Raw genomic sequence first — 72,089 nt, forward strand, 5'->3', positions numbered from 1 at the left:
TATGGTACGTTTTCTGTCTTTGCTTCACGTGGTATGTTGAAGTAATGAAGTTGCGATTATATCTTTAAATTTTCATGATGCTGCAATCAAGCCCTTACGGCCGAGTGGTCTAAGGTGCTGGTGTTATGTCAATACTGTATAGTACTGCTCAGTGCAGCGTGGGCTCGAACCCCGCCGCACAGTGGGCCAGAATCGCCTCAAAGTGTGCCAAAATTATAAACGGACAATCAAACGCATACAAACACGGTAAAATGACTATAATAGGGGTTTTCGAGACTGCAGAATTCAATGGAAGCATTTTTAGAAATGTATGACGTCATCAAAATGCTGAACGGTGATTGGTCGATTATTTTTACAACAGTATTTCAAATGATACATGTTAAAATTTTAATTGAAAAAGCAAAATAGGGGTTCCAAGGGGTGCGAAATTCAATGATGACATTTTGGAAAGCGTATGACGTCATTAACATGCTGATATATGATTGGTCAATTATTCCTCCCGCAGTTATTCAAATGCCTGTGTAAGAATTATTATAAAAACTTTCAAATCGGGGGTTTGGGGGGTTTTAAGGTCTGCTGAATCCAATAGAGTCATTTTCCAAGGCATATGACGTCATTAAAATAACGAGCCGTGATTGGTTAATTACTCTTACAACAGTGATTCAAATGTCCGATTGGAAAAGTATTATCAAATAGCATATTCAAGGTTATACGGATTGCAAAAATCACTGACGGCATTTTCTAATACGTATGACATCAATAAAATGCAGACATTGTAATTGTTTAATATTAGCAAACAAACAACCAGCCAGACTAAATGTTGGGGATGGGGCCGGGGGTGGGGGCAAAATTTGTAGGTGATTCTTCCTGCCGGACTCCAAAACATTGCCTTAAACGTAATTTTGGCCCTAATTTGCAACCCATCAATATACCAATTTCCTTTAAAAAGCAACCAATTTTGCTCAAATTGGGTGCTTTTACCAATATGTTTATCAAAATACACAATAATACTGGGCGTTTTCGTCTATGGTGAAAATTAACCCACCCATCGCTTTACCAAAAAAAAAAAAAAGCACCCCAAAAGGCAAGCACATATTAATACGTATATCATGTCAATGGAAGATCCCCACCCCGGATGTTATAACTTCAACGTTATCACAAACGACACTTAATAATTTGATTCAAATTGCAATTCTCCATTACAGACACGTGATTTGATCGTTCGCTATATAGGCGAATGTGAATTGGATCTTTTTGAAGTAGGCCTAGACGTAGGCCTAATACCAAATTGGCAGACCATGGGGTTCTTGTGTCTTGAGTTTCTTTCATAAATTCTATAATTTATATGGATGTTCAAAGCAGGATAGAATGTGCATTTATAGCATATGCCTTATGATGCTGCGTATAACAGTTACTCAGCTCGGGCTCTTTTTCTTCTAAAAGATCATGTGCTTTCCTTTTCTTTGAACGATCGACAGTGCCTCCCATTTTTTATGGACGTCTCGGCCCTCCAAGGAGGGCCGAGACGTCCATCTCGGCTGGTGCTGGTGCTGATGAAGTTCCTTCAGAATGAGAAGTGCTACGAACCTCTGCAGCTAGAAGTTCAGCTGCTGTATTGGAGTTCTTCATTAAATGTCAGTTTCCGGTTAAGCCAATCTTTATTTTGAGTGTGAAATGATCCACATAGTGTCTACAGTTATTCAATCGTTCACGTAAACGATAAAGAATGCTTTTTACTGTCTTTTAATACATTTCAAAATGTTAAGTTATGTTATCTGGAAGTTCAATTCTATGATGAATGTGCAAAGCATCCATACAAACATGGTATGATAAATTTATATCTGAAAGTGAGCCTACTGAGCAGCATAAAAAAGTTTTTGACAATGATTCCATGATTTTGCTTTATCTCGATTAATGATGTTTTAAAATATTAAGACCTTATATGCAATTTCTTACGGCAGAGTTGTAGTGAAAACCGCAAATCCCCGGGGTATTTAAGCAATATGAGGGCGCTATGCACATGACATGATAAACCCGTACGCCGTACTGATCCATCAAAATCAGCTGAAATGTGAGCAAATAGGGTACATTATATGGACCCTGGAATGCAGGCTGGCAAATATTTGCAAAAACAATTGCCATCAACATAGTTCTAAGACTTGTCTACAAATGATAACATTAATTTTTGTACAGGAATCGACAGGAATCCAAACTAAATTTCTATTTTTTCCCAAAAATGCATATTTTTACCGTATTTCACCAAATTAGCCCCTCATTACTCCTGATTAATACAATTATTTATATTTTGGCTTTAATGATCTGGTTTGACTACTATTAGGTATGACATATACACAATGGTAAGACAACAGTTTCTCATTTACTAATGTTAGATTAGTTGTTTTCAAAATTCACACTTTTACCATTTTAAGAGAAAATATGACACTTTTGGGTCAAATTTATGACTAAACGATACTTATGAAATCCATCGAAACATAAATTATGGGCCAAATAATATACTTCAGAATGTTTTCTTTCTAAAACAACTGAAAAAGTTTGGAAATTCCACATTCACCAAATTTGAATTTTGGCACACTTTGATTCCGCCCTGGCCCACTGTGGCAAAATAAATGTCATTTTTAATTCTTTTTCATATTATGTTAGAGAAATGTGGTTGGGAGAATGTATGTATGGCGAAGAGTGGTGTGCTCTCCCCCCAAGTTGTTAAAAACTTCTCTCTCCCACGGAACCACGCGCTGTGTCTAAAGTCGGCTTGCTCTGAATGAGTTGCCAGGCCGAGGTCCGTCCCTAAACATTATTTTCTTCATTTACGAAAACCGCCATACCAGATTTTAAACTTCTCTTTGCCGGGAACCGCTGTGTCTAAAGTTGGCATGCTCTGAATGAGTTGCCAGGATGAGGATGTTTTAAATAGATACTACTCACCGACAAAAAAAAATTATATACCCCTACCCGAAAACCGCCCACCCCCAGATTTTAATATTCTCTTAAATTAAAAGGCATTCACAATTTGAGCATCATCGATTATTAAATAATGTGGAAGAGTAAATGAGGATTTATTGCCTCGTTCTTACTACACCCACGAACACCGCCCCTAAACATTTTTTTTTCTGAAAACCGCCCACCCCAGCTTATAAACTTCTATGTAATTAAAAAGCATTCACAATTTACGAGCCCCGTACATAAACATTACTTTCTTTATTTCCGAAAACCGCCCATCATAGCCTCGTTCTTACTACTTCCACGAACACCGCCCCCAAACATTTTTTTCTTCATTCTGAATACCATGAATACCACATATTTAAACCATTTGCCATTATGAGGATGTTTAGATATGAAGTACTGACCGACAATATACTGTACCCCTAACTGAATACCGCCCCATCCCATATTTTGATAATTTAATAACATGGAACAGTAAATGAGGGTTTATTGCCTCGTATTACCACGAACACCGCCCTTAAACATGAAGTTCGGCTGAATGAGTTTCGTTAAATTTATCATAATTGATCATAATACAAATTAGGCCAACAACATTCTTCAGTCCCAAGTTATTTCATTTAGATCATGTATTTTCTCACGGAAATAGATATTTGCAACTCCGTCAGCTGACTCCGTACCCTTGTTCTAGAAACGCCTAACATTAACAATAGGTAATAAAGGCTATTATTATTGTAACCCGATTTGGTATAATTCAAACAGATAAGCTATGTCTAACAGTGCACTGTGTGATTACGGATTATGATTATGGCTAATTCAATTTAATAATATAATCTAGAACTGGAAGTAAAATTAGGAATCGATCTATTCAGGGGATTTATGATAAGGATAATGAACTGAGTGCAATGCATTCGTCAAGATAATCGCACGCGCCGTGGAGTTATTGCATTTAGCTCGAGAGCCGATAGGCTCAAGAGCTAAATGCAATAACTCCATGGCAAGTGCAATTATCTTGACGAATGCATTTGCACGAGTACATTATCCGTCATACACTTTGAGTGTAGGCCTATTAAAACAATAGGCAATATTAATTGCTGCATTCATTATATTAGTTTTAATATTAGGAAAATATCTTACATTTTAAAAACACCGTCAGGACATTGACCAGCTACGTAGCATTTAACTGGTAAAGAAAATCAATCCCTGTATAAGTATGGTATCGATGGTATCGATTGCGCCATACGTCATACTTTAGTAACTTATTCACGCATGGTTTGTAACCAATTGACTTTATGTTGTGATCATTTAATATCGTGGTTTCGAACACAGAGAGCACTGAACCAGTTCACCTGGAAACGATCGATTTAGATGTCCGACTAGTACTACGGTGAATATCAACTGGACTTTATAGCTCTATAATTTGAACTTTAAAATCTACTTATATTAAAACACACGACATCGGGATTTAACAATTTGTTCAGTATTATCAGGGATATGATAGGCCTTCAAACACATGTGTTTGAAGGCCTATGGTATTATAAAGCATGATCATGATATTATGCGCTAGTGTGTGTTTCCCGGGCCCGGCTATGTTATTTTAGATATAGGCCTACATGTATTTCATTTGTAAAATGCTGAATATTTTGCAATGGTGTCATCTTGTATAATTATGATCCACCTGTTTTTGGCCCTTTTAATTAATAGAAGCTCGATTATTCTCATTTGATGTTTGATTTATTTGAGGTCATTAATCATAATTTATGACAATGATATTTGCACGAGCGATTGCCGAATAGGGTGCAACTCTACTAGTCTTATTATAAGACTGCCCTACCCCAACCCTAAACCCTAACCCTAAACTCCGTAAACGAGGACTGGACTCAAGTCTAGCGAATTGCACCCTATTCGGTAATTGTACCCTATTATAGAACACTGTTTGTAACTATACCATTTTAACACCACAGAATGTATATTCGTACTTTTTTGATGGTATATATATCGAACAGACAATTATATAGTTATGTGACCTCTGTGTCGAAAGCGTCACCTAACTCTACTATATGGTTATGTGAAAGTAGTATTTCTAGTATTTGAGCGTGCACGTATTATCTAGAATCTATTGTTTAGCGTGCAGGTTTTAGATAATGCATTGTTTAGCGTGCAGGTTTATATAATTTGGGCTGTGAAGGGTAGTTCGCGAAAATAATGCACGGGAGAAGAATACATAACGATGAATAGAAACGGGCACTAGAAGTGTATACATGTATAACTTGACGTGCTGGAGTTTCCTCTAGGGTAAAGCCATGATTTTTCCGTGTTACAAAATTTAAATTCCGTGTTACAAATTGGACGATTCCGTGATTTTCCGTGTTACATTATAAAGCACTAAAAGTGAATACAAGCATGTTTTAAAAGTGTATTTGTCTTATATAATTAATTATATTATAAGAGCTGTATCGGCCAGAATCTTGCATCATGGGCCTAGAATTAATGCTAGAATGGATTGTTTAATGGCTAAATTATCACTTTTCTTTGTTTTCTTTTGCAAATCAACACAAAAGTTAGACATTTTACACAGTTTTTCACTATTTTGTGGCATTTCAAATTTCCGTGAGCAAACCCCGAATTCCGTGAATATTTCCATTTTTCCGTATCACGGAGAATTCATGGCTTTACTCTAGAGTCCGAAGTCACGGAATCGGAGGTACAACACGTAAAAATGATACTTTTGTATGATGTGACAAAAATTGTTAAAAGATAAGAGAAATAAATGTTAAAAACAATCATGAGTTGTGTGTGTAAATTTTTATGATAAAAATACTGTTCAATAATACCAAAATAAAGGTATATGTGACCGTACACCACGAATGAGCCGTAAATGTCCTCAATTGTATTCTGAGTTACAGTGTAAAATGGGCATGAAGGTCATATTCATAGGTACCTCAATTTGGTGCTACGTGTACCTCATTTAATGAGATACACGTAGCACCAAATTGAAATACCTATGAATATGACCTTCATGCCCATTTTACACTGTAACTCAGAATACAATTGAGGACATTTACGGCTCATTCGTGGTGTACGGTCACATATTACCAAGGCATGAACCCCTATATCCTCCAAACATCGTAATAGTCGGGCTATTACCGTGAGAATATTCCAATCAGAGCATATTGATCGCGATTGAACAACTCATTGTGACATTAATATCATTATTTATATATTTTAAGCTTTATTCATGAAACACGGATTTACAAATTTTACAACACGGATTACAACACGGAAAATGGATTTTAGAAAACGGTAAACTTCGGACTCTACTCTAGGGTCTATAAAGATGGCCTACCCAGTTTAGTCGTCTTCTTTTGATGGTCTTGCTCCATGGTTCAGTATTATTTTGTGTTTGTATATAGATCAGCATTTGTCATTTTGTCCCGGCATTTTGTCTAATTTTGTGATGGATATTGTTCTTTGAAAAATATCTATTTTGTGTTCTAATTTTTTTTTTGTCAGTGTCCATTGTATAGAAAAATGGACCCTACATAAGCATTAAAATTCTCACTTTTGTTGTAATGTTTGCTCTTTTGCTTTGTAGAAATATTGTTTGAGTTGATTATATGATGCTATTGCTAGACATTTTCTCCTTTTTATTATCTTCGTTAGTATCTAGTAACATTCCTATGTATTTACATTTTTCCAGTCTGATGTTAATACTTATTGCCTCTTGCCGTAGCGTCAAGCGGCATGGAAGTATGACGGAGGGCATTCACTGTGTGCGATCATGCGTGAGAGGCAATTCCCGATTTATGCTAAGTTCCCTGGCCAGAGTCTCTCGACAGGGCTACGACACTGAATAATTTGCATGGCAAAATTACCCGTCTCCTCCGCAGCCAATTTGGTTTCGCTCCATCGAAATCAAGCTGGTCACGGAGGAGACTACCTTCCTTTGTGTTTGTTCATTTGTGTATGGAGAGCCATTCTTGGAGTCTATAATGACTTAGGCTAGTCCGACACTGCATTGTACTAGAAATACCTTGTCTGTGAAATCGCTATAGAGCCAACCGAGAACACGTATTCGTTTTGAAAATATAGCATTAAAATTAGTATCACCCTTGTGGCCCCCGTGCAGTGGAAAACCTTATTTCTTTCATTAAAAAGAAATGAAAATTAAAATAAACACGGATCTACCTGTGCACCTTAAAATGGGCACAGCAATTTGTCTCAAATATGAATGAATTTTAAGAAACATACCGGATATGATGAACATTGACCTGACGCCATGATAGTACATGTAGGATCTATTAGTCGTTTTATATACAATGTATATACCGTAATGTCATAATACCAATATTTGTCATAATATATAATGAGTAATATTTAGCAACGTAAATGTGCACTTCATATGCACAAACGAATACTGATCTTTCTGATATTCAGGTTTTGTACATCACATATAACATGTCACATAGGAGGTCATACGTGTTGACCTTCATCTATTGTATTTGTTCAACTGTGTATGGAGAGGAGAAATGCCATTAAAACTCCATCAGTATTAGGGCGTAGTTCAGTGAACTCACCGGATTGCTATTTCAAGTAGGCCTACTTTGAGAATGGGTCGAGGCGATTGCATTGTAAAACCTAATAAATTATTCATAACAGTTACGTAATCAATCGATAGTGCGGACACTTTTCATTTGCAAACCACCAAAATTCGTGATCTTTTAGCGTTGGAAAAGAAACCACGTGAATAGAGTGCCCTCTCAAGAATAGGTTCTCTGTGCTCTCGAGCTAGTCTAAGCCCACTGTACAGACGTTCCAGACAAGATCACAACGGAAGATCGCCGTGTCGCGTGTGAATTATTCCGGTGAATTATTTTTTGTACGGACCATGGTCTCAAGAACCATACTTGTACTTTTTGCGGTGAACCTCTTCACCAACGCGTACTGCGGCAATATTCTTTTTGTGCCTCTCGCAGGACACGGTAGTCATTACCATGTAATGCTCAATACTGCCGAGGAATTATTACATCGTGGACATAACATTACAATGCTGGTAGCAGATCGTCATGAGAATCAAATCGTGTCATCTAAAAACCCAACAGAGGCAGCTATTCATTTCATCTATTTCCCATCTTTGTTCACGATGGACGAATATATTGGACTTATGACAAACTTGACCACAGCAGGATTACGAGGCAGGTATGTTGACTTAATGAAGGAGATATTTACCTATATAGAAAAGCACAATGAAGAGTGTAGCAAATCAGTTATATCCAATCCGGAGATTATATCAACATTACGCGATTCTAACTTTGATCTATCAATATCGGATCTGACGGGGTGTATAATATATCAATATCTCCATAAGAATATGGGCATTCCTTACGTCACTTTGTCTGCTGTTTTAACAGTACCTCACTTAACCCTATTTAAGAATCGCATGCCCATAAATCCGGCATTTATGCCAGAAGCATCTTCCGGTTTAGATCACGTGATGTCTTTTCCAGAACGAGTGAAAAACGTTGCAATGTCGTTACTTATCCTAGTTGTATTTAACGTACGGCCTCATCCATATGAGGAAGTGAGTCAGCTTGGACTTAAGATATTTTTTCAGGACGCAGAACTTGTTTTGATCAATACTAATTTTGTTCTGGATTTCCCAAGACCAGTTTTGCCCAACACTAAAGCAGTAGGAGGATTGACAGCGGGACCAGGACGCTCTCTGGCTGTGGTGAGTTGGAAACAAATCAGACATAGACCGTATGGTACTAATTTCGAGGAGAATAACAAACACCAATTTGACATGCATGCATTCTTTTGTCGAGAGTGGACATGGTCTTTCAATTTGTGGCGAGTGTCCTTGGCAGACTTGACTATGCTTCAGTGGTCATGAAAGGATTCAATAGATAACCTCTTCCCCACTAATCCCCAGCTATTGTCTGAAATTGCTCCTCGGAAAATATATAATAACAACTCAGTCCTCAAATGATAGTCATATAACGACCAAAAGATAAATGACTGACTATCATTGATGACTGAGTTCCGCAGTCTAGAAACAAATAGGGTTTTAATGACCTTAAAAAACGCCCTTTAACCCTAACACTCATTACACAAAATCCACGATGAAAACCACTGCGCATGCATGAAGGGGTCAAAGGTTCGAATCACTGGGATGCCAAGTGACTTCTTCGTTCATCTTCTCTCCTTTTTCGTATCTTCTTTAACTTCCGATATCAAAAAGCAGGGTTTGGTGTTAGGGTTAACATGCGCTTCACCCGGAATAATTATGTTCTTCACAGTGAGCAGCAGCTTAAGTGGCGTAGCTAGGAATTAAAAGACCGTTAATAAATACTTTGGTGGGGGTGGGGGGGGGGGTGGGGGGTGGGGTGGGGGGTGGTGGTTGGATTGTCATCAAATTTGTTGGATATGAGCGCCATTCCTGTAGGCCTACATGTTAAATGTCCTCAGCTTTGTCCCTCTCCTCCCCGTCAGCCCCAAAACAATGACATATTATGAGGCAAGGAGGTACTATTCTGTTACAAAAGTAGTAGGTGTAGCATGAGTAGCACATACTAGCACGTCAGTTGCAGTATTATGCTACCTGAAATAAATTTGCATTATAGCGCATTGCACACGAAGCAGTTATTCTGTGATATATATCTATACTACTAGATATTAAAATTATTATATAGTAAAAATAGTTGCATGAAAAATGCAGTAAAAAATGATACACTACTTAATGGACATTGGTGTGCATAAATGCCCTGGGAAAGACTAAGCCTGAAGTGTTTTAATTGCAGTAAAAAGTAACATTTATAATAAAACCAGGTATCCCCGGTTTTATTCTGAGCTCACCGATCGAGTGCTGAATAAATACGTCCGGCCTGCGTATGTATATTGAATCATTGAATAAGTGACGTACCGTATAAACTGTATGCATATCGCTGTTCGTCTTACGTCTTGTTCGCACATCACATGAGTAGACTATGCCATAGTCGAATTTTGATAAAAACATATTATCACTATTATTTAATCATAATGAATGCATTCCGTTGAACTCAAAATTATATTGAACAATGTTTATTAAACATTTTAAAATTAAAGTGTTTAATCTATCAATTGCACACAAATTAATACAAATCAGCGTTTTATACTTAAATGTTTTATATAGTAAGAGTATGCAAAATGGGCAAGTGGGCTACGGCCAGAAGTCTAATCACATGAGCTGCGTGTAGCGCTGCCAATAATCATGATAAATAATACGATTGGCGAGATTATGTTGTAGGCGCTGTACGTCGACTTGACGCATAAACTGTGCGTACATCGCTATTCGTCTTATACGTCTTGCGTATAAGTGAAGCTCCCGATAGGCCCTATAATCATGATAATTATAATCGGCGAGCTAAATACACGCATTTTAGGCGATGGAATGAAATGTCAATTTTCTTCGTTTGCCTCATTTCTTTGGCTCGAAATTAAAAGGGGACAATGCGATCAGTAGTTATCAGTGAAAATTAACATTTAAATATGAATGGCTACGAATCCAGACCATTAAGGTTTGCAAATTGGGATCCTAAATTTGCATGTAGTCCGATCGTGAGGGGGTTTTGACTTTGCTAAAATGCTCCCGTCTACACAATTATCAATAATTCTCTCAAATCCTCTTTATGGAATTGTATTTATATACAGAACTCTTTCATCGAAGTAATCATACAAAACATTATCTGATTATGTTGAATCAAAATAAATTATGCCAATTTTATTAAGGATACATCAACACGCAACTAAATTATTATCTTATATTAATAAACTAGTTGCAACACATAAAATAACTAGAATCAGTTAAATTGTTTAAATTAAGGGTGTACGAGGTATTGTTGGTGGAAGCAGCCAAAAACCGATTTTCATTATCTGAATCAATATATTATTGCAAAATAACACTTTGGTGTTCTGCAAAAGTCCATTCTACAAATCATATACTTTGAAAACTTGCTTAATTTATTGTTAACGAGTTCTGTACGTTTTACAACAATGTTGTTGTTTCACCCCTCTTTTCAACATAACTCAAGAATTACAGGACCTACAAAAGTAATCTGTGCTATATGAATTCTTCTACACTCTCGCTATGAATTGAGCATTGCAATTGTTGCTAAAGCTCACTACCATTCGCAAGATGCTGTGAACTACATATTTTTTGCTGCTTCGACCAATGATACACGATATACCCGGTATTTTTGCATGATAGTGTTATTTCCCAGGTATTTCCTTCTAATATTAAGTGCCTCATAATGTTCTAGTAAGATTATACATGGAACGACAAAATCCTTCTTTATATTTGTTTTGTCTATTCAGATGACCTGGTCAGTGTTTGATAAAGTTCTAAAGATTACCTAACCCCATTATCACATATCAATAGTACTTTCTGAAAGGAGCTTAAGTACACACAAATAATGCTGGATGTATACTGTAAGGAGAAGGTCATTGATTTTAGTCCAAATTACAGAAAAAACTGGTTGTCATAATGCTTGGGTGCTATACAATGGCAAATCTGGCAACACACTGTTCTTTATATTGCATAATGTTGAGCATTTGTGCATATAGGCCTAAACTATTTTTGTCACTTCATTATATTTTCACTTATTCCTCCAATCCCCGCTAATACTCTTTAAATTACACTACAAAACCATGCAAGCTGTTAATGTTATACAGAAAATACCCCAAATGTATTTGAGACTTACACATGATCATGTAAAAACGAGGTCTAAGTATTAACGAGGTCTAAGAATTACTGGTACTCAATTTCCATTGAACTATTAACTTGTGACAAGGCACTGAACATAATGCTTGTTCACTTTCATTAGGAGCAGGCCATACAAACACTGTTCGAGAATTAATCATGGAGCTGCTCTCACTCAATGTATCAATGTCAAAGGTTAACCAGGTTATTAGATCTACACTGAAGAAGATGGCCAATATTGAGGTGGGGCACCTTCCTGCAATGGGAACAACCTCGAAACTGATTACGGAGGCAAGAGTGCTTGCTGATATCGAAGTAGGCCTTGCAATGAAAAATGCCACTCCAGAATCTGCACTAGGTAATGTGATACATGGTGATGGCACCACTAAATATCACAAAAAATATCAAAACTTTCAAATAACAATGTCAGACAGTACTAGTAGGTCTACTGGACTGATGAAAATGGGTCATGGGGACACGGCAGCAGTGGTGGCTTCCTTTGAGTCCAGAATGATGGAGATTGCCGGGGCGTTGGAGACAATCGGCAAGACAAGAGAAGACAAGGAGCAAATTTATAATGAGCTTATTGCATCGGTTTCAGCCACCATGACAGACCAAGGGCCTACAATGCCCCAGTTTAGTGAGGAAATTGCATCAATTAGGGAGAAATTACTCCCTGCAGTAGTAGAAAACTGGGAGGATATGCCACCAAATGTCAGAGATACCATGACAGAGTTCGGGCAGTTTTACTGCAAAATGCATCCCATAATCAATTTCGCTGAAGAGGTCAACAAGACACTGAAGTCATATGAGGACATTGCAACCAGTGGGAAAAACGCACACACGATAATAACACATGAAGCCGACGTAACAAGGCTTGTACGCACAGCCAGCAAAGCATTTCACCATCGCGGTTCTGACAAATCGGGGGTCGAAGATGAGTTCACCGAGTTTGTTGAAAGGGAGTATGGTGTCACCAACGGTCTAGTACATTACGTTGGAAATAGGGCCAACATTCTTTTTGAAGGAGCTGCCTCAGCATTATTTCATCACAAGCACATCACCACCTTCGTAAATAGTATACCGACCCCAAATTGCCTTCTAACATGTCTAAAGGCTGTTTGTGAAGATGCAGAAGAAAAAGTTAATCATGCCTAGCTTAAGGCTCTTGGCATTACCCACTTCATCATTACCAAGCCCCTCTGGGATGCTATCAAGTCGGAAAATGTACTGTCACTGAATGCCACCCTCCACACTGTCCAACAGAAGCTGGAGATTTGGAAGGACAATCCACAAGGGCTGTTGGATGGTGATGATATAGCGCTACCTGATATACGCATCGATAGAGATGAAGTATTTGATTGTGTCATGGCACCACTAGAGGATGCAGAAGTCTATGGCATGTGCCTGCAAGCTCTCCAGCTCATCTGCTGTGCACTCCTCTTGATTTTGGAGAGACAGTGCCAAGACAATCTCCCAGGTGGGAAATATTGGGACCCATCAGAGGCGATGCAGGAGAGATTTGCTAATGTACCCACAACAAATGTTATTGGGGAACGGGATTTTGCTCTCCTGGACATGATGGTCCGTCAACGTCCTAATGCCCGGACCATCACTCTTGAAGCTCTCATCATGTGGATGAATAATGGGACGGTCCAATGGTTGGATGGTTTGGATGAGAAAACTAAAGATGATTACATGGATGCAGCAAGAAGGCATGCTGATACGGCCATCAAGCACTACCAGGAGCGTATAAAGCAAATTAAGAAAGAGAGATGGGAAAAACTTAAACAAAAGCAGCAGAACAGAGAAGAGAAAGAAAAGAAACCGGTACAGGACAGGTTAACTCTAACCCAGGAAATTGTAAAGCAAGGTGGAGTTTGGGGAGCAGAAGACATAGAGGAGAAATTCCAGAGACTGACATTACAACCCTCAAATGAGCCAGTAAGACGGGAGCTGCACAAACAATTAAGCTTTCACCAAAAGATCTTGAAGTCGAAAGCACCACAGAAAGATCACTTTCAGCTGACAGCCACCGTTAATGGAAAGCAAAGGAAATTTACAAAAGAAGAAATGAGAGACCATTTGATGACCATTGTGGAACTCAACAACTTACAAAGCACATGTGCCGATCCTAATCAGATAGTACCAGTTGCAGAGGCAGAACCATCTGTCAATTACACGGATGAAGAGGAACTTGCCGATAGGTTTGAAATGAAGAAGATAGCAATTTGGAAGAAATTGGAAGATGACAAAAAGAAACGAGCAGTGAAGAGCTCCAAAGAGCAGTTGACAACCCTAATAGCAACCCCTCACAAGCTGGTTGGTGCAGAAGTTCAACATAAGTGTTTCAACCCTGCAGGCATTCCCCAGTGGTACAACGGGACAGTTACTGATATAGATGAGTCAACTGTTGATGGTTTGGAAACAGAGTTCACCATCCATTATGATGAGGCAGCATTAGAAAAAGATGAACCTGTAACAGAGAGTTTTCAACTCCTGAAAGATTTAAGAGGTAACGATCTCATCATAGTAAAGATATAGACCAGCGTGATCCATCTCGCAACTGGTGTGCTGACTGTCAGAGTTAAAGAATGAGTTTGTACTGGAAAGTGCTTTGTAGATATCAAGAAGGAAGTTCCTTGGTAAAAAGTTATATTATTGTGAATTAAAGGTGAATGGAGAAAGCATTACAACACTGAAAAGTTCACATTTTTGGAAACATTTTTTTTCTCATCATAATTAGGTGAAAAATAAGTGTTTAAATTGACCATTTTGACATTTTCATATTAAACAGCCGTTTTCTTATTAAGATTAGTAATTAACATGCAGAATTTTGGTAATAAGTTGAAACTTAAAACAAATTTAAAATTGATGTTTTCTAACAATGCATATGTGCCAATTATTACACATAATGTATGTTTCGATTTTAGGTCAATTGGCCATAATTCATTAAGGGGGTACTACACCCATGTGGTAAATGTATGACTATTTTTGCATTTTTCTCACAAAATAATTACACACTGGTAACAAAAGTTGTGTATATTATTGGGGCAAGGAATCCAATTACTACACTGAAATTTCAGTGACTCAAGACAAGCGGTTCAGTTTATATGATAGAAAACGAGGTACATCCTAGCGGTACCTTATTTCTGATCATAAATAACAAATCTCTTGTCTTGGGTCACTGAAATTCCAGTGTAGTAATTGGATTCCTTGCCCCTATAATATACATAACTTTTGTTACCACTGTGTTATTAGTTTTTGAGAAAAATGCAAAATTAGACACAAATTTATCGAGGGGTGTAGTACCGCCTTAAGGTTCGATGTGCAACATTTGAAAACGGTTGTTTTCTGGTTAAAGTTGTTAATTGATATATGCTAATTAAGTGAAAATAAGATTGTATATTGTTTTAATTTAATGTTTTGTCTAACAACTTATGTGCTAATATTATGTGTTAAATTTTATGTCGATTGGACAAAGCATTCAGGTTCTGGGACATCCAAAGTTTGAAAATGACCATTTTCTCGTTAAAATTAGTAATTAATATGCTAATTAGATGAAAAAATTAAGATTGCATGGTTTTTTGATTTCATGTTTTCTAAAGGCTTCAGTACCAATTATTATATGTCAACTTTTGGGTCAATCGAACAAAGCATTTAAAGGTTCTGGGACATTCAAAGTTTGAAACGGTCATTTTCTCGTTAAAATTTTTAATTAATATGCTAATTAGGTATAAATTAAACGTCAAAGAATTTTCAATTTCATGTTTTCCAAAACCTTATGTACCAGTTATTATAGGTGTCAAATTTTAAGTCAATCGGAAAAAAACCATTAAGGTTCTGGGACGTTTGAAGTTTGAAAATGGCCGTTTTCTCGTTAAAATTCTTAATTAATATGCTAATTAGGTGAAAATTACAGATTGCAGGGTTTTTAATTTGATATTTTCTGTAAGCTTTAGTACCAAATATTATATGTGTTAACTTTTGGGTCAATCATACAAAACATAACGGTTCTGGGCCAATCAAAGTTTGAAAACGGCCATTTTCTCGTTAAAATTCTTAATTAATATGCTAATTAGGTATAAATTAAAGATCAAAGAGTTTCTAATTTCATGTTTTCCAAAACCTTATGTTCTAATTATTATATGTGTCAAATTTTAAGTCAATCGGACAAAGCATTAAGGTTCTGGGACGTTTTTAAGGTTGAAAACAGTTGTTTTCTCGTTAAAATTTTAATTAATTATGCTAATTAGTTGAAAAGTAAAGGTCCGACAATATTTAAATTTGTATTTATTGAAAGTGTGTGTGCTTATTAAAATGTGTGCCAAGTTTCGTGCTAATAGCTCAAAGGGTTTTGATTTTATAACCAAAAATGTACATATTTTATCTGAATTTATGGTGCCGTTACACAAATAAAGAAAATGATAAGAAATGTACTCCAATATAGTCTCCAAATAGTGTTGTTTTCGTGTTATGAAAATGGACGGTTCTCTGGAACGGATTGTCCGATTTTCAAAATTCAAACGGTTTTGAGAAGCTGGTGACTTGCGTGTTTCAGCTACAGTGAGAAAAGGATAAATAGACACACTTTTATTTTTCACATGAACTGCCTAATAATATGCACACTTAATACTTAGAAAAAACCCGAGAAGTATCCCTGTGTCACACAGGGAACTTTAACAGAGGTGAATACAATGGGTTGTCAATAGCTGGAGGCTTCTATTGTGGATGTGCGTTTAAGGGGTACTACACCCATTGCATTTTTTTTGCATTTTGTGAAGAAATGAGAAAAAGAAATTGGACAAAGTGGTATGCAAAATGAAGGGGCAAATCTTCTCGTTCAATTGGTGGCATAGTATCAATGACGCGTACATACTTCTAATGGTATAAACCAAAAAGTGGTACATCACTGATGTTTTAAATTCACTTCATTTTGGAAAGCTTACTATCAACGGATTTCGTTAAAATTTTGGATATGTGTTGCTAACACATTAGGGAAATAATGTTGATATGTAAAATGGGAATAATTGGTCCCTGATTTCTTTTATGATTTCATGAACTTGGTGCTCCACAACTATCAAAAACGAACCGGTTAAAATGCTTCTATTTTCAATGTTGAGCTATATTTTGTATTTTGAACTTGCGACACTATTTCACTGAAACTTAATTAAGCCATAGGTAACAGGTTACCACAACCACACTACAGCAATGTTGAAAAAGATTGTATTTTTTGTCTCCTATACCACTTGCACCATATTATGTAGTTTTCCGTAAGCTTCATTTGTGTGATTTAGGTAACTTTTTTATATATTTATTTGCCCAATCCATCTCAACTAGGCAATCTAAATTGTACTCATCATTTACATCCCAAGGTATTTTAGTATATCCACCTCACACATTTCCATTATATATCCAGTAACAGACAAAATATCAAAATTGATGCCTCATTATGACATGTATGATATCACAGACTATCACGTGTATTCAAAATTGATGCCTGAATTTGACCTGAACCAATTGACCTATAACCTGACCTTTGATGACCTTATAGCCTTTTTTAATCTCTTTCCCTAACAACACATTATAGAAGATACATACATGGTGTAGTATTAAATTGTCTGTGCGGAAGAGATTAGGCGTATTTAATTTATTCAGTGTTATAATCAGTGAGTACATTTCTATAGATAGTATAACAAAGGATTTAATGTATTCTATTCATGTATTCTACTTGGACATGTTCAATAGAATAAATTATGGTTTGTTATGAAACACACATCTCAGTTACTAGGATACAGTAAACAAAAATATATAGGGCTAAAATGACTTACTAAAATGGTTTAAAAACACTGTGTATGTAGATATATTGTATAAGTTCATGACATGAGGTGATGAACATATTTATGTACTTTATAAATTTGCAACAAAAAAAAAGAAGAGGGGTACTGATGAAAATCAGGGTATTATTCCCCTATACACTTCTAGTGCCCGTTTCTATTCATCGTTATGTATTCTTCTCCCGTGCATTATTTTTGCGAACTACCCTTCATAGCCCAAATTATATAAACCTGCACGCTAAACAATGCATTATCTAAAACCCGCACGCTAAACAATAGATTCTAGATAATACATGCACGCTCAAATACTAGAAATACTACTTTCACATAACTATATATAGTAGAGTTAGGTGGCGCTTTCGACACAGAGGTCACATAACTATATAATTGTATGTTCGGTATTTATACCACCAAAAAAGTACGAATATACATTCTGTGGTGTTAAAATGGTATAGTTACAAACGGTGTTCTATTTTGCAAATATCATTGTCATAAATTATGATAAATAACCTCAAATAAATCAAACATCAAATGAGAATAATCGAGCTTCTATTAATTAAAAAGGGCCAAAAACAGGTTGATCATAATTATACAAGATGACCCCATTGCAAAAAGTTTAGCATTTTATAAATGAAATACATGTAGGCCTATATCTAAAATAACATGGCCGGGCCCGGGAACCACACACTAGCGCATAATATCATGATCATGCTTTATAATACTGAACAAATTGTAAAATCCCAATGTCGTGTGTTTTAATATAAGTAGATTTTTAAAGTTCAAATTATAGAGCTATAAAGTCCAGTTGATATGTTTTTTTCTCATCTCAATTCACCGTAGTACTAGTCGGACATCTAAATTGATCGTTTCCAGGTGAACTGGTTCAGTGCTCTCTGTGTTCGAAACCACGATATTAAATGATCACAACATAAAGTCAATTGGTTACAAACCATGCGTGAATAAGTTACTAAAGTATGACGTATGGCGCAATCGATACCATTGATAGTTAACTTATACAGGGATTGATTTTCTTTACCAGTTAAATTTTACCTAGCTGGTCAATGACCTGACGGTGTTTTTAAAATGTCAGATATTTTCCCTAATATTCAAACTAATATAATGAATGCAGCAATTAATATTGCTTATTGTTTTAATACACTCAAAGTGTATGACGGATAATGTACACGTGCAAATGCATTTGTCAAGATAATTGCACTTGCCATGGAGTTATTGCATTTAGCCCTCGAGCCTATCGGCTCTCGAGCTAAATGCAATAACTCCACGGCGCGTGCGATTATCTTGACTAATGCATTGCACTCAGTTCATTATCCTTATCTTAACTGTTTAATGTTAGTTTTGTTGAGATAACTCTATTCAGCCCTATAAGTACATTATTTGCCACTCAAGCATTAAAATACAATAGTGATACAAATTACATGATGAGGTTGAATATAAGTTTACTCTATTATATTAGCTGGCTGTTAATATCATAATAGCTTGCTATGCAATTTAGTTCTTCCCAGACCATTGCGGATTCTGGTTTCTAAATGATGGTTTATTTGAGCAGAGAAGATGATTTGAGATTCCCTTCTGATCATGAGCTGCATAAACATGTTTGTAAAATATGACTTTTTTTTTATCCTTTTGTGTGGTGCAGAGAATAGATAGATTGATTGGGTGTTTTTTGCTGGAAGGAAATTGTCATATTACAAACATACATCAGTAGCTCGATAAATAATTATTGAACTGTTGAATAGCAAGTATTATCATGATCAACTAGAATGTTCTGTTTTAGATAAGTAGATAAGTTTCACATTCATGTTATTAACAAAAGATCCACTCAGTAGTCAAGCAATAAGCCCAGGGTGGGGTGTACCAATTAGAAATGGGCGACGGTATTGTGCGACCACATTTACCAGAGAAGATGCATTTACCCTCATTTTCACTCTCCTTTTTGTGTTTCAGTCATCCAATGGCCCGATTGGAAATAGGTTTCAACAAATTTTAGATAAGCTCTTGCCATATAAACCCCTTTTTCTATATAAATAGAATTTTGCCCTGTCAGTCTCTTTTTCTAAAATTATACTCAATTTAGGCCCAGACTCAGTTTATTGATATTTTTGTATTTTTAAACACGGTCCAAAACTCCACAAGTCTCACTGTAAGTAGGAGTAAATTGGGAGTATTAAGCACCCAAAATTAGATGTATTATCTGAGGAATTGTCCTTAAGTTTAAGCAGTCATGCATAGTGAAGCACCAGTAAAACAGAATAGTGTTGCCACTTAATACACACAAGGAGCATTGTTCCACCCAGAAAGTATTAAGAGTAGCCCAAGGTCTTTCTATTGTAATTGATTCAAAAGTTAGAAATCTCCTTTTGTGGCAAGATAATAGTATCAAAACATTGGCTGGCTATTTTGAAAAGAGGTTTTTCTAGTCAAATAAGAGATTTGCATTTTATCCTACCATGACTAGTTTATGCATTCTAATACACAGATACATTTTGTGCTCTATATTATGTTATTTTAAGGAAGTGAAGATAAATTTATAACCAAAGAAATATTATTTAAAAAAAAATAATGCACATGGAGAAACAAAATGTAAACCTGTCCTTCGATCCTAATTTAAAGATGCATAAATAATGTATACAAACGGCCTAATTATTCTTAAACATTACATTTAGTTATTAGATTTGTTTAACAGGAAAGTAGGCCAAGTGATTATGATAAATAATTATGATAACGAAATATTAACAAAAGAAAGTTATCTATTAATTAAAACATTGACTTAATTGGCAACAAATCATGATTAGTATGTTTAAGCTAAAGTCAGATGCTAATGCTGTATATATTGATTGTTGTATACCGTATATATATTATTATTAACACATAAACACTACTAAGTAAACAGATACTTGTTAGTTTTAGATAAGTTAATAAATCACTCTACTGAATGGCATCACTGATTACATTTCGTCCTTGCATTGCAGATTCATCTTTTGCATGCCACCCCAACATTTTAAACCTGGTACATACAGGGTGACTGATTAACCATTGAGAATGTTGATAACAACAAACAGATGAATGTAAAATGCAATGCCAGAAATCACATTTATATACAGTGTATAGATCTGTAGATTTTATGAAATACCTTACCCACACAAACTACAGTTATATTATGGCTTTCAGCATGTTCGGTAGTATGATTACCTAAAACAGACCTATGTATGGAAGCTTATGGAACGTCATTTCACCAGAGAATTTCGACGACCGGCAAATTTGAATATCGCGTGTTGAGACACGACTGTTAAGTTTTATTCGTTTTCAGGTCATTATGAGTTTGTTTAAAATAAAACCATGTGATTCGTGCGCCCCCCCCCCCTGGCGCCGCCACTGACGTCATTTGGTGAATTGAACCAAAATAAGTTCCTAAAACAGATTTTTAAAGCAATGTAAATATTATTATTATTATTATTATTTTTATTTTTATTATTATTATTATTGTTATTATTTAAAACAGGAATGGATAGAGTTTCTTGAAAGCGCCGGTGAAGATGGCGTAGTATTGTTCTCAATGGGCTCTTACGCAAATGGTATTGATGAAGATGTGGCAAGTCTCTTTGCTGGAGCTTTTGCTCAATTACCTCAAAAGGTTATCTGGAAGTTGAACGGCAAACCATCGGCCACTTTGACTCCTAATGTCAAGGTTGTAGACTGGATACCACAGAATGATCTGCTAGGTAAGCTTAATATGAGCCGTTAAAATAAGCCAGCTATGAGGCTGTTCTAGGCTATTATACTATAACCTACCGTTTTCTTGAAATCTTTAATATCATTCTATTCATTCAGTATGACATTCCTAATAACCTGATGATACCTTTACAACCCGTTAATTCCAAAGTAGGAAGTAAGAAGATAAAGTAGAAAAAAAATATATAATAAAGCGAGTTAGAATATATCAAGTGTATTGTCAAATGAAGGAAAGCTATTTTTATTTCCAGTGAGCGGAATGATTTCGCCACAAGACTGTTTACATCAAATGGGAGTCACATAGGGTGGTATACAATTGAAGACGGAATTAAAAAGACTAGTTTTAATACGTAGGACCCGGGGGGGGCACTCACATGTTAAGGTGGTACGGGTATGTGCGGCGCTCAAGGGTCCCTTTTTCAGGCTCTCCGGCAGTTCTTTAAGCCCCACATTTGGATATGCTCCAGTTCTTTGAGCCTCAAAATCTGACAATTGTAGCTCTTTAAGCTCAAATTTGGAAATAATTTAGAAATTTTTAGCTCAACAGCCTATAATTTGGCCCTAATTTCAGTTCTTCAAGCCCCTATTTTGCCCGAAAATCAGTTCTTAGTTCCCAAAGTTCGGCGCTCCGCGCCGCACACCCCTACCAAAATTTAAGTTGAGTGCCCCCCCGGGCGTATGACGTCGGGCGTATGACGTCGGGCGTATGACGTCCTGTCAACCAGACCAAAAATGCTGTACTGCGCAGGTCAGCAACCAATCACGTTGTGATTTTGCCCTGGCGTCAGACGCAAACCAGTCTTTTTGTTTCGGTCAATTATTATTATAATACGGTATTAGCTAAGATGATCATGTCTGCACTGGAGAAATGAAACCCAAACGATTTATGCATGACTTACATATCCCGTCATCCTTTTGCATATTACTGTGGTGTAAACGGTGTATGATAAGCTGTATATCACGGAGTACTTATTATGGTAGCTGTGCCATTGTATGGAGACCAGTACGTGAATCAGTCGTGTTTCTTAAATCATATTGCCCTTCGTCTCTGTTCACAGGTCATCCCCAGATCAAAGCCTTTGTATACCACTGTGGTTTGAATGGCATATGAGAAGCTGTATATCACTCTACAGTACCTATGTCATTGTTTGATGATCAGTACGCTAATCATTCTTAAATAATATTGTCCTTCGTCTCTGTTCACAGGTCATCCCCAGATCAAAGCCTTTGTATATCACTGTGGATTGAATGGCATATGGGAAGCTGTATATCACGGAGTACCTATGGTAGCTGTGCCATTATTTGGGGACCAATTTGACAATGCACAGAGATTGGTGTCACGCGGTATGGCGGTGAAAGTCGACATATCTACGTTGACAAGTGACGAATTGGCTCAAGCTATACGCACAGTCATTAGTGATCCAATGTAAGGTTTTAATTATTAATTTTGTATTAAAGAGATAAATAAATGGCCCACATCTGTAAGTACCATCATTCTAAGTACACCAATTTGAACAAGAAGCCCTCACGATACGAAAGAATCCGATATTTTTTGCTACACAATACCAACAAGACAACCAACGATTCAGTCAAGTTAGCTCAATCGACTATGTGCGAGACGTTGTGGGTTCGAACCCGGGGGCCATGTACGCTCTCGTGGTTGTGGGTGCGAACCCTAGGGGACATGTACGCTCTCGTGGAAAAAGAGTTAGCTTGAAATTTCCCTGGATAAGGAACTTACTGCTAATTGTCTCGTTGTAACCCGTACGAAACTCGGGGAGCTGATCCTGGTTGCGAAGTTATTTGTGGAATGTCTTGGGTGTGCGCTCTTGAAGCAGCAAAGTCCCTGAATTGTTGTTAAATGGTTTATGGACAGCGACAACCTTTAAAGTGTGCTGAGGATTGTGCGTAGCACACTATAAATCACTGCGTTTTTAACAAATATATTTACATCCATTTGCTTATCAAATATCATATCTAATTCATAAACATTACATCAGGTGCAAGTGCTGAATCAATTGCGTTCTTTTATTCCAACTTTTGATGCCATATTATTTTCTTCTCTATCAGATTGCCTTTAATATGTTTGCCACTACCGTAAAACCTCGTCTACAAGCATATAGAGCGCTTTTGATGAAAGTTACATTAATCCAGGCGCCATTATGGATTTTGAGCAAACAAATTACAGATCCAAGCATATACAAACTTGTATTATTGTAAAACCAATCTATTGAATTGGCATATTCACGCTTGTTTCATATTAATTGAACTTTCATCAAAAACGCTATGCTTGTAGACGAGATTTTACGGTATTTTAGTATTTGCATTAATAAGCAATCAGTAAGCAGTTATCATTTATAATCATCTTGTATAAGGTAAAGTACTTTCCTATTTTGTCCTTCTTCTTTTCAGTTACAAGAACAATGCCACTCGTATATCCGCCATATTCCGTGATTCACCCCGCACACCGAAAGAACAAGCCGCTGATTGGATAGAATATGTTATACGTCATTGTGACGCCAAACATCTACGATCTGCTGCTTTAGATTTGAACATATTCCAGTACTTACTACTAGACGTCATCGCAGTCTTGCTGTTAGCTTTCGTTACATTTATGATTATCTTATATTGCAGCTGTAGGCTATGTTTTAGAGGTTGTAGAAGACTATGTGGCGGGTTAAATAAAGTAAAAACTGAGTAGATTGGTGTAAGTCCCGAGTTAATGCTGCATATTTAAATCTTTACTCTTTTATAAATTCGCATTAGGTTACAAGTGTCTTTCATCATTGTACGACAGGCGTACAGACGGATCCAACGAGCCAAGTCATGGTCGGGATTTGGTCGGCCATACTGGGTCCCCGCAGCACCTAACTGGTATTGTGACTTCCCAATTGGGTGGATTAAAGCCGCTTAAAATTCGATGTTAGATTCTTTTGTGTTGTAAACTGTCATCATTCTTTTGTCTACGTGCAACACGGGTGATAGAATGCAGTTTAAAATACCCTCTAAGGCCGCACCATTTCACATTTTAGGTGAGATGGAGCCGACGGGGACCCAGCTATGGCTGCCATTGAGGTGTAGGAATACGTGAAATTGGATTCGTCTATACCAGACCGGTGTACGATTTAATTACGAGAGGCCATTGTGTAACTCTGCAGTTCAAAAGCAGAAACTTTAACGTCTAGGATTGGGCAATTCTAGAAAATAGATGCACACCCCCTATCGAGGAGTTCGGATTTCCAGACTTTTTATCCAGTCGTGATTGTTGGCAATCCAGACTTTTAAAGTGTCCAAATGCGAATGATTCCAGCAGAAAAGTAGTCCAAAGTCAGAAATCCTGAATTGGAGAGCTCATTTGAGACATTTCCGTGATTTTCATTATTTGGATCATTTGGATTTCCAAGCCTTTTCAAGCAACTGTAATTCCAGTCGTTTTCAGAAAGCAGATTTGGAAATCCAGACATTACTTTGATTAAAAAAAGGGGTGCATTTACTTTATGGAATAGCCCCGGGGATTAGCCCATTATAGAGGATTGTGTATTCCAAACCAATCTGCCATTAACCCTATTCTATTACCCCACAAAAGTGGTATATTTGAATGGTAAGGAGGTATCATATTAACTACTGCGTTGCAATGTTATCGGTTGGGTAAAAACCAATAAGTGGCATACCATTGGCAAGCTTGGACTTTAAGCTTTTAGAAAAACAAGTTTGATAATTAATTATGTAAATATTATGCAAATTAGCTCATGAATAATTAATGAGCCCATAGCCAAATATGATGAAAAAATATTTTGATTTAAATTTTTGAAGTGTATGTGTACATTAATGTGGCATTTTCATGCAGTTTTAAATACACTGTCGTGTTTGTACATATAATAAAAAGAAATCCGAGTTAATTTGGACTATATTTTAAAAGTTTATGGACATTTTTGGGCGATTTTTAGGGCAAAATGTGGCCTAAGAATGGGTAAAATATGCAAATTTCCAACATTTTAAACCATTTTATGATGTGTTAATGGTAGTTATATTAGGAAAAAAGGTTTTTTTATTGATAGGGAAGTGATAAATTATCAAAACTGTTCAAATGATAAGACCTTATTTGTGTAAATATTTTTTACATGCATATTAAGCCATTTCGTGCCATGTGGCACGAAATTGATGGGGGGTAATAGAATAGGGTTAAAGCCTCTAGCAATCTGACTGCGAGCTACATGTACATGTACGACTCTTTTGTACACAGGACCAAAAGTCCTGAAAGTCAATAAGCTAGCAAGTTTTCCACTGACGGAAATCGAACCTGGGACCTCATGAAGTAGAAGCAATAACTCTAACCACTGAACCACGCTCGCTCCCTTAGAGGTCATTGTTCCGAAAATTACAGCTGATTTTTGTCCGAGAGGTTTTTACTCTGAAGAGGTTTTCTCATAAATTATCATTCAGAAGGATTTTTGCCTAAGGATGTATCATTTTTGGACTAATACCGCTTGGGAATAATTATATTCCGATAATGACCCTTATAATAATTTTCGGACTGATGCCCCGTCGGTATAAAACTCTTTTAGAGTAACAAACATTCGGATAAATATATAATCTTTTAGAACAATAAACAATCGGAATCAAATTACTCTTCGCAGGAAAACCCTTTCGGGGTTATGACCTTCAATAATAGCAAAGCGTGTTCGGATTAACAAACAACGCTTCAGAATAAACCATTCGGAACAAAATCACTTCGCAGAATCACGCTCTTCCCGGTCGCGTATTTTCTTTTTGCAACCATAATGGGCCGAAATACACTAACCCTAACTCATAATGATGTAGTATAATTTAGCTAACAAAGTCAAAATCCTATTAATAAATGGGACAATAAACCTAATGCTTGTATACTTTGTTCATTTGTATTGATTCATCGATATACATTCGGTCGTTTCAAGTTATATGTTTCAGGATTGGTTTTGGTCACACGGTTTCCTATTATCCTGCATAAACGCTTGGCTGAAGTCAAGTTATCTATAAATTTGTACCCTTTGTTAGAAACTTAAAACTTGTACAAAACAGTTTCCGTTTTCATTTCAGTTTGTTACATAATCGAGCGAACGCAGAATATCAGTGGCTCAGTAATTTTAGGGTTAACATTGGTAGCAACCTAATTACCCAAAACAAAAACAAACCTTGCTGTTTTTATATGCATACAGCAAAAAAAAAAAACCCGCAACATCTTGATCGAGTTAATTTCTTCGCTTTTTTGCATTGCAATCGCCTTTTGCACAGAATTTGTTTTTCAGTCTCAGATGTTTCTCATTTCTTTCTGTTCACCATCATACTACTTTATACACATACTGATGTCCTGCTTCGTTGAATATCCAATCTGGAATAAGCTCGTAGGCTTCTTTTACCCATAATCCTTTGCGGACCAGTTCATCCAAGTCGGCTTCAAAGTTTCCGTCTTTGAATTGGTCAAAAGTATCCCTGGTTTTACAACTCACACTGAATATAATAGGGCCACCTGTAAATGATAAATTTCAGATCAAATCTAGTGAATAGTCTATTATACTGCCGCCCTCTAACCAAAAAAAAAAAAAACAACAACAACCAAAAACAACCAAAACAAAACAAACAAATAATTAAAAGAAACAGATGATAAAAAGTCTTCAAAAGTCTCTTAAAAGATGTTACTGAATGTGCCACCCGGGTGTTGTTAATTGGGGATAGCTCCACACTGCATGTCCAGATGCATGGAATGACGTGTTTCCAATCAGTGCGAATTTTGGGCGATGACAGTACTGTCATTCGACCATCTTGAAACTGGGCCTGAAGCTGGTCTCTTGATTAAGATCATGTCAATGAGATAAATGGAGCAGATCCTTGCAAACACTTGCAATACACAAAACTGTGCCTGGATGGTCAACCAGTACAGATTGTGCATTTAAGTGTTGGACTATCCAGTTGGGTATATAAATTTGACAGATTTGCGTTAAATCAATAACGTGTGATTTGCTGACAAGTGGTTTATTATCCTGTGTAAGCTCTTGACTGAAGTTATTACCTATGCTTTTGTCTCTACCCTTTGTTAGAAACTTAAAACTTCTAGACAACTGTTTAGGTTTCATTTCAGTGTGCTCTATAATCGTGCGAATGCAGATATCAGGTTTGAAATTACCTTGATCAAAATGTACAAAAGAAGTTCTTTAAATTTCGCTGTGCAATATTAACGAGCATAGATCTACATTTGAAAACGTGGTTTCGATTTCCGAAAAATCCTTGGCTTATTTCATTTCGAAAAAAAATATACACCATCGAAATATTTCCAACGAGATTACAAAATAATAGACTAGTGGACTTTTATTTAAGTTATTTATTGCTCGAAAGAAATGAGAAGAGAAAGAGGGAGAAATGCAGTGGTTGTGTGGAGGGGGTTAGGGGAGGCTAACTGAGACTGAAAGACTATATATAATTGACTCACTAGGTTTGACAATGCGTATCAGTTCTGGAAAGCATTCCAGGTTTAAATGGCCACTCCCAAGAGCCCCGCATAAAATCAAGCCGTCGTAGCTATCTGCATGTTTAAAATAAATAAAATTATAAACTAAATTGACACAAGTGATATTATTCTCTGACGAAAATGGAGCATAAACCTCAGATACTGTATATGATAATACAGTACTAACTGGTAAGCCATCTCACTCACACCTAACACCCCACACCTAATACCTCATACACCCGCGCCACATATCCACACCCATTTACAAGATAGCCCTTCATCACAAAACACAATATTAAGTCAAGGAAAGTATTACACAGGTGTTGGCCCTGATCATTTATTCGTATATCCGCCATTTTGGATTTTTGCCATTTTGTGCATTTTGAAACCAAAGACGAATTTTTTCTTCATTTTTTAAAGTCCCCAATTAATCTGTATGCAATTACCTATCATGTGAGACATGTTAATGGCTTGGCTTCGATGTAGTTTTCTTCTTCTGACAATTTTCACTTTACGGCCGCCATCTTGGACAGTTCTTCAAATTTTGAAGTCGCCAAGTAATCCTTGTACAATTATCGTTCATATAGTACATGCAAATAATGGTTGGCTTCGACTTAGTTGGTTGACTTCGACTTCGACTTAGCATTTTTCTTCAAATTTTGAAGTCGCCAAGTAATCCTTGTACAATTATCGTTCATATAGTACATGCAAATTGGTTGGCTTCGACTTAGTTATCTTTTTTGAACTTTTTGAACAAGTGATCGAGCGGTCTATGTACATCAACCCCTGTGATATTAGCGTTTGAAATTACTGGAATGGTTGTGGCAATTTGGTGAGTGTTAAAACAGGGCCTCAGTATTACCAGACAGCTAGCCTCACTAGTGGGAGTTTTGGATGAGAAAACGGACATTTTGATGAGAAACGGCCAAAATGGTGAGAATTTAAATTTTCTCATTCTTTTGGATGAGAAACTTCCTGGTGTGTGTGTCAATCATTACCGTCTTATTAAAACTGATGAGAATTGCTAATCCATCCCCGCTGAGCTCAAAATAAACATTATTTTCTCATCCAAAAGAATGAGAAAATTAAATTCTCACCATTTTGACCGTTTCTCATCAAAATGTCCGTTTTCTCATCCAAAACTTCCACTAGTGCCTCTATCAACAGCTTACTGTCAACGTTGATCAAACACTGACCTATAATAATGTATACTACTGAAATTTCCTTGTCTTGCAGATCTAATAATAACGTATTACTTGACTTTAGTTCCAATTGAATTTTGATAAATGTGATTATGATGTCCCAAACAAGGTAAGTTTTAGCCACATTATGACGCAACTTGGTCTCATTCTTCAGTTCTTATATATAGTTAATTCATAATTGTTCATCATTCACAGCTTAAAAGTTGGTATTAGAGAGCACACAATATATTCTAAAGACATTAACATGTACACGCAGCTTAAACATCACATCACAGGGCCTTTCGACAGCTTTAGATCACAAATGAACTATACTGCTCACAAAACGTGTCCATACACTTAAAGCCTTAATGTACGATCTTTTTAAATTTTTAGATTTTTCTTTTTTTCTTCCAAAATGATAATATGCAATCATTATGAAAGTTCCCAATACATTTGGACGCGAAAACATTGGGAATTGGCAAAGAAACAACATCATAAACTTCACTTCTATCACTCGAAACATCTCGCACTGTTTGGATTAGGACAGCGAGTGCGGCCTCAGAGTTAGTCTCCTACGCGGCCAGTATGGTTACGCTACCTCCACATGTGGAGGGAGCGTAACCAAACTAGTTTAGTAGGAGACTACTGTTTGCGATCGTGGCCGACATAAAATCATAATCTAAAAAATTATGATTTTATGTCGGACCAACAGAAAATCATCTCGTTTTACTACAAATAGGGCGAATTTGACAGTTTGCTCATAGAGTTAAGTTAGAACATGTGTAAGTATTACAAACACGCCAAAAAATTGGGTTTGAAAAAAATAAAGGTAAATTCTGAAAAAAGATCGTACATTAAGGCTTTAAGACAAAAACAATAATTAGCTTAAAACCAATAACCCTATTAAAATAACCAAATAAAATAATTAATGATTGCTCACTTTATTCAACGTATTAAGATACCTCATTTGGCACGATGAGACTTTATGCGAGTTTGGGATATTTCCTCTTTCAGGGCAATTTCAACCGGCTTTTGTGAGAGTTATTACAGCGTGGCAGATCAGCACTCACTCGCTGCGCTTATAAGGGCCTGTACAATAATTATGAGCCCCGCCCCCTAAAATTCCAAACGGCTCGCCCAAAATTGCTTCCCCTCGGCCCCATATAATGAAAGGTAGATATAAAAGGACTAAATCGCGTCTGACGTCAGAGCAATGGCGCGCGTTGATTGGTTGCCGACCTGCGCAGTACGGCATTTTTTGTCTAGTTGTCTGAATTTCAGACGCAAACTCGTCTTTTTACCTCTGTCTTTCATTATATTATGTACTAATCCAATGGCGACGACAAAAATGGCGATATCGTATCCAACCTCCCTGCTTTATTTCTGACACATTGAAATTCTGTGTAATTTCGAAGGGATCCGATAAAATGTGATGATGCATTGGAGAATAAAAGATAGGATTTTGTCTTTTGCCTATCCAACATCGTGTCATGGCGCGATCATTGAGGATCGACCCAGCAAACACAAAAACGTTTTAAAAACGTTTTAAATAAGTTATATTTTGGCTTTTGGTTTAGGTAAAAACGTTTTAATAACATGTCGGGTTATATAAAGGTCATGATAACGTTTTAAAACGTTTTGTATGAAAACATACTAAAACAATATTATTAAATGTTTTCAAAAAATGTTATTGTAAACTATTTTTGCAAGCATTTTTGCCAAATATTGTGTCAATACTTAAATAACATTATGTTAAAATATTTGAACCCAGCAAACACAGAAATGTTCTTAAAATGTTTTTTCAAAACCTTTTAATAACATTTAAATGTCGGGTTATATTATATAAAGGTCATGAAAACGTTTTTAAAACGTTATTGAAAATATTTTGGGCAAACATTTCTCGCAAAATATTTTTTCAACCCCAAAATAACATTCTGTTTAGAATGTTTTGTATCACGTTTTCAAGAATGTTTTTGGAATGTTATTAAAACGTTTTTATACCCTTTATATAACCCGACATTTTAACGTTTTCTGTAAAACATTTGTTTGCTGAGCAGTAGATTATCAAAAATTCTTATTCAATGGGTGCGTCTTGTAAAGAATTCACGTAATTTAATTGATTTTCTGGTGTATAATATCTCACAATAGTTGATAATGATATTAGTCAGGGCGCGCGCCGCCACGCAACGGCGGCACGCTTGTTGCTCCTCAATGATCTCGGGATAATTCGTTCGCGTAATACACGTGCGATAACTAAAACGCGATTGCTGGGTACAAGCGTGCCGCCGTTGCGTGTCAGCGCGCGCACGGTCTTATATGACTATCCAATATCGTGACATAATGTATAGGTGAAAACCAATCAAATTGTGTGTATTCTTGACAATACGCACCAACTGAATTAGAATTTACAATAAAGACATGAAAACTGTATCGCGAAAAGCATGAAAATCTGGGTTTTGTTTAAGGGATGGGGTATGAACGTTTGGACTGTATTTATTGTGGGACATTAGAGCACATCAGACATATCGAATTGCATTCTGAATACGAAGAATGTCCTTCTGATATCAAATAATTCTGATTTTTGAAATTCGTAATGTAATACACATTTTATGGCAAATGATTAAAAATTGATATTTTTGATATTTAACAGTACTCGAAGTAACTTTATAAATCTGATGATTTATACTTAAAGTGTATGTAGGTGGGATGAAAAGCCGACGATCAATTGAAAATTTTGACCTTTAAAAAAATCCATATCTTCAATATGAAAGGTCAAAATTTTCAATTGATTGTCGGCTTTTCCTCCCAGCTACATACACTTTAAGAATATATCATTAGATTTATAAACTTTACTTCGACGACTGTTATATATCAAAAATGTGAAAAATATCAAATTTTAATAATTTGTCATAAAATTTGTATTATATCGTGAATTTCAAAAAATGAAAATTATTTGATATCATTAAGACATTCGTCGTATTCAGAATGCAATTTGATGTGTCTGATGTGCTCCCATGTCCCTCAAAAATATTGTCGAAACGCTCTAAACGATCATTCCAGATCCCTAATAGCTTACCATCTTTTATATCCAGTTCGTTGGCCCCGATGTGATCACATATCAGACGTCTGTAGATACCCCTTTCTTGGCTAATTGTCAAACTTTCCGTAGAAATATCAACTCCATCTATAGTGTTAAATCCCACTTGTGTCAACTGTATAAGATGAGAACAGACATTGGACCTGCATTCATATCGTAAATTAAAAGTAAGCAGCGTTGTCTAGCGGTCAAGGTATTCCCGGTGGAGGCAAATATCAAAACGTTATCACCCGCTCTTTTGAATACTGCATTTGAATTGTGAAGCAGATTCAGTGAATGACAAGAACTTCGGAGCCAGTTACGATCAGGGTAACACCTGGTTGTCTGTGTATCGTAATCTGGGCTACATGGAAGAACAGTGTCTAACTTTGAATGACTGACCCATGTGATGATGGAATTATTTATTATTCTTTCTAAAGAAAATGTTCACAATTTTGATCATACGTTCACGATTTTGGCGTTGATGACAATGACCATCAACATCCACAAGACACCATTAGGAAAGAATTTAGACAAAACCTTCTGTTAATAAAATACTATGCTGAGCCACCAGCCTGGGTGGCTCACGCACCAGTAATTTCAGATGATTGAGCTCAGTAATACATCAAAGAATGTCTTCCAATTCATGAAAACAAACAGATAATCATCGGAGGGAAAATCTTGCTGCTCAGCGAGTGTTTGTAATTATCAGGTTTTCTTCAAATTCATTCTCTAATGAAATTACGATGATGACGAGCAGGTATGGGATTTCCGGTCATACCTCGTGTGCCACAAGACCCGTTCCACAGGCCATGTCCATGATTTCTGTATGTTTGTTACTCAGCAGTTTTGCCATAGTTTCTGCTGCCCTTCGTGGTGCAGTATAACCCTCATGAGTAAGATCCTATAAGAACGTGAAAACAAATTCCGAATAGCATGATTATTATTATGTCATAATGAATGTGTAAAAAGGTTATTTAAAAATGGTCATGGCAATAATAATTGGTCAACTGTAGTGAAAAGTTGGAGTTACTGATATTCATATTTTAATATCTTGAACTAGAAATTTTAAATAGTGCGTTGAAAAGTTTTAAATGCAGTAATCTATACTCGACGGTACTAACTAAAGTTAGTAACTAGGGGGGAGGGGAGGCAAGGGGGCAAGGTGCCCCGGGCACCACATTTAGGAGGGACGCCGAAATGACGGTGGATAAAAAAAACCAATCAATTCGGCGCCCCCACTAAGCGGTGAAAGTCTAAATTTTAGTCGCGCATTTTAGCACAAAAATGTGACGTGTCATGTCAAAAGGAGACACTTTTGGGAAGGTTATCAATTTTGAGGTTTTTTTAAAAATTGGAAATTGAGATATCGGCCTTTAAAAATATTATTGACAATGATGAGAGTAGGAATTACCTTGAAAAATGTCTCAAAAATACCAGATGCCAGCTATATTCCGGTCTGAAACTATCCGACAATATTTTTAACATTAACAACATCACAAATTCGCAACAAACCCAAATTGTGAAAAAATTACCCTCGGGTTGATTTTGGGCTATTTCTCCATTACGATCCTGCCCAAAAGTGTCTCCTTTTGACATGACACGCCACAAATGATCAAATTATAAGATCAATTTAAGACCGAAATTTAACTTCATTTTAACCAAATTTCATTAAAGTGTGCAAATTGTTTCAAAAATAGGTGCGAGGCGCCATTATACATCCTTGCCCCCGGCGCCATAACCCCTAGCTATGCCACTGACCACGTGTCAGGTGACATCTGCATATATTGCATTTATCGTCCACCCCTATTCGTAGAGGTGGCGTACAGTTATATACCCAATTGGGGTGTGTCATCATCACGTCAGATATGTCAGCTGAGACGATGGTCACAAAATATCCAAACCGTGGAAAATAATGGAAAGGGGTATGGAAGTAGTAAATAATTATCGCAATAGCAACTATTTGGAGGCCAATGACTGAGCATCACGATTGTTAGATGTGGTCATTTCTTATTTTTTTCTAACAAACTATTACCGTAAACGTTCGCCTAATGGCGCTATGGACTTTATAAAAATGAGAGAAAAAAAATCTCTGCTCTCCCCGTGGTTCATCTGGTAATGGCGGGGCAGATGATCCATGATTAAAAAAGACCTTGTTACAGGCGGTTCCGATCAGGGTAACGCTCGATTGTCGGCTACACTTGCCTGTCCTATAAAATTACCCCGACCAGCTATCTACGGCGACCCACTTCGTTCACCAGGTCACTTGTATCTGGCCGAAGTTTCGTCAGCGTTATCTCCTAGATTTCAGCTGTTAATGCCTAGATATATGCCCGACATAAAAAAAACCCAGAGCGCCATCCTTGCAAAATCCCAACAGCATTAAGGATACGTGTTGTTAGAGTCTGCAACCTCGACATAATGATTCAGAAACAAACTTTCGTAACGTGATCAAACAGTTAGGTTACATGGAGTGTGATTAATGAGCGTGTTTATAGTGGGAGCAGATGTGCGGTACATTGCGGTACAATTTCTACCCGGTTAGAGATTATCCGGATACTTGCCCACTATAAACACTAGCAGTATATGTATATGTACGGTACATCAATATCCTTCTCAACCGAAGGATATTGTGGCGAGATATTCCCACTATAAACACACCAGTATAAATTGTGTGCGGTATTACCGGAAGTAGGGGCTTCTTCATGATGCGTAGGATGCGCGCAGAACATTCGGAACGATTCTCACCCCAAGAGTTATCAAAACAGAAGCTACATGTTCACCGCCAATGATCATATTGTTGAATGGGCTGTTTATAGCTCTCGCCACAATATTTACACAATCCCCGTGTGACCTCGGGGTCATTGCAAATGTACGATAATGTTAGTTGGTATATAATTTGTGCGGTAACTGTGTCCCACTATAAACAGCAAGAGTATCGGTACATATACAAGGATTATCGTATACGGTATACTCAAAATGCGGTATATTCACTATAAACACGCTCATAGTGGCTGTATGCGGAAAGATTATACTGTAATAACAATAGAGGTTATCCACTTTACTCATGTGTGACTTCTAACGACTGTTCCCGTAGTATACCTTATTCAAACCAATTCAATGCACGACCTCAGAGTTACCTGCATGACTTTGGCGGGCTATTTTGAAACAATGATGGTTGCACATGCAGGTACTTCTTTTGAAAGTCCTAAACAAGGTATAGCAGTCGCTGATAGAATATGCAGCTTATAGAACACGGATAACTTCTGTTGATTTTGCAGTATACTTAATTTGCAGATCGATTCATTTTGGTAAATCTGCCATTGTATTTTTTTCATAGTGTGTGAATATTCTTCTGTTCAAAATTACACTGTGTTTATGAGCGTGTTTATAGTGCGAGCAGATGTGCGGTACATTGAGGTACAATTTCTACCCGGTTAGAGATTATCCGGATACTTGCCCACTATAAACACTAGCAGTATATGTATGTACGGCACATTGAGCGTGTTTATAGTGGTGTACGGTATTTATACGGTATCCTTTTACGCATATGGGATTAGAATGGAATGTGACTTATCCGTTATCTCGGCTGTTTATAGTGGCAACCAATAGCGCTATTCTGAATACGAGGTGGTTGAACTCTGCGTGTTCGAGGTTACCGCAATGCAATGTGGGAGGCACAAATATTTTCACAGTTTCAAATAGTTTGCCGTCGCAACGATACCGGCCTATTTTTTAAACATTATTGCTACAGTACTGTACCATATTTGTAGGTGATGTGTTATTACAGTGATAAATTTGAGCTGGGAGAGTTATACAACCCTGCTCCACTTCCTTGAATAACGGTATCGTTAATCCCTGTCTGTTTATAGTGGCCGTATACGGAATGAATATACTGCAATATCCATCGATATCGAAGGATATCAGTTCCGTATAATATGTGCGGCAAGTAGCGCTATTGGTCTGTTTATAGTGGCGACCAATACCGTATAAGATGTACTTATACTCTAAATACCGGATAATATGGCTCACTATAAACACGCTCTATGAGCGTGTTTATAGTGGGAGCAGATGTGCGGTACATTGCGGTACAATTTCTACCCGGTTAGAGATTATCCGGATACTTGCCCAATATAAACACTAGCAGTATATGTATGTACGGTACATCGATATCCTTCTCAACCGAAGGAAATTGTGGCGAGATATTCCCACTATAAACACACCAGTATAAATTGTGTGCGGTATTACTGGAAGTAGGAGCTTATTCATGATGCGTAGGATGCGCGCAGGATATTCGGAGCGATTCTCACCCTCAAGAGTTATCCAAACAGAAGCTACAAGTTCATCGCCATGATCATATTGTTGAATGGGCTGTTTATAGCTCGCGCCACAATATTTACACATTCCCCTTGTGACCTCGGGGTCATTGGAAATGTACGATAATGTTAGTTGGTATATAATTTGTGCGGTAACTGTGTCTCACTATAAACAGAAAGGGTATCGGTATATATACAAGGATTATCGTTTACGGTACACTCAAAATGCGGTATATCCACTATAAACACGCTCATTGATATCCTTCTCAACCGAAGGATATTGTGGCGAGATATTCCCACTATAAACACACCAGTATAAATTGTGTGCGGTATTACCGGAAGTAGGAGCGTGTTTATAGTGGGAGCAGATGTGCGGTATATTGCGGTACAATTTCTACCCGGTTAGAGATTATCCGGATACTTGCCCACTATAAACACTAGCAGTATATGTATGTACGGTACATCGATATCCTTCTCAACCGAAGGATATTGTGGCGAGATATTCCCACTATAAACACACCAGTATAAATTGTGTGCGGTATTACCGGAAGTAGGAGCTTTTTCATGATTCGTAGGATGCGCGCAGGACATTCGGAACGATTCTCACCCCAAGAGTTATCAAACAGAAGCTACATGTTCACCGCCATGATCATATTGTTGAATAGGCTGTTTATAGCTCGCGCCACAATATTTACACAATCCCCGTGTGACCTCGGGGTCATTGCAAATGTACGATAATGTTAGTTGGTATATAATTTGTGCGGTAACTGTGTCTCACTATAAACAGCAAGGGTATCGGTATATATACAAGGATTATCGTATACGGTATACTCAAAATGCGGTATATTCACTATAAACACGCTGTAGGAGCTTCTTCATGATGCGTAGGATGCGCGCAGGACATTCGAAACGATTCTCACCCCAAGCAGGCTGAACGCTAGTCAGTCGATGCCTATTGTTCAACAAGACCCATTCAGTCACTTAATTAGGCGCTTGAAACGATCGAATTCGGTGTTGAAATAAGCAAAACTTTTAGTTACACCTTTTCACGCAATAATTAATTTTCTCGGTCAAATGAAAAGCAATAATTTTCATTTCTTCGGTAAATCATTACAATCCAGTGAACAACTATTATGATATTTAGTCCTACTTTAGGAGCTTGCAGACCTATTGTACTCTGTTGCCAGGGACGTATGAAGGCATTAGAATATCTATGGTAAATGACATAACTGGTTTTGATATTTAAATAGATGGGCGGACCCCAACGGTCGCGATTTGCTTCGGTGAACTCATTGATTCATACCCTCGTTTTATCTTTTCGGTTTCGGTTTCCGGTTTCGGTTTCGGATCTCATTGTTATTTTGAAGTGTTAGCATGGTACGTGTGAACAATCCTTTTATTCTAGTCTTTTGTTGACTACAGAAAAGTTGAACGAAGGTAACTTCTGTTTCGGTTTCGGGAGTTATGTTAATTTCTGACATGAAAAAAAGTGAGATGAGAGGGTTGATGCTAATCCAGACAAAAGAAGTGTCTAAATGTTACGGTCGTAAATTCGCGATAAATTGTACGGCTTCAATTGACTTGCGTTGGGTGTATAGGTACTCCAGCTTAAGCGGGAGTAGATTGTGAAAAAAGCCCAACGTAGAAATATACATTAACACGATTAATATAAATTAATCAATAGTAATCAGTGTTGCCAAGAATTGTTCGTGCAATCGCGCAAAAATCGGTCATATTATTATTATGTAGCGATTAAACGGGGAATTATTTTCGTCCCAAATACACCTTAAAACTTGGTAATATGCAACACCAGAGAAGTGCGTTGAAGTGAAACTAATAGGATTTCTTTCATTGGAATTGGTAATCTGATAATTGCTTCAGGCAAAATTGCCAGACTCAAATCTATTTTAAATGTATATTATTGAGTGGAGATGATGAGACGCGGAGCGGAGAGGAGAGGAGAGGAGAGGAGAGGAGAGGGGATGAGAGGAGAGGAAGGAGAGGAGAGGAGAGAAGAGAAGAGGAGAGGAGAGGATTTATTGAGGGTGTAACCAGCTAAAAAGTGGACCTTTTGTGATTTAAGGGCTGATTTTCAACGTTTTTACAGAAAAAGTCGACCTTTTCATTCGGATTGGCATTTTGTCACACATGTGAATCAGATTACCAACATCAAAGGCCTATCGGTATTAGAGGACATTAAAGCGAGCGAAAGGGGCGCTAGACCACAAAAACACCGGTCATCCACACACTGTGGGTGTTCCATTCTTGTCTTATCCAGCCTTTATTAACAACAGGCATGCAGGTATCTACCTATTGAGATCAGCTGATTGGTACTTCAATGAATTCAAGGAGCAGATCAATCCACATAATCCCTTGCGTTTTCGTTTCTGAACAATAGAGCTCCCGAAACAGAAAAGATGAAACGAGGGTTACTATTTATGTAAGTGGACGGCCTTCAGCCGTACAGGTTGAGTGAACATGAAAAGTCAACTTCGTAGTAACCAAAATGATGTGACAGGAAACGGTCTTGGCTAAAGCACGACTATAACGTGCGGACATTTGAGCATGATAGTTATGTCTAGTTGTATGTGTCAGAAGAAAACTATAATGCTTGGTACACGGTTGTTTGATGGGATCATTTATTAGTTTTTCAAACAAAACATCATGTATAACCAAAGGTTAGGCTTAAACAGCTAAAAGTGATATCGTGCTAATGTATACAGATGCCTTTGAGTCCTTCTCAACTTTAATTTCACCTCTTTTACAAAATTATTCACTTTTATAGTATTTTTAAAGCTTTTTCGGATATAAAATGTTTGTATTAATGTCAAAATTGGTGGCGCTATTTAGTTACTGGAAATTACCCTTTCAAGCTTTTAATACAGATAATTCCTTTTATTGTTTGATAAAATATGTTTATAAAATGTCCTTGTTGCTTGTTTCATCTATTCCAGCTGTTTTAATGGTGGTATTAATCACCTAACCCTTGCAAATAAAGAAATATGATTTAGGATAAATAGCGCCATCTATAGTTTGCATTTAGTTAATAATGAAGCCAATTCTATATACATCAAACAGCCGTGGGTACTGTATATTATTTTCAAACCCTGGTGTTAAATTTAGGTGTGAAATTTAGGCTTCTAGTGTAAGATTTTCGATTTTCATAGGCTTCATTTTGCCCCGCGAGCTTTTTCTGGGGTTAACGTTTTTGTAACATAATTCGCTGACGAAAGATATTTCCCAACTTTCTAAAGCACATCATAATGGGCTATATGTCATAGTTTTGTCAGAATTTCGGGTTTGATTGCACCATTTTTCAATTCCGACTACCAATTTTGTCAAAATCGACTCGCGAATGTACCCATGGATGGATGATTTTGCAAGCCACAATAGAAATATCGATTATTTCTGCTGGTTATATTAGAAATGAAGCACTGGTTGGACATTTTGCGAGTTGCAAGTGGAAAAAGGTGAAATCAAAACGGATATTCTGACAAAACTATAATATATAGACCCACACGATGTGTCTTACAGAGGTGGGAAATATCTTTCTCTAGCGAATTATATAAGTTTGAAACGCTAAAACATGAATTCCGCAAAAGGCTCGCGGGCGAAATTAAGGTCTATAAAAGTCAAAAATCTTACAGTAAAAGACACAATTTCATGCCTAATTTTAACACCAGGATTAAAAAAAAAAAATGTTCATCCAAGCACTATTTTTTTAACTGACATTACTGAAGGAAAAAAAAATTGCAATATATTTGACCGAGAAAATTAATTTCAAAGCAAAAAGGTGTATTTCTGAATTATGCTGATTTCAACATGTATCTATCGACTTTTTGCGCGACTATGCATAACAAACGAATCTGTGACCAGCGTTCAGCCTGCAAGAGTTATCAAAACAGAAGTTACATGTTCACCGCCATGATCATATTGTTGAATGGGCTGTTTATAGCTTGCGCCACAATATTTACACATTCCCCATGTGACCTCGGGGTCATTGCAAATGTACGATAATGTTAGTTGGTATATAATTTGTGCGGTAACTGTTCGTGTCCCACTATAAACAGCAGGAGTATCGGTACATATACAAGGATTATCGTGTACGGTATACTCAAAATGTGGTATATTGCACTATAAACACGCTCTATCCATGACTTGGATGACTGTTACTTACGCTAAATACAAGTTTGTACTTTTGTCTTTCAAAACAAATATGTATTAGCGATGCTGAATACTTGATTACGTAATGACATTAGCATAAACACAATAGTGTATGGACACTGCCTGATTTATGGTGAAAAATAGTCAAGAAAATATCGCACCAAATTGAGGTATTGTTAAACATAATTCCAAATATCTCGAGAATAAAAGTATGGAATCTGGCGCGGTTTTTGCAACTTTTTAGACCGATAACATAGGAATGATGCTGTACTCTTTTTAGATCTATACCATTTTTATTAAAGAAAAGAGATCGCGTTGAATATCTCCAATTTTGAGTATCACCCATTGTTCTTTACATAATAAGAGATAGAAAGATTAATCGATGACAAAATTTAACAATTGTACCTGGTTTGATTGGGTATCTACTGATTAATAAAAAGGGAGATCCCAGTGGTGAAATCACAAACATTTCTTTCTTAATGAACCCTTGTTTTTAAAAGGTCTTGTTTTTGTAATCATAGTAGCACACCATACAGAGGCTCTGGATTGAATAAGAAATTTGAATTGCGAAAGGTATGTCTAATTGTAGCATAAGACTTGGTATAGCAATTCAATCACACAGCTACTGTTCCGCAAACCTTGTATTAGTCATATTTTAGCGCTTTTTGATGAAATTTTACTTTTTTTCATACATTTTTGGTACTTTAAATCATGCGTACCATCAACGCATTAGCATATTTCTATTTTTATTGCTACAAACTCTATGGTCCTGACTATGATCTCTCATACCATAGCAATAATCATATTTGTTTTTGTTTTATTTTGGAGATAATTTGGATTCTTTCTTCTACCGTGTGGGCTCTTTTCTCCCGATTTTCACACCGTTTTTTTGTTTGTCGTTATGGCCTATATTTGGTGAAGTTCAAAGACAGTCCCTTTCCTGATCTGTTGACGGATGCATTTCTTCTTCCTCAATTATCAATTGAATATACTCAGATTACCTCATACCAAAAATAAGGCTTGTAAATTGCTGTTTTCCTTTCTTCTGCTTCTTTTTATTACACGTTCCTCAACTACAATTCAAATTTCCCGCCAATGTTGACAATTGTCAGTGTACATATGGCAATGACTTTATGCAAATGAGATTACGTAATTAAAGGTACTCTAATACTAGTTGTTATGTGCTTTGAAAGACAAAGGTACAAACTTTATTGATCGTAAGTAACAGTCATGCATGAGCGGAGATAAATAATGGTTGCGGGATATTATTGACCAACCCTCGTATGTGTCAGAAAGCGCTACGCCCTATTTATTATACGATGACTATAACAATTGAATACATGAATCCAAAACCCACCCAAGTCCATGGGAAGTGATTTTGAGAAAAAAAACCCGTGTATCATTTTAATTCCTTCAGTTAGATTTACCTGGTCAATATGGTAAGTTGTACGTGCAAATGGGTGGGTTAAACTGTATTAGGCATGACGATTAGCATTTCAGGGACTTCGTGGGGTTCATTTTAAATTCTGGACTTTTTGAATCATATACAAAGACAATAATGTTGGAATGATATTACCACTAGTAAGACAATACAAAATAAAGCACACAGTTATGTATAATGTTGATAAGCATTCTGCCATGTAATATAAACCACACACTTTCCTTGATTAAACCCATTTTTTTCAAAAGTCACTCTCCAGCAATGAAGATGTTACAAGTGGACTTTTATACATACTGGATTTCAATCAATGTATTACAAGACTCAAATCATGGACTTGGGTTGATTCTTTCATACATGCTATTTTTCACATGCTCAATAGACACAGAGGATGAATTTGAGTTGTTCTTTAAAACATATGACTGGCCTATGTATAGCAACACTTTCCCATGCTTAACTCAATTTGGCCAAAGTATGGACTTTGGTGGCTTTTGTATTCATATATTCAATTGTATTAAAGGACTGTTTATAATTATGCGCATGCCATTTGTCCATGCGGTGACAGGGATGCAAAATGTGAGTGAGCTTTGATCATCGTTCCTAAGAAATGACTATCAAAATTGAGGATATTAATTATTATGTCATGTGGGAAGATAGGGATAAAAAGAAAATAACAACACGTTGCTATTGAGGAAGATATCACAATCTGCATGGGTTTTTAATAAATGTGCGCCCTACCTAATTTTAACTTTCAGCTTCGAGGGCGCACTGCCATTTTAAGCTATTCCGCTTACGGTTCAGTACGTTAAAACAAGAAAAAGTCTGAGGTCTACCTATGTTGAGTTTTTGATCATACACCCAGAACCCTGGTCACTCGCTGGATATTGTTATGCAAGGCTCACTCAGTGATTTAATTAAGCATGGAACCGATCGAATTCATTGCTAAAATGAGCAAAATTATGAGCTACATCTTTTCACGTTAAAATAAAATTTCTCGGTCAAATGAAGAGCAATAATAATATTGTCCCCTATACGCTGGTATGACGGCCTTTTCGTTGATTGATAGCCCGTGTTGATAGTATAACAAACAGGTAGGCCTACATATGAAGGCATGTGATGAAATTGCAATAAAATCAGGGGCTTCGGAAGATGTTAAATATTGGGGGGGCAATGGTACTTGGCTCATTGGAGCTTATTGGGGGGGCCCAATTTCCATAGCCACCAAAATTATTGGGGGCGGACAGGGCCGGATTTACCATAGGGCCAAATGGGCCCAGGGCCCCCAAATTTTGGGGGCCCCCAAAAAAGCCCTGTGCATTGTGCATCTTCCATTTAAGCCGAAAACATCAGATTTGGGCCAAAATATTATACAAGAAGTGCAAAATTTTGCCTATTGAGTAGTAAAATTCAACTTCAATTTGGGCTAAAATAGTCTAAAATTGAAATTTTGTGCGTTTGGGGGCCTCCAAATTTTGGCCTGGCCCAGGGCCCCCCAAAAGGTAAATCCGGCCCTGGGGGCGGGCACCCTGGGCCCCCCGGTTCCGCAGCCACTGAAAATGAATAGGCGTACAAAGGAGCTATTACCAGTACGTCAAATTGTTTATGTACACCCCCCCACAAATTGCAGGTGCCACATCCAAAAGGACGGTATACACTGCACGAAAATCGAACACGTACGATTCCCATATATTACTATACTATACACTGGTATACGGCCTTTTCGAATAGTGCCCTCTGATGTGAACCGGTAGTACTAGTATGAAATTACGTTGTTCGATTTCAGCTATACGCTTGCACCTGCAACGCGTGCACCGTATAGCCGAATAGTATACTTCTATGTGATCGCAGCCTTATGTGACCCGGTACCATGAAATTGCCTTGCTCGATTTAATCTATACGCGTGCACCTGCAAAACGTGCACCGTATACCCGAATAGTATACTTCTATGTGATCGCAGCCTTAGCGTGCGGGTTTTAGATAATGCATTGTTATTCGTGCAGGTTTATATAATTTGGGCTATGAAGGGTAGTTCACGAATATAATGCACGGGAGAAGAATACATAGCGATGAATAGAAACGGGCACTAGAAGTATATTGTAGTATAATCGTTCCGTACATAACCTCTATAAACACGCTCGTTGTTAGATAATATGGTAGCTAATAAAAGATAATCTTGCCTTCACATAAGTGGGTGCCCATTCGTCATAGAACTGCTTTATTCCTTCCACCGTGTGTGGGAAACTTCTTTCCTTTACAGCACGAATTTTATCCGCCATAACGAAGCAGCAATTATTGTACATGTGAGCTCATGTGTGCACCAGAATTTGTGACACGCATGCACGATTCAATTTGTTTTGATCACTTGATGAATGAAAGGGGTTTCCCCTAAAGGTGGGCATAATGACACGAGGAAATTTCAATTGCAATGCCCATTACTTAGTGGGTGAGATTATGTGCTCACTGACCATGAAGCTAAGCAATTGTACAAAATACACGAAGCAATGGGTGGCCTTGCAATTCCTTGAGCGTGCTCATAGATTTGGGGATATACTCAAAACATAAGTAGTGGCTAATGATTTTCGTAATCCCCGGGCACTACAAATATTACTGTATCCAAATGCTTGTTAAATTACTCGCGCATGCTCCAGCCGCTTGACCAATCACAGTCGACTCAGCGAGTTTCTGCCGATGTTTGCCGAATGACCAGCCGAACTTTTAATCTTCGTGTGTTCGGCACGGGGATTTTAGAAAGGTCTTTGAGGGTTGAATAATGTTTTGAATCTGACAACTTTCTACTGCCATTTAGACAAAAAGTGGCAATCTACACGAAGTTTTTTAAACCTTGAAAATCGGTGAAGAGATAAGGAAAATAATGACATTTTTCAGGGCACATGTTTTTGATCAACGGAATTTTTAGGCAAGTTGACAATTCTGAAACATTTTGATGTATAAATTTCATCGCAAGATTCACAATTTCTTGGATTTTTCATGAATACTTTGATTTTTTGCATCATCGGAAAACTACACAGTATAACACTGTGCTAGTTTTAACGTGTTACATTTTCGATTTTTGTGTTACATTTAGGCCAAAGTTGGACCAAATTTGAGTAATATTTCGGATTTTCCTGTTTCTACTGCACGGAAGATCATAAGGCCGAATAAAAATAAAACATGTTTCTCGTCCCTTCCGCTTCCTTTTTGAGGCCGCTTCAAATTTATGTTCAGTTTTTTAAAATTCAGTCAAAACTTTTGAAGAAAGATGTCTTGGAAGTTGAGATGTTTTCTATAGCCTTGCTAATATGCAAGAAACAATTCTGGATGGTTCTGTGATCACTAGCGGGGGCGTACCTACCAGAACAATAAAATAAAAAAGGGCCTCAAGCCCCTCTTCCTCCTTTTTTAAACCCGGACGAGAAACATGTTTTTATTTTTACTCGGCCAAATCATCCTCCAGACACGCTCCAGATAATATGCAAATGCATGGAGTACAATACCAAATCACCTGTTTAACTGGTATTGATCAAAGTAATTCTTTGTACTCCATGCATTAGCATATCTTATGGAGCGTGTCTGGAGGATGATTTGATTCACGGCGGGAAGTGCAGGGCAGCATGAGTGAACACGGGTCACTGAATTAGCATAAAGGTCACACAAAACAGCTTCCGCGCAAGCGTGGTAACCTCACAGTGAAAAGTTTGACCTTACAAAGCTGTCGAGTATTTAGATACAGCAATATAGTGTGTAAGTTCGTAGTGCCGGGTCGTAATCATATCCAAATGGCTCATGTCGTCTCCTGTATATCTATACAATTTTCCATAAAGAAAAGGCTAAGGAAAACTAAGATCAAAAGGGCTAAACACCGCCACCGCCAACAATATAGGCAAGGGGGTGACACTAAATTCACGGTTGTTCTATTAGCAACGCAAAATCTATGAAAAATTCAGCTGGTTTACTAGCTAGAAAGTGAGGCCAGTTATCGATCCGTTATAGCTCGTTATGAATAATGTTAATTGAGTTTGGCAAATAACAACGTTGTTAGTTTTGCGAACTTTGCCTGTTCAATGAGAGTATAGCGCGCCCCCCAATACATCTGGGCGCAAAACAGGCGAAAACGATCCAGTTTAATGAAATGGCGGACGGGTATTCCCATCAGGCACCAGTGATATGTTTTTTCAAAGAAAGTCTACTAATTTGATATGAAATGACATTTTGCAATAGCAAAGTCAAAATTAGGACTTGCTGTCAATAATATGAAGGAAACATGTGACAGAGGCAAGGTGGGAAATACAAGTAGTATTTAAGTTATGAATAACCTTTGATACCCGACCTGACCTTCCATCATGGCGCCTTGTTCGTTTTTATGTATTTCTATTATGCTCTCAAGTAAAATAAAATACCAATCTGCTCTGAGCAGACAATGTTACTTGGCTCCCAGCATGAATTATTGATTTTATACGGAAGTAAAGAAATGCACAGTGTATGTGCATGATGTGCAAGCATACTCCAAATATTTACGGTAAATCTGAATAGTGGTCACATGTTAACATATCATGTGTTCGGGAAATCACGTGGCAACATTTTAAGATTTCAGGCTTGTTTACTAGTTAATTGCCATTTGTACTCTTTATTATATATATTTGTTAATTAACATATATTTTAAATGCTGATAAATCGTGGTTGGCTACCCACGATATCTGTTAAATTCAATATTTTATGAATATAATTCTACCACGCAGAGGGGGTCACGCAGCAGAATTTCACATCACCTGACTTAGCTACATTTCGAAGCTCTGCTCTTCAAATTCATGTAAATTTCAAAGTTTATACATTTAATATATTTAATATGATACTAATTTTTTTGTTATAACCAACTGGTACACGAAATATACTAGCTTATTACCTATACAGAAAGGTAATATCAGCCTTCACTCAGCAAATTGACATGCCCGGCATATGCAGCCATTCTCCGTCTGGATAACATGACTGTCGCCCTCAATACGTCTGGGCGCAAATTTAAATAACAATACGCTATTTACATATCAATGCGGCCTCATGCTAATTAAAGCTGCCCCATCCAGGAGTTCATCTATGATATAGGCCTACGAGTGTATTATAATGTAGCATATGCACACATTTATCATGTTGTGGATGGTGAATCAAGTTGGTCCCTACATTTCCCAAATTCATGCAGCGACCAGCTGGTGTTCACTCAGCTGATTGGCTGAAGGAGGTTAGATTGCATGCAACAACCTTGAAAGTAGAGCATGTCTCTACCTTTTTGCCTGTTGCTCGGGGGGATTAATTTGCCTGATGCTTGGGGGATTAATTCCTTGCAAATCCAAAATACACGGAGCAATCTTTTTCCAAGGTCTGTGCAACAGGCAATTGCTTGGAAAATTGCCTCGTGTAAGTCGGCCTTTAAGGCCTCGTATCCATAGGCTGTTCCCTTGTGGCGTGTGCCCTTGTTCCGTGTTCACTTGTTCCCATGTGACCTGCCACACAGACAACGAACCTTTGTTTTGCTTAGTGGCCGTATCCATAGGTTGTCTGTGTGGCAGGTCACATGGGAACAAGTGAACACGGAAAAAGGGCACACGCCACAAGGGAACAGCATATGGATGGCCTAAACATGCCATAACAGTACGACGGCAACTTCGTGACCTCTTTTGTTCGATAGAAAATTTTTACGGGTTGGTGAACACGGGTTACTTAAGGGAGGTGTAATGAGCGTGAACCTGGTTTGGATGCAGAGGGAGTGTGCCTGTAACAGGCACAGCCACCAGAAAAGGACCAGCTCAGATCGCGCGCCAAATAAGTTTGCAGTCCAGAAATTTCATTTTTTTCTCAGCCTTGCAAAAAATAGGCAGAGGTGGGAATCGAACCCGGGACCTCGGTGTTGTAAAACCTACTACGTTACCACTGAGCCAACTGACAATCAGCTATGAGAAGTTTGATAGTAATCCTTGATATTGCTGAATAGAATAAATCAATACTGATAGGTCTATTTATCTAATGTACGATGTTATTCAAATTGGCCTATAAACTAGGAATATAATGTGAAATGACTATCAATCGATCAATCAATCAAGTTGTCAAGTTATCAACAATCAATAATAAACCGACGTAGGCCTATCATGGAATATTACTAACCAAGCCTACTAACTAATATACCAAATAAATAAAATAAATAAATAAGTCCGTAAATAAATAAATAGGCATAGGCCTAAATAAATAAATAAATACATAATGCAGAATGCAGTTAGTATTTTAGTTGCAAAATTCCAAACATTCTATTCACACATTCTATTATAATTTTCTGCCATACACGCAAAGGACCTGTGCCTTTAATATGTCCGCGCCTAATCAATAATGAGTCTTTCACCATGCTCACACACCATGTTAAACTATTGTATCCCTGCAAGTATTATCTACTGACAAAGTCCTAACAATGAATGAAATGGATGCTATAACGTACCCAATCAAGCGAACATATCAAGGTCATATCAGGGCGTTATACAAAGAATGGTCAAAGGTCAACGTTTCCAAAGAAGTATAGTAATAGATGTAGACACAAGCTTTCGTGCGGAAACATAAACACATAGTCGTCAGTCGTGTGGTTTTATGAGATTTGATACGGCGCTGAAGTCTATTGGCTGTCCCAAAATCAGTACCAGACCCGGTTTCCAGACGGCAATGTGTGTGTTGTTACAAGGAACGCAAACTCATTTTATCAATGAGTGAACCACATAGAGGAATACGACATCTATCGTGAGCCAATCTGCATTCTGTTGCCTGCAAAAGCCGACGATCAGGTAAAAATTCTAAAAGCAGCGTGACTAGATATTTGCGTTAATTTCATGATACGTGTAAAACGCATTGAAAACGCCAAATTGCAGTCATAAAATATATAATATTAGTAAATCACCCAATCGAATGGATTCAGATTCAGATTTTATTGACATTCATCTTACAACAAGATATGGTCAAAACATATATAATAATACGATACGATATATATAATACAAATAAAGTACAAGAACAATTACAGTTTACAACTATAAAGAATATAATATAAATTAACTAGGCATAGGCCTATTATTTAAACCCCGTTTTTCAAATGCAGTATAAATGAAATTAGCAACTGCATTGGTGGTGTCAAAATCATTGGCACCCATGATAAGAAGAAACTTATCATTTTCAGTTGAATTGTTGGTAACAAAAAAATCATCTATTAACGTCATAAATCTATTACGGATATCGTTATATAAGGAACATTTCATAATGAAATGAAATTCGTCCTCAATTTCATTGAGATTACAATATTTACAAATTCTCCGTTCTGGAGGCAATTTAGGTGAAACATATCTATCCATTTCAATCCTTAATTTATGACAACTAATTCTTAGTTTACAAAAAGTAGATCTATGCCTACGTTTTAATAATGTAACATAATTTTCTAATGAAAATGAACGTTTGAATTGACAATATGTTCGAAGTTTAGTCTGATGGTTTTTACAACATTTAACCATGAATTATTATAAACAGTTTTTAGATTATCTACAATTAATGTGTTAAAATTAGCCTTATTAATCATGGTAGGTCTATTCCATATGTCATATTTATCAATCAGTTTCAAAACATTCATAATACCGGTGGACCAAGAAAAGGTGTTTAGTTTCCTGTTATCAATCAGAGCCTTTGTTACAAGAGAGGTTGAACCTAACATGCAGTTTAAATTAAGTTTCCACCAATATTTTATAGCTAAAGCAATCATAGAAATGAGAATGGGGTAACTTCCCAATTCGCCACGTACAGCATTATTTGTAGCTTTCTTATGAACACCCAGTACTGTTTTACAAAATTTTATATGTACATTTTCGCCAGGAGGCTTATCACAAATATTTACAAAATTAGTATCATTAATGTTTTTACATAAATAAGGCGCCCATATTTCACTGCCGTAACTTAAGATTGGTTGAATGAGAGTACGGAATAATGTAGAGCTGCATTTATAAGAGTTGCTATAAAGGTTTTCACGAACTTTAAAATATGCTTTTAAAGCTTTATCTTTCAGCTTAACCATAGCATTTTGAAATGAACCTGATGGTGTGAAAATAACACCCAAGTAGCAGTATTCATTAGTTATTTTAAGATCAGTATTGCCATAAGTAAATGTGAAGTTCCGAATGAGATGACCTTTTTATTAAAAATCATGACGTTAGACTTGTTAATATTTACAGAAAGCTTCCATTTTAAACAATAATTATTTAGATTATCAAGTGCTTGTTGGAGACCTTGAGCACTTTCAGAAAGAATGACAAGATCGTCAGCATACATTATACAAGATAGACGATACTTATCAAGCAATACTGGATCACATGAATTGTCAAATATTTTTGGGATGTCACTGGTAAAAATATTAAAAAACATTGGGCTAAGAATACATCCCTGTTTGACTCCAACTGTTGTATAAAACGTGTCAGTTAACTTACTATCATATTTTACAGCAAAACTAACTGAAGAGTACATATCACGGATAATATTGATCAAGTGACCACCTATTCCAGCCTGCATCAGTTTATATAACAGTGCGCTCCTCCATACGGTGTCAAAGGCTTTTGAGAAGTCAATAAAACAAACAAAAAGTTTTGACTTTACCGAGTTCAAGTATTTGTCGATAAGAGATTTAAGAACGAGAATATGATCACTCGTACGGCTACCCTTTCTGAAACCAATTTGTTCAGTTGGAATGGTCTTGTATTTATCTGTAAATAAAACAAGACGATTATGTAAAACTAAGCAAAATAATTTGCAAAGATTACTGGACACTGCTATACCACGATAGTTTCCTGGATCTGTTTTATCACCTTTCTTATGAAGAACGGTCAGTGTACTTAATCTCCATCTTGATGGAAATTTACCGCTAGTATAAATTGTGTTAAAAAGTATGCATAAAGCAGGTGCGAGAATATGAATACCTTCTTTTAACATTTCGTTTCTTATACCATCAACTCCTGGTGCTTTGTTAACGTAGGTATGTGGAAAAGAATTGCAATAACAATAACAAACTATGTGCCCAAAGAGTTGTCTTTGGCATGTCGCTTTTTTGAAATATGACCAAAAATATCAAATTTTGGAAAAACGCCCCAAAATTTAAAACAAACACGAACCTTCCAAAATAAATATATATTAGCACTCGGCGGCCCAGTTACTACCTGCCGCTGTGATTTGGGGTAACTCATTGCTTCCCTCTCCAGATACCGGAACTTCAAGGTCGCTCATACCCCAGCCCTTAACTAAATGTTGAAAATTTGGCTCCAGAAATGGAAGACACGGGTCGTTTTTTGCTTAAATTGCGTACCATGATCACCGATAAGATATACCAAACATTTGTGCAAAGAACAAAAAACGAGTAAAAGTTGAATAATATTGAAAATAAAGAAGCTTGAACATGTCCAAAGTAGCCGGGAAAATGAGAAAAAGTGCATGTCACGATCACCAAAATCGTTATATCTACAACAGTGAGTAAACGCCGGTCGTATGCTTTTCTGTAATGATAGATATTAACTGACGTGAGCTTGTATTCAATTTTCAGCGAAAATGATTGGTGGAATAATCGAGTCGTAGGTTCGAAAGTTACTCTGAAAACGGCCCGTGTCTCAATCGTGCGTGTCCCGTTAGTGACAAGTGTCACTAGCAAAATAGCAGCCGGCCGCTTGTCCATTATATCGAATAATACTCGTCAGAATCGTCCAGTTGACTCCAGTGATATTTATTTATTCAAGCAAAATACTGCATTGACTTACAAAATATTGAAGTCAATATAAAAAGTAATATCACCTCATTTGACTGAACTTAAAAGCAGTTTTAAAAATATTATTGTTGATCGAGTCCCTTAATGAGAAATAAGATTGTAAAAGATACGAGTATAATGTACAGCAGGTTGTGATGGTCTAGTGGTTAACGCCGTGGTTTGAAGTGCGAGAGGTTGAAGGTTCGAATCCTCTCTTGTTCTGTTAGGCCTATGGTGCATGTGTGTTGGCCTGTCATTATTATGACCATTTGAAAATATTTCTATGCAACACGTTTGCAATGTTTTTCTTTATGCGTTGCGTACATATTAAAAAATGAAATATCGTCAGCCATAATTTACGAATTTCAAACCTGATATTTTGGCATAATATTATTTGTAATTTTACACCGTTCTTACACCCTACCCAGACATACACCTAATTGGAATCAGCGTTTCGTTGTCTAGAGCAACTTTTATTATAGAACACCATTAAGCGGTCAAGATAAACAAAAATGCATTCTTTCATTTTACCTCATTATTTCTGCTTCAAATGATCAGAAACCCTTCCTGGAAGTTGTTTACTAATATCATAAATATTTTCATAATTTTCAAAAAAAACAAAAAAACAAACATGCTATGGTAGGGTTCGAACTTCCAACCTCCCGCACTTCACGCACGGCCTTAGCCACTAGACCATCACAACCTGCTAACTTATTCTCGCACCTTTTGCAATGTTATTTCTAATTCAGTGTCTCGTTCAACAATAATCTTTTATAAACTGTTTGTACAATGTTGTAAGTTCAGTCAAATGGCTTGAAATTACGTTTTATATTGACTTCGATATTTTGTTAGACAGGGCAGTATTTTGTATGAATGAATAAATATCACTGTAGTCAACTGGGCGATTCTCACAATTATTAATCGATATATGGACAAGGCCGGCTGTTAATTTTCCTGCTGACACTGGTCACTAATGGTCACGCACGATTGCGAGGAGAAGCCGTTTTGAAAGCAACTTTCCAACCTACGACTCGATTATTCCACCAATCATTTTCGCTGAAAATTTAAGACTGCAAAATTTACTGCGGACATTATTGGCCCTCTGATTGGGCGATCGCCACACCATTTGAAGAACAGTAAGGAGTTGGTTGAGAAATTACAACATGTTCAGCTTACCAATGACGAAATCCTCGTAAGTTACGATGTAACTGCTTTGTTTACTTGCACACCGGTAAATGAATCGCTTCGCATTATTGACACTCGCCTGAGAAATGACACCACCCTTCATGAACGCACTGAACTCAATGGTGATCAAATCATGACATTGCTTGAATGAGTACTCACTTACCACCACATACTTTCAATATGACAATGTGTTTTACCAACAAATTGAAGGGGCGGCCATGGGGTCCCCGGTATCCCCTATCGTAGCAAATCTTTTTATGGAGGATTTCGAACAGAAGGCCCTCGCTTCGTTTCACAGCCCCCCCCCCCCCAATTTTTTTTGGGGTCGTTTCGTGGATGATACCCTGGTGATCATCGATAAGAACTTGATCGACGAGTTTACTGAGCACATCAACAACCAACATCAAGCCATCAAGTTTACCTTGGACAAAGAGTCGGAAGGCTGCTTACCGATGCTTGATGTATCTGTGTCGCGTGATGATGTGGGCAATTTGAGCTTCAAAGTGTACCGTAAACCAACACATACGGACCAGTATTTGGGTTTCTCGTCCAACCATCCACTGCAACACAAACTTGGAGTAATTCGCACCTTATGTGATCGCGCTAATTCCATTTTCACCAAGGAGGAAGAGCGGACACAAGAACTTGACAAGGTTCGTAGATCTCTGGCCATTTGTGGCTATGAAGATTGGAGCTGGGTTACTGTCAGAAAGAAACGGGAACCCAAACCTCAGTCCAAGAAACAATCAAGTTAACCTAAGGGGAGTGTCTCCATTCCTTACATTCCGGGACTATCGGAGTCCATTCAGCGGTTGCTACGGTTCAATGGTGTCCCACATTAAACCAACGAACACTATCAGATCTGTTTTAGTCAATCCTAAGGACAAGACGGATAAATTGGACAAGTGTGGTGTGGTATACCACATCCCCTGTGGTGACTGTACTTCATCGTACATCGGTGAGAGTGCCCGCTCACTTAGGACGCGACTCGTCGAACATGGGAAAACGCCATCATCCCCAGTCAATGAACATGTTTCTGGCTCCACCCACTCTATTGATTGGGAAGGGGTCAAAATTCTGGACAGGGAAGAGAACTGGTTTCGCAGAGGCGTCAAGGAAGCTATACAAATCAAACGCAATGAGAGTGATCTGAACAGAGACAAGGGGCGCCACCACCTTCCACCCACCTATGACTCGGTCATCCATTCATCTGACCGTCGGAGGTCAACATCAGTTGCTACTTCCGGTCAGATGACCCAATTTCCCGCTACCAACCAAAACATCAGTCGGCATTGTAGACCAGTGGATGCTGGTCGCAGGCCACCAACCTCCACAATGTAAGTCGTGAGAAATTTGTACTTTCTCGATAAGCTCAAGTTAGTTAATATCTATCATTACAGAAAAGCATACGACCGTTGGCTCATAGTTGCAGATATAACCATTTTGGTGATCGTGACATGCATTTTTTCTCATTTCTTAGGCAACTTTGCGCACAATAAACATTCATTTTCTCCACAATAATTGGACTTTTACACGTTACTGTTTGCCTTATACTCGTGTTTCATATCTTATCTATGGGCTCAATATAGAAATGAAGGGAGAAACGACTCGTGTATTCCATTTTTTGATGTTTTCTGAAAAACCGTATTTGCCACCTGATTTTCAACATTACGTTACGTAACAGCAGAGGTCACGCCGGTAAAAATTACCGGAAGTGAGCTAAGTTGCTGTCGTACTGATAACACACTAACTCTTGCGTGAGTGATTATCGCACAATAGCCGCAATAATAGTAATTTCGTAATAGCAAAAGGTGAGCCAATATGCGAATATGCTGACCATGATCTTTTAAGGATTGTTGCCCCAGGTAGGGAAAATTCTTTATTATATTTTCTTTTATTTGCCGCCATTATACTTGTTTAGATTTCGAGATATTTAATTTGAAAAAGTACCTAAAATATGAATATTGACCCAGGTCTTGTGAGGAGTGTCACCCATCGATTGGGAAATGTTTTGTTATATTACATCCTCTTTTATTTGACACTATACCCGGTGTCATGCTTTCATGGCATTTCGAGTTATGTTCATTTAAGATGAAAAGGCGAGTTACAAGAGTAAATGAATTATCTAATATGATCTAGCAAAATCAGTCGGAAATATTGATTTTAAGATTTAGCCAAATAAAAGAAATATTAACTTTGTTTCTTCTGTTCATAACTAGTTGTCCAATTTCAATGGGGTTTGCTGCAAAATATAGCTTTGCAAATGCTTGTTACAATCCAATAAGAAACAGAAAATTGCATAAAGCGCTCCACAGACTCCGAGTATATTAGACGTACAATATTGTATGTAAAATATGTACGTTATTTAATCTTTTGCTATTCTATTTCCAGTAATTTCCAGTAATGTTTAAGTTCTAACGAATGTTTGATGACGAAAAATCGATAATCATCATCATCATCATCAGTCGGCTGCGGAGCAGGCGACTACAAGCTTTCTCCAACCGTTGCGATCTTGGGCAAGCGAAACAATTTTGTTTGGCTGCAGCATCCCTTCAGTATCTCCCAGGAGGTGCTGTACATACTGTAAGTACAGTGTCCGCGGCCGTCCCGGTTTCCTCTTCCCATGTGGTGGAATATAAAGGGCATATTCTTTCACAGGCTCGTCATCTTCAAGACGCAGTATATGGCCGAGAAATTTGAGTTGATGAATCTTGACTATGGCAACCAGTGGAGTGGTGTTGGTAAGATTGTAGATGGTTTCATTTGGTATCCGATCCACACGCTTGATGTTTAACATGACTCTGTAGCAAGATGTTGCAATGGCATTGATCTTGTTTGCCATGTCCTTGGTGATTACCCATGACTCGCACCCGTACAGAAGGATAGTGACACAAGTTGTCTCAAACAGCTTGATTTTTGTTCCGATTGGCAGGGATGGGCTTCTCCAAAGGGGTTCCAGTTTCCAGAAAGCGGCCCAGGCTAGTGCTTTTCTTCTTTTTAGGTCTCCAACACTAGAGCCCATCTTGGAACCCAAGTACTTGAAGTCTGTGACATGGTTGATGGTACTACCATAGACTTCAAGTGCTGGCTGGGCGTTAGAGTTTGCAGTCATATATTCTGTCTTAGGTGTGCTGATGACAAGGCCTAGATCTGCTGCTGCTGTTGCAGTCCTAGTAAGCTGTGACTGGGCCCGGGCTATAGCAGATTCCAACAGGGCAATATCATCAGCCAAATCCAGGTCATTCAGCATCTTAGCAGGATACCTGCTTGACCGACGTGGGTAGGTAACAATTCCAGCGTCAATTCCAGAAGTTGATTTCTTCAGGAGGTAGTCTACCAGAATAATGAACAGGAATGGTGCCAACACATCACCATGAAGCACTCCACAACCTTTGGTATTCCATAATGCCGCAGCACTGAGAACATGACAGACCTGTTGATGGAGTCAAAGGCTTTTTTGAAGTTCACAAAAGTGACTGTCAAGGGAAGTTGGTACTCCTTGAAGCCTTCCATGATCCTCCTCAAAATGTGTATTTGCTGAGCACAGCTTCGACCTGATCTAAAGCCAGCCTGGTTGCTTCTCAGTAAAGGATCAATGTGAGGTCGGATTCTGTTCAGAAGGATCTTGTTGTACACTTTTGCGGCAATGGACATAAGTGAAATACCACGGTAGTTTGTCATGAGAGAGAGTCGCCTTTCTTTGGTAGAGGAATGATGACATTTGTGACCCACTGACGTGGCGGTGCCAGCGTTGAGAATACTTCCATACAGAATTTGAGAATCATGTCAATCATGCTATCCCCTCCTCCCTGAAGTGCTTCAGCAGTTATAGCACAGTCCAATGCTGCTGCCTTGTTGGTCTTCATGGCTGCTATTGCTTCAACTACTTCTTCACGAGTTGTGTGCTCAGTGATATAGGAAGATCTTCAACAGCTGGTGCAGGAAGTTCTGAAGCTGCTGTGCCACTGTCGTTGTTAAGGAGTGAGCTGAAATATTCCTTCCATTCCTCAAGCAGTTCATGGTCACTGGTTGGGGCTGATCCATCTCTCTTTTGACTTTTACCCCTTTCCTTGAGTTCTTCCCAGAAAGCGAGTGTATGATTTTCCAGGTGGTGTTGTAATTCCCCATTGCATCGGCCAGCTTCAGGTCTTCCATCTGCTTATTGAGTGTAGCAAACTCATCAGATTTATAGGAGTTGTTAAGGCTGGTGTTCAAGTTCCTCCATCTTTCTCTAGATTGACGAGACTTTGAAATGGAGTACCGCTTTTTGGCCTCATCCCTTTCAAGTTTAAGTCTGATGGTTGCATCTGATACCCAACTTGGCATGCAGTCCGCATGGCTTTTGCTTTCCAATAACTTCCTCAGCAACTTCACGAACTGCTGTCTCAAAGGTCTCATACCTATCAGAGATGGGTGTGGCATCATCCATGCTCAAGACCTGGAATCTGTTTGTTAGTTCCAGCTGCAATTCCTCTTTTGTATGAGGATCTTGCAACTTCTTCCAATTGAATTTTGGTCTCTTGCAAGGTTTTCCTTTGCTTGTTCGCAAACTGGCAGCTAGACGGACGCTCACAATACGATGATCGGAGTCCACTTCTACTGATTTGTATGCTCGACAGTTGCGGAGAGAATTTACCCACTTGCTGTTTATTAGAATGTGGTCTAACTGTGCATGGGTTGATCCAGCTGGATGGGTCCAAGTCCAGAGACGATTCCTGGGTTGGGGGAATCTCATTTGGGCCGGTCTGAGGTTGTACTCCTGGCAAATGTTGACCAGACGCTCACCATTGTCATTGGTTGAATCATGGTAGCAGTATGGACCAAACTATCTGTTCCAATTCTGGCATTAAAATCACCGAGGATGAGATGGATGTCGTGTCTTTTCATACCATCCAAGTGGTCAGATAGAGATGAATCCTCCTTGTCAGAAGATGTTGAGCACTCAGTGGGTGCATATACATCAGTGATGCTAAGCTGAGGGTTACCATGGAATGTTACAAATAGTATCCTCTCGGAAACGGCTTCAACACTCTTAAGACATCTGTGAACATGCTTGGACAAGACCAGACCCACTCCTCCATGCCTTTGCTTGTATACTATAACCCAGTTCCTATCGTCTGACCAAAGTTCATCAGTTGGGATTGGTGTAATGAGACGATGTTCTTGAATTCCGGCAATGTCAATACCTGCATCAGCACAGCCCATGAATAGCTGATGGATTTTCCCTTGTTGATTAATAGTACGGACATTATAAGTAGATATTACAAGAGGTTTGAAGGTAGACAGGCGACAATAATCAGGGCCAACAGTTCGTGATGGTGTGCCGAGTTCCCGCTGGTCCGTCATGGAGTCAACAGTAGACTGCCGCTCATCTACCCTCGAAATTTTTGGAGATTTGCTTGTAGTTTTCGTAATCATTGAGTTGCAGGGAATTATTTTAGTCCAGTCCCAGCAGCTTTACGGGTGATCAGCCCTGTTTCAGCTTATTTCTGGACACACAGCAGCCGAGATCTACCAATATGCAATAGTTCGCCTCTGATCTGGAACATGTTGGCCAGTGTTGGAAGGTTGACCAATGATGACATGTTCAACACCAGCCTATTGACCGTTGGGAAGTAAATCTTCCTCTTCCGCTCTTTGGCCCATGATGAACATTAGGAGCCATTGAGATAGGCTTCTCCAATATGAAGAGAATCACTATGTCCTTGTCCCCTTAGAATACTCAAGATAACAAAGATGGAGCTTGATGTTCATGGCAAGAAACCTTGAACTAAACTAGCCCTACCAGAAAAACAGCACCCGATCTTACCGCACTGTTCTCCAGCAGTTTAAGGACAAAGTCCGGCCGGAACATAACTCACAAGTGCTCTTGAAAGACCTGGCATTAAACCTATAACAAATAATAATGATAATATGTTACATATAATATCTAGCAGAAATTATCGATTTTACGTCATCAAACATTCGTTAGAACTTAAACATTACTGGAAATAGAATGGCAATAGATTAAATAACGTAGATATGTTACATACAATATTTTACGTATAAAAAGTCTGAATACTGCTTTACCTACTTTAGACTGATTTTACTTGATCACATCATATATTGATCTAAAGTAATTTAAGTAAGTATAAACTATAAGATACACCTATTCAGCTGCCCTCCACATACATACATCAGCAACAGACTTCGAACAACATTGAGGGCGTGATGAATTGTCAGCCCGGTATAAGTAACAACAGGTATACATGACAACGACACAAGATCAAGGTCACGATATTCAACTCAACGCGAATAAACACCATGCTGTTTGCATAGTGTATGTGCTGTGTGCTGAATAGGTGCAATCTTACCATCGCATAGGTCAGGAACCGGGGTCAGGAAACCTCTATATTACTAACCTGGTAGGTTTCATAATGGCGGATAAAATTCGTACTGCAAAGGAGGGACGCATCCCAACAACGTTGGAAGGAATAAAGCAATTCTATGACGATTGGGCTCCCACTTACGAGAAGGCAAGATTATTTATAATTATCTACCATGCATATATTGAATAACATTTATAACACATATCAAAAGTCCCCCAAAATCCAAGTAGTGCAAAACAGTGCCTAATTTGCATAAATTCAAATGGCCGCTAATTAGTGTTATTTCATTTCGTTGTCGAATGATCGAGGGCAGCAGTCTAATGATTAATATGCGAAATTATCTCCACTTGATAGGATCTTACTCATGAGGGTTATATTGCACCACGAAGGTCAGCAGAGGCTATGGCAAAATGTCTAACTAACAAAGATGCTGAAATTATGGATATGGCCTGTGGAACAGGTCTTGTGGCACAAGAGGTATGACCGGATTTGTGTTGTTGTTGTTATTGCAAGTTGTTTGACCGGATTTGTATTGTTGTTGTTGTTATTGTTGCAGTTGTCATCGTCATTCTCATTAGTATCGTTGTCGATGTTGTCATTGGCGTTGTTTCCTTTTATTTCGGTTAAAAATCGCCCCGTTAATGCGTAATTTAACTTTCGGGATTTGCGGGCTAAATGCGGAAACTACCCATTTATTTTGACCTACAAGCCATGTGCTGCAATTAATAATCTATTATTTCTTTTCATTAGATGATAAATTAATTCCGACAAAATAATGATATTATTATTTTATATCTTTACTCGTGATTATTCAAAGTACAAGCTAATAGGTATGTTTTCATGTTATGCTTACACAGTTGACACAACAAGGATTTAAAAATATAGACGGAGTTGATATTTCCTCGGAAATTTTGAAAATTTGCAAAGAAAGTGGATTGTACCGACGCCTAATCTGCGACAGCATCGGAACCAATAAACTGGATATAAACGATGGTAAGCTATAAACAATACCCTGATTATATTTTTTAGGAAACATTTTTGCATGCTTTCATATAAAACGATTTCTTTTCGCATCTGTTCATCACATTCTTTCGGACCCTTTCAAAGTGACACAGGATTCAAATGTGTCAGAAATTACCAGTTATTCTGCCCAGACAATCCGGTATAACAACCTGTTACCGACTGTCAAAATTTGACAACCTTAGATGAAGGCCACTTTTTAAAGCTTAACTGGAGTCCAAGGTCATCTGGTGTAACTGATCCCACATCTAATGTCCATTTTACTAATCTTTACGAAGCTTTGTAAGTCTCAAAGTTGTTCGAACTTACGGCAAGTCGTAAGTTCCATTTCAATTAACTTACTTACGAGCCACGAACGGTACCCTTCGAAAGTAATAGGAATTTATTCCAGTGACCCGTCGTTAACTAAAGTTACGTCTAATATTCACGTCTAATAACACGCTTGAATACTAGAGACAGTCCTTGAACAACTTTCATATTCGTCAATTTTATTTTTAAATTCCAGATACCTACGACGGTTTGATTATATGCGGGGCTCTCGGCCATTTAAGTCTAGAATGCTTTCCACAACTGATACGCATAGTCAAACCTGGTGAGCAGTCGGGGCAAATTTCCATATTAGGAAATGTGACAAATCTGGTGATACATTTCCTGATCAGGAAATGGGTCCTTTTGCATGTCTGTTGAATTTGGCAACCTTAATTATTTATTTTTTGATAGACACTTTATTATATTTTATCTATGATCATAAATATTGTTTTGGTGATATGTTTAATATATATATCATGCAAATCTTCCGCGAGTTTTAATTTATTTGCGTGAGGTTTGCATTATTAATTTAAACAATTGTTTGATAATTTTTTTCTTACACTTAACTCTTAATTCAATCGCGTTTTTAATTGTTTTTAAGGTAGGTGGTCTGGGGAGTACTATTAGAAAACCCACAAAGACGAGAAAGTACCCATTTTGGAGAGAGATGTCAAGGCTAGGCGAGAAAGGCGAGGTAGCCTATTAATAAAAAAATCCTTTGAAAAAGGAATGGGGCGCCCAATGTGAGCTTGGACGTGATATGGTGAATTCCATGGTGTGTAGATTTGGTATTATAATGATTTTTCTAGGGAACAGTAGAAGATGATCAAATGCAAGAGAAATGTGTTTGATTGGGGAAGGTGTTTTGACAATCCAAATATAAACTTAGTCCACCTCAGATGACCTGTAACAATTTGTGATTGACATTACTTAATTCACCTCGGATGACTTTGATCTGACATTCAACATTTTCGCGCTTACACCAATCATATCCATAACAATTTAACTCTTACAACTTCCTGTCAACTCTCTAATTTAAAACTCATAAATTTCTGTCTGTTTGCCTTTTCTGTCTTGTACCATTTAGTACACTACAGTTTTTCACAATTATTAAGATAAGCAAACATTGCTGGGTAGATAACAGGATTTAGTTATTTACTTAATCCAATCATGGAGGTAGTAGCTAGTACTACCTCCATGATCCAATCTTGCATTTTCTGAATGAATTGAATTGTCAAATAATGTCGTAACAAGTGCATGGTCAATGCATGACTTCGTAAATAGGCCAATTAGGACATTCCTTTTTGACCTCAGGTAACATCCTTTTGTATTATCTGAACATGTGAAGTTCACATGCACGCGAGCCAAATGTATTGGAACATAACAAAACGCTGGTTGCCATAAAATCAAGCCCATTCTCGCATCACTACATAAATGACGAAAGCAAATCAATGTGATTACAACTCAACTAAACACATATGCAGTTCCGATGGCATTTACGTCAATTTTGGTCTTCAGTGTTTTAAAATACAATGTAGAACATATGTAATTATTATGCCGTGTTGTTTGCATACAGTTTGCCCCAGAATCTGAGCAAGACTATTTAGTTATCTCAACCTCGCCATTCCTCTCCTTAAGGCTACTTCGCCTTTTTTCGCCTTTTCTCGCATAGTCTCGCCATTTCTCGCCAAAATTGGTACTTTCTCGCCTTTGTGGGTTTCTAGTGCATGTCTTGAGGTAAAAGAATTCATGGTATTTATCATTTACAGGTGGTCCAATTATATTCAGTGTGGATGGTAACAGCATGGATACTTTTGACCATTTTAAAGACGGGAAATTTGAAGCCGCCTTACAGGAACTGGTTCGCAATGGATTGTGGATAAAAGAATCATACGAACTTATCCCAGATTGGGTATTTAACAGACCAGGGCATCAGTATGTGTATAAAGTAGTATGATTGCGAACAGAGAGAACAGTTTTAGTGAAATGGACCTCAGACGTGAAACATCTGAACTACAAAGATTCATTATCGATACTCTCGAAAACGTGTAAAAACGTTGTCTAAAAGCCGGTTTTCTCAGCAAATAGATAATTTGTAAAACTTATTTAGACATAAGTATTTACCTTTTTATTTACATCCTGTTTACACACCATGTTTAAAAACACTGTTTTGCAATGCTTTGTTTTGATATTAGTGATATCTTAAGTAGCGTTACATCTAACTGCCTATATTCCTGCCAAAAATATCCCCAGGATTAAAAAAAAAAATGTATACATGAATACAAAACCCACCCAAGTCCATGGGAAGTGATTTTGAGAGAAAAACATGTGTATCATTTTAATTCCTTCAGTTATATTTACCTGGTCAATCATAATGAAAACTTTGCGACATCTGCTCTGCACACTACTGCACGGCCACTAAAGCATAGAGTCAAATCCTCTCTGTTTTACTTCCATAGCTCATATCTTTGGATCTACTCATAGTATAAACCTGGGGTAAACACCATTGAAAAGGATATTTTTTCATCTAGTCACTGAACTTCAATTCATTTACATAGCTGAACAAAATATATGGTTTTTTTAACTAGAAAAGTTCATGTCTGACAACTTCTCAATGGAGAATTTCCCCTTTGGCCTCAAAATATCTGGGTCGGACAGATATCTCCGTTTGGTATATGACAACTAAAGGTCGTACAAATTTGGGGTAAATTGCATTGATATGTCACTGAAATTCTCCAGATAGTGATACCAACCTCATTCCTATTGAATAAGGAGAAGTATGTTTTTTTTTTATCTTGAAAAACTGCCTTCCAGTCGAACTTAGCCTCTGTGTTGAGCTCAAATCGGTGACGTCATAAGAACTCTCTGTGTGGATCCGCCCACGCACTAGTAATGTTTTACCATACATGTGGACCAGGATAGGTCACAGAGTCAAAATACTGCAGTCTCCCCACAGACCTCTGGCTCACACTTAGTATTTGTCCATTTTCTTGGTAAAGTTTTCATTATGTGGTAAGTTTTACGTGCAAATGAGTGGGTTAAACTGTATTAAGTATGACGATTAGCATTTCAGGGAGGCTTCGTGGGGTTCATTTTAAATTTTGGACTTGGGTGGTTTTTTGAATCATATACAAAGACAACAATGTTTGAATGAGATTACCACCAGTAAGATAATACAAAATAAAGCACACGGGTGTGTATAATGTTGCTGCCATGTAATATAAACCACACACTTTCCTTTATTAAACCCATTTTTTTTCTCAAAAGTCACTCTGAAGCAATGAATGTGTTACAAGCGGACTTTTATACATACTGGATTTCAATCAATGTGTTACAAGACTCAAATCATGGACTTGGGTGGTTCTTTCATACATGCTATTTTTCACATGCTCAATAGACACAATGGATGAATTTGCGTTGTTTTTTCATATACTAGTATATGACATGCCTATGCATAGCAACAAATTCCCATGCTTAAATCAATTTGGCCACAGTATGGACTTGGGTGGCTTTTGTATTCATATATTCAATTGTATAGTAAATTTGCACCGGTCATGCCGGTCATAAACAGCTTTTGTTGACTTAGTCATGTTAGTGTGTTTTCTTGTGTATCCTAAAGTGCACATTGCTTAAAAAGTGTTTTTGCCCCCAAGGGAAAGCAGGAAAATGGAAAGAAAAGAAGAGAAAATAATAGCAAGGGAGTAAAAAAAGTTAACGAATTTTCCGGCGCATCTTCTGTGCTGCCCGTTTCTCACCCACCACAATTCACCCTGATCATTATGGGCTAATATCAAGATTTATTTTTTATCTCACAAACCGAAATTGTCAAGAAAATTGAAGGGGGTCCTGATCACTCCCGCCTATGGTATGCTGCGCTGAACATAAATGCCCCCTAGTGCATAAACATATTATTTGGCCTTGGATCAATCTATGGTGGGAAGAGCTAAATGAAGCTACCAGATCAGACACCCCCACCCCCTAAAATCACAATAGTAGAAAAACCGAGGGACAGTTCATTATGAAATAGATATAGGAGTAGGGCTGGCACTTGCCCTCTTGTAAGGAGCATTCGGTGAGATCAAAATATAACAAATATGGTATTCGGGTAAAAGCATTATTTTTGGCATTAGGTGAGAGCAAAATGTTGTCAAAACCTCAAGTGATCCTTACAATATTTTTCAGATTTTATGTCATTAAATGAAAGAGCACACTTATATTGTCCATTATAATAGCTTCATGTCAATGAGCAATGACCAATTCTCCATAAATTGCAAATCTTGTGCGAAAAGTTTCACCTGTTTTGTCAAGTATTTAATATGAACACTCTCTTATCAGAGCCCTCGCAGTACCTTAGAAGATCCAGTGATCCATGAGTAAAATAAACCTAAGCAAGTGACTGGTTAAAAAATTAATACCACTCGACTCCTAGTACAGCGCTTGCCGTGTACAGGCAAGCTACATGAGTCGCCAACATGTAGGACCACTATGCAGTAAAGATCATTGTCTACCCACAGATATTGGTCTACCCCACCAACCATGATGCAGTCATGTCTACAGTAGAATTCATCTCGACCTTTGCAGGACTTAAACCCCATTAAAAGCTATTAAACCAAGATAACACTCATTGAAGCAGCTCAACTGATTAAACATGTTAAATCAGATTCTCTGGTTGTGCACAAGTGTCTGTTTTACATGTGCGACATCGCAATAAAGCTGGTATTATAGCTTCAGTTGGGTAAACGATTATAAAGGAAACGAAAGGAAACAATGGTATGTGTACCTTTGTTCACGAAATGAGACAATGGCGTGCTTTTTGTAAACCAGCATTCTTGAAAATGAGCAACATAATGATTGTTGACTTAACACGGTTTGGAAATAATTTCTTCATATTTTTGGTGTTATCTGTCGTTTACATATCCTTCCTAAAACACAAAAGTGCGACCCTCTCCAAACATCTAAATTAGCTTAAAATTTAGGACATGTTACAAAACTATATTTTCTAGAACCTATTTAGAATAGTTTAAATGGAGCTTGTACCGTTTTTTTTTGTGGCATCCTTCAGAACGGAGCGGTCCGTTACCAATATAGCTCAATATTTTCGGTCAAATCTCCATTCAATTAACACGGGGAGTTGGCTAGCTATGAGCTAGCTATGCTTTGCCCTCACTCATATTCTACGAAAGTGCGACCCCTTCTGAACATCTAACCTAGCTGTAATTTTAGGTCATGTTAGAGAAATATATTTGCTAGAAGTTTGGAGAAAAAGTTTGGAGAATAGTTAAAATATTGGCCGGTTATTTTTCACACAGTGATGTTAACTAGGCAATGCCCATATATACCTATAACATACACTGTTTGTAGACATACACTGTTTGCTAACATGGCTAAAGTCCACTCACGTCTTTACTATACAGCCTGTCTCAAAAAAATTGTGCAAGTGAAAAGCGCCCTCTGTGGCAATTAGAAAATACCGTTGTGAAATAATGCTTGTATCGACGTCACGGGCATAGTCTTAGTTCTAAAATGCCGTTTAGTCTGTTCAATTTGCTTGTTTTAATCTCGAGATATGCTTACTTAACAACGAAAGGGTAAAATCACATTTGTGCCACTTTTTCTAGGGAAGAAGGCTGTACATGAAAATCAATGATAGCATCAAGTTCATCAAGAGTTCCTTCGTGAAATCAAAGGAATGCATCAATTACACAACAATACAAAATTATTTTTAATGTTTTATCATGATAAAGGTATTATGATTCTCTTTTTCCTCTTACGACAAATTAAATGATAACGAAACATTCTGCTGAAAAATTAATTTAATACATGTGCATGCCAATGCGTTTACCATAGTAAATACTCCCGGGGGTCACTCCCATTGTGACCTGTACACCATCCGCGATAATCAACTTTTGAAAAGCACCCTAAACAAGGATTTAACCCTTGGCTAAAACGACACCCTAAACAGGGATTTCATTCCTAACATCAAATTTCATACCCTAAATTTCATTTCCGCGTATTTAGCAATTGCAATTTTGCTACCCTTTTTTGCAATTTTTCATGTTTTTGACACCCTAAACGCGATACGCGCGTATCGTGCCTACCCACGAAAAACGACCCTTTTTACGCGTTTTCATTATCGCGGATGGTGTACAGGCCACAATGGGAGTGAACCCCCCGGGTAAATACTGTTTTCTTGTCATTCAGTACATGTTAAAAGACAAACAAATATTACACACTTATGTGTTAATGAACTTTGACAAGTTCATGAAATTTGACAAATTTATGAAATTAGACAAAATAATGCACGCGCGCTGGTGTTGATGCGTCTAATGCACGAGCCCCGAAGTGGGTAGTGCATTAGCCGCATCAACATCAGCTATCATTGATTTACGGCCCTATTCCCTAGTAAAAGTGGCACAATTGTGATTTTACCCTTTCGTTCTTAACTAAACATATCTCGAGATTAAAAAGAGCAAATTGAACAGAACAAACGGTATTTGAGAGCTAAGACTGTGCCCTTGATATTGATGTAAGAATCATGTTACACCGGTATTTTCTAATCGCCAAGAGGGCGCTTTTCACTTGCACAATTTTTTTTTTGAGACAGGCTGTAGTGTCAGAGGGCATATGGCATGGTTTTCATTTTTTCTTTCAATTGAATGGAAAATAGCTCGGCTTTAGTGTCAGAGGGTATATGGCATGGTTTTTAATTTTTTCTTTGAATCGGATGGAAAATATGTCGGCTTTGGAGCAAATCTACCTTAGTTTACATAAAAAGTCACTTTTTGCAAACGTAATAAAAATATGATATTTGAAACTATATCCTTCATTAATATACCAGGTCAAAATAATGCAGCCAGTAATTGTTTTCGACTTACCCCCCCCACACACACACACCCCCCCGTAAAAAGCGGGAAGACTTTGCATTAATTTTAGGGATACAAATATTGACCAAACGGGGTAAAGGCGAGTTAGGCGACCCTCAGCTCCAGTGGAGGGGGAGGGGTGCAATCTCGGCATAATAAAATATGTTGTGTTGCATTTATGAAAATAATCTAATGTAGCTTTATTTCAAACCTACTGTACAATGTGATTTGCCATATTTCTTGAAGGTTTACAGACAAAATGACATTATAATAGCATAACATAGACGCTGTTGGTGCTTGAATCGTGACGGTATTCCAGTTTGCCTTTCCATTATATTTCAACTTCCCTGAGCTAACCTGGGAGCTAACACACTATCAGTATATCGAACATTGATATAAGTTGCAATATCTTTGCTGTCAATTCACAATCAGAAGGCCTTACTAAACAAATTATGCGTGGTTCAAGGTCGAATTAGACAAAATCACTACGCCAAAAGTGCAATCGGAGTTTAGGTAAAAATGATCTATAGAGCTACTTGAGGCATTTTGGTGTTCTTCGGGACTTAGTTTTCTATGAGGTTGACAAGTCCCAATTACAACGAAAGAATACAAGACGTTGATCACTTAAATGGACACGAAATTAAAAAGATCTTGATTTAAAATAGGCCCTCTCAAGGTTATCATTGACATGAACAGTGAGGAGTCATGTTACGTGCTGCAAACTGCTGACAAAATCACATACATTCATTTGCGTGACCAAAGTGTATCTGCATGGGATTGCAAACAGTTGACTAGTTCAGGTTTCGTCATGTCGAAGTCGGCCCAAATTCGCGCTTGTTATGAGAGAAACTTCCCACAAACGGAGGAAGGAATAAAGCAGTTCTATGATGAATGGGCTTCAACTTACGTGAAGGTAAAATAATCCTTTAGTATCCTCAAATTTAAGGGGATGGGGAGACAGAAAGCAAAAGCAGTGGCGCAACTAGACACTTTCATTTGGGGGGGGCAAGCGGGGGCAAACATACCGGTAATAAATGAGGGGGTAGGAATCCAGCACCTTTTGGCGACAAAAGAAGTTTATGGTACATATTGAAGCTAAACTGGTGATATTATGGTAAAAAAAGTGAAATAAATGCGTGCAAAAATTTGTGTTTTTTAAGGTTAAAATGACCAGATATGAGGTTAATTAATAACTCTCAGAAGTAGGCCTACTTTTTTCATTGGTGGGGGGGGCAAACAGGGGCAAGGGTTCAAAATTGGGGCTCCAGCTCCCTACCCTGCCCCCCCCCCCCCACCCCCGCTGGTTACAAAACAACTGAGCAGAAGGTGTAGGCCTATTTTAAGTCAATTTATGTTTTCTCATATTTAATTTGTTTTAAATGTCAGCTTCAATTTGCTTTATTTTGAAAGACATTGGACATTTGGTTCTTATTATATGATTCATAGACGTAAATGAGATAACGCGAAGTTTTATTTTAAAACCTTTCACAAAGCTATTGCTTTCAATGATTTTTGTTTAAAATTAAAAGGAGGGATCCTCCGGAATGTACCTTTTGCATTAAGATGCCTGAAACGATAACCTAAAGCCACGATTGTATAATGCATTTTTCACATTGCAACCTTATTGTCAAACTTTCAGAGGGCATTTACCGGGGGGATGGGGGGGGTTACAATATTCGAATTTCACTGAAACTGTTTTTTTCTAGTTCATATTGGTTGTCTCCATATTTTGAGCTGGGGGTTTAAATTTTTTTAAATTATCACACCACCCTAGTATTAATAGTTATCATTCTGTTGTATTAACCGTTTAAGGGGGTACTACACCCCTGGCCAATTTTGTGCCTTTTTTTTTTTTGCATTTTTCTCAAAAATTATAGTGTAGGCCTATTGGTGACAAGTAAGGTATATTATAGGGGCAAGGACTACAACTACTGAACTTAAAATTCAGCAACTCAAGGCAAGTAGTTATTGATTTATTGATCAGATATTGGTTTCCCTCATTTTGACTGTAACTCCACAACTGTTGTCTGTGCTGAAATAAAATTTCCAGTGCAGTAGTTGTAGTCCTTGCCCTAATATGTGCCCATCTACCACAAACTGGTCGTAAAGTCGGCATTTTCCATTTTGAGATACAATCAAAAACAGTATATGGATTTCTATGTAAAATATATTAGGAATTTGACCTTTGATGAACCATAACTTCACTTTCAGATGTCCGATGAAGCTGCTTTAGGTGTCATTTTAAAGCTGAAAGTGCATACTATCACATTCTGCAATAAACTGAAAATGACCTACGGCCGACTTTACTACCACTTCGTGGTGGATGGTCACATATATATATATCTTATTTGTCACCAATGCGCTATAATTTTTGAGAAAAATGCAAAAATAGGCACAAAATTGGGCAGGGGTGTAGTACCCCCTTAAGAAATCGGATATCAAAATTTATAAATCCAATGATAACAACTTTTTACTCATACACACACTTGAGTCGCAAACTGGACTCTAAATTAAAAGGAAACTCGTTAACACGAGATCGCTTAATGCGAGAAACCGCTTACTACGAACAGAAACACGCCCCGATTTCCCCCTATTATTTACTGTACAAAATAAACTGTTTAATACGAGGTAAATAATACGAAATCCGCATAATACGAGTACTTACCGTCCGTCGAAGCTTTTGTTTTCTATTGTTTTTACAAGGGATAAAAAGAGCTAATTACTCAAGGTGAATTTATGATGAAACTTGCGCGCCGGACAGGTTGAAGTTTGTTCTGAAATTTCTTGCTTATCCCCTCCAAACGATAGATTGCAGTTTTCATTTTAGTGGCATCTCAAGTGGGTAATTGCCGCGCACGTCCAACATTCATGAAACGGGGATAAAAGCTAGTTTTTTATTATTGCTTGAGCTGATATTGTCATACCAGTGTCTCAACAACATCACTAGCAACAGCAAATCTTCAGAGCAATAACATCCGCTGAAGACGCCGGTTGACCTGGTGAAAGCGCTCCGGTGAGTGTACCAAATTTGAGAAGTGTAGAAGTATAATTTTGGTTTCTATTTACATTTACCACTTACGTATGAATAAACAGCATTGTTATTCGAAGTTTGTTTCCACTTTAAACATTATTGTAGGATATGGCTGAAGAGGGTTATCCTGCACCTCGAAGAGCAGCAGAAACTATGGCAAAATTGCTGACTAACAAAGATGCTGAAATTATGGATATGGCCTGCGGAACGGGTCTTGTGGCACACGAGGTATGACCGAAAATTGTATAACATCCTTTATAATTTATCAAAACCACTGCGCGTGCACGCACCCACATGATTAAATAACGGAATCCAGGAGGGGGACCTTAAATGTCAGGTTTATTGCTCGGACAACATCATTATCATTGGCAAGGTAATATTATGAGGACAATAAAAAATACCCATTTTTTGAGAAAATAAGACGTTTAAAATTGATATTCCGCAAAAACCAACTTCAGCGATGAGTTCCTTCGAACGAGACAGATCTGACCTAGAAAAAAATTGACATCATGAAATGACTGTGCCTGCTCTGCGAGAAGGGACTATAAACATTCTCAGTGCACAGAACGTATACTGTTGTTGTTCACAGAAAAAAAAAAACCTCTGACTTAAGTATTACAAATTTAATAGTTTTTAAACATATGGTTAAAATCAATCTTTTTTTATATATTAGTAAATTGTGATACTACAATTCATATGTATATCAATATCATGAGAAATTTAGGCTAAAAAATAAAAAAAAATAATTTGAGCTTAAAATTTCAGCGTGATCAATCTGAGACTAGCATATAGACCGTGTGAAGTCCACAAACTCATGTATCTGATTTCCCTGTGGCTATTTCAATGCTATAGTTATTATAGTTTCAGTTGGATGAAATATTACAAAGCAAACTCATAGTAACAATACTATGTGACGCTTTGTTCCCGAAATGAGAACAATAGTCTGCATATTGTTATGCAGCATTGTTATGGGAAGAACACGTATGAGCCCGAATTTTACATACACAATTTCTCTTTTTTTCAGGAGAAATACGCATAAAAAATTGCAACGAGTGTCAACTTGTAATGTAATAATTATTTTGTTCGAATAGAGATAAACTTGTTTTTGCAAAATACCTGCCCTTTAATACAAATGACCACATGGGTATGTTTACGTTTTGGATTCCACAGCTCCGAAAGACCACCGAGATTCGACCAAAATAGAGGTCCAAGTATTAAATTTGATTTTGAAAATTTCGTCTCTGAATGACCCCTAAATTGCACGTCTTTCTATGTTTTTCAGGCGATTTTCAAACAAAAAGCCCCCCCCGTGTGTTCCCCACCTACGTTTTACCTGGTGCCCCGTCAGCTTTTAAAGCCTCAAAATGCCGAGGGAGAATCCACCAAAAACCCCGGATAGAGTTACCCTTATTTATATGATACACACAGTTTCGTCTGCAAGCTAGCGAAAGATCCGTGGCATCCACATTTTACAAGTGTCTAGTCCTCGTAAAGATGCAAACAAGATTTTAGATATGTAGCGCCATCATTGTTCAACTTTTCTTTAAAATGACTCGGTTTTACATGCCATCAGACAACAATA

General features: G+C 37.5%; 4 protein-coding genes across 8 annotated transcripts in view; 3 read left to right on the top strand and 1 right to left on the bottom strand.

Annotated features, from left to right (window-relative positions):
• The first annotated feature begins 7,629 nt into the window (after positions 1-7,629).
• Positions 7,630-23,983, top strand: LOC140146775 (UDP-glucuronosyltransferase 2B31-like). Of its 3 annotated transcripts, XM_072168652.1 has the most exons (5): positions 7,630-8,157; positions 8,623-8,689; positions 21,053-21,272; positions 22,489-22,708; positions 23,695-23,983. In XM_072168652.1, the coding sequence occupies exons 1-5, from the start codon at positions 7,847-7,849 to the stop codon at positions 23,981-23,983; spliced, it is 1,107 nt and encodes a 368-aa protein (XP_072024753.1). In that variant the 5' UTR covers positions 7,630-7,846. The 3 variants fall into 3 exon arrangements, with proteins under 3 accessions (XP_072024753.1, XP_072024751.1, XP_072024752.1); XM_072168650.1 differs by having other exon boundaries at positions 7,630-8,689; XM_072168651.1 differs by lacking the exons at positions 22,489-22,708; positions 23,695-23,983 and adding an exon at positions 22,341-22,408 and having other exon boundaries at positions 7,630-8,689.
• Positions 23,297-44,254, bottom strand: LOC140146776 (methyltransferase-like protein 27). The gene is made up of 5 exons (XM_072168653.1): positions 44,116-44,254; positions 32,802-32,924; positions 32,021-32,156; positions 27,746-27,838; positions 23,297-26,788 (listed from the first exon to the last, which is right to left on the bottom strand). The coding sequence occupies exons 1-5, from the start codon at positions 44,236-44,238 to the stop codon at positions 26,601-26,603; spliced, it is 663 nt and encodes a 220-aa protein (XP_072024754.1). The 5' UTR covers positions 44,239-44,254; the 3' UTR covers positions 23,297-26,600.
• A 14,919-nt stretch (positions 44,255-59,173) lies between these two features.
• The window catches only part of LOC140146782 (methyltransferase-like protein 27), a 56,877-nt gene continuing 43,961 nt past the window's right edge, over positions 59,174-72,089 (top strand). The window contains exons 1-5 of one of the 3 annotated variants that reach the window (XM_072168660.1): positions 59,175-59,431; positions 59,639-59,761; positions 60,142-60,277; positions 60,810-60,896; positions 62,383-64,360. In XM_072168660.1, coding sequence (XP_072024761.1) covers positions 59,333-59,431; positions 59,639-59,761; positions 60,142-60,277; positions 60,810-60,896; positions 62,383-62,570 — 633 coding nt within the window. In that variant the 5' untranslated portion in view covers positions 59,175-59,332 and the 3' untranslated portion in view covers positions 62,571-64,360. Of the gene's footprint in view, positions 59,432-59,638; positions 59,762-60,141; positions 60,278-60,809; positions 60,897-62,382; positions 64,381-72,089 lie in introns of those variants that run through there. The other 2 variants (XM_072168662.1, XM_072168661.1) reach the window with 2 other exon arrangements.
• The window catches only part of LOC140146780 (methyltransferase-like protein 27), an 8,613-nt gene continuing 4,723 nt past the window's right edge, over positions 68,200-72,089 (top strand). Inside the window, exons 1-2 of the mRNA XM_072168657.1 lie at positions 68,200-68,389; positions 70,613-70,735. Of these exons, the coding sequence (XP_072024758.1) occupies positions 68,285-68,389; positions 70,613-70,735 (228 nt within the window). The 5' untranslated portion in view covers positions 68,200-68,284. The remainder of the gene's footprint in view (positions 68,390-70,612; positions 70,736-72,089) is intronic.

The sequence above is a fragment of the Amphiura filiformis genome, chromosome 2, assembly GCF_039555335.1.
Source record: "Amphiura filiformis chromosome 2, Afil_fr2py, whole genome shotgun sequence".
Classification (NCBI taxonomy): Eukaryota; Metazoa; Echinodermata; class Ophiuroidea; order Amphilepidida; family Amphiuridae; genus Amphiura; species Amphiura filiformis.

What these genes read in the sequence shown, in the direction of transcription:
- LOC140146775 (XM_072168650.1), top strand. Translation starts at nt 7,847, where the DNA reads ATGGTCTCAAGAACCATACTTGTACTTTTTGCGGTGAACCTCTTCACC. An exon ending in CAGGACGCTCTCTGGCTGTG is followed by an intron (nt 8,690 to 21,052) that starts GTGAGTTGGAAA and finishes TATTTAAAACAG; the next exon opens with GAATGGATAGAGTTTCTTGA. An exon ending in ACCACAGAATGATCTGCTAG is followed by an intron (nt 21,273 to 22,488) that starts GTAAGCTTAATA and finishes CTCTGTTCACAG; the next exon opens with GTCATCCCCAGATCAAAGCC.
- LOC140146776 (XM_072168653.1), bottom strand. Translation starts at nt 44,238, where the DNA reads ATGTACAATAATTGCTGCTTCGTTATGGCGGATAAAATTCGTGCTGTA. An exon ending in CGGGTCTTGTGGCACACGAG is followed by an intron (nt 32,157 to 32,801) that starts GTATGACCGGAA and finishes CATCTTATACAG; the next exon opens with TTGACACAAGTGGGATTTAA. An exon ending in GATACGCATTGTCAAACCTA is followed by an intron (nt 26,789 to 27,745) that starts GTGAGTCAATTA and finishes TATCATTTACAG; the next exon opens with GTGGCCCTATTATATTCAGT.